This window comes from Pholis gunnellus (genome assembly GCF_910591455.1).
Source record: "Pholis gunnellus genome assembly, chromosome: 3".
In the NCBI taxonomy this organism is placed as follows: domain Eukaryota; kingdom Metazoa; phylum Chordata; class Actinopteri; order Perciformes; family Pholidae; genus Pholis; species Pholis gunnellus.
Genome location: NC_136529.1, coordinates 21,142,939 through 21,203,886, shown reverse-complemented (window position 1 = coordinate 21,203,886; position 60,948 = coordinate 21,142,939). Strand labels below are relative to the sequence as shown.

The following is a 60,948-nucleotide window of genomic DNA, read 5'->3' as shown; positions in this document are numbered from 1 at the left end:
TGTGATTGGATGAGAAAGAAGAAAACATGTCAATGACGTGGAGCACAGGGAGAGTGTGGGTTGCAGGAGCCTTTCTCACCTCAGGACACAGAAAACACCACCACCGCAGCTCTCCCTCTCTTCCCCTTCACAACACTAGTGTTGGTCACCCTAGCTGCTGCCAGTGGGTAGCAGGTTATCACATGACCTGCCCAGAAGCTTTATGAATTATGCAGCCTGAACAAACATACAAGCCACTGGGTCACTCGAGGAGCAGGCGGTTTTTTTTCCCCCCGCCTCAATCCTGTTTCAACCTTTGGAAAAGGATAGACTGGACGGACGAGGAAATGAAAGAATAAAAGGAGAAGTGGGATAATTGACAGAGAGTGGACAAGATATCAGCTGGTTTTCCACTATTAAGGTCCACAGAGACGTGACATGCTCCCAGTCCTGTTTTCCTCCACCTCAACACACACACAACCCCCATGCCCCCAACTCTGATCACCACCTCCTGAGTGCCCAGCAGGAGACTTGGGGTGATCTCACAGCAGTATGACAGGACAGCAGAGGCCCCGAGGTGGGGGGTCAGAGGGACAACAAAGGTTAGTGGATGGTGGAGCATGATGAAAGTGTGTGTGTGTGTGTGTGTGTGTGTGTGCGTGTGTTTGTGTGGGGATTCACTGTCTCCATTAACAGTGGCCAGGCCTGAAGATCAAGCCAAGGGCGCTCCAGCCAGCCACTCCTCTAGCCAACCTTGTCTCCAGTGGATCACTGTGTGTGTGTGTGTGTGTGTGTGTGTGTGTGTGTGTGTGTGTGTGTGTGTGTGTGTGTGTGTGAGGAGTGGGTCTGTCATTGTATCTGTGTGTATGTATATATGTGTGTGACTCACCTATGACCGGCTCTGCTAGCTCGGAGGCAGCTCTTTGTCTTTGTGCTGACAGGGTGAAGATGATTGAACGCTCTGCTCCTCCAGTTTTACGCCACAGAGACCAAAAGCTTTACACCCAGTTTATACACATTTGTTATACAACATACAGGAGCCTCACTCGGTTTCGGCACATCAGCACTTGTAACATATTCATTTTCAAATGTAATGCAAGTAAAATGTTAAAGAATTTGGACTATAGTGCCAAAAAGCTGTGTTTCCTCTCTGGGTGAGTGATACCCTCAGCCTAGAGGGATTACAGTATATTACACTATTATTAGTTAATCATCCACCAGAACTCTCAGAAATTCAAACGCTATCTACGTCTGCTTTAACATCACATCGCCGCGTCCTTTTGCTGAGAAAAGCCTAAATGGTACAGGGTTTAAAAATGAAAGAATCTCAATGTGATGTGTACGCTTGAGCAGGAATGAAAGAAGTGTGCATGAGAGTGTGATTAGTGTACTTGTGCTGTACCTTTGTGGACACTTGGAATGCGTTGAATTAGATTTGATTTAAGATCAGGGAATAATTAGCAAAGTCCAAGCAAATCTTCTGTTCACAGTGTGATTTGTCCTAATGAAGTAAATTACAGCTCATGTAGCGCGTGATTACACTGAGAAAGAAAGAGATAAAACAGTAATGAGGCACAAAGAAACACTAGTAAAGTACAAGAAGAGAAAAGGGGAAACACTCTGGGATCATACGACGCATTTATATGATCAGCAATCAAGAAAAGAAAAAAACAATTAAACCTCTACTCCTGCCAGAAGAGCTTCCATTCCCTACCTCAGAAAACAAATATATAATTACATTTCATTGAGTTATTAAAATGGAAATAATAGAAATATAGAAAATGATCAAAATAAAGTAAAAAAACCTTTTTAGAATATCCTATACATAAATATTAGACACAAAGAATCATTACAAAAAATTCTACGTGCTTCACACAAAAGATTTGAACATTTTTGCATTAAATGATGTTTTTGTATTTCTCTTATCAACGATGTGGTCAAAGCAATCATATAGATGCATCTATTATAGAGGCTAGTACATACGCACACGGCTGAAACAATTAACCAATTAAATGATTGACAATAAATGAATCTGTAACTTTTTTAATCAGCAATTACTTTCTGAAAAAGATGCCGAACATGCTTTGAATCCAGCTCCCCAGTTGTGACAGTAAAATTAACATCTTTTTGTTTTTAACTGTTTCTGTTAGTTGAAGAAAACAAGTGATTTATAAAGAAGTAAGCCTGGGCTATAGTAAACCTTAAAGGGCATTTCTCACTATTTTCAGACACTATTACAGAACAAATGATTTGTTCCAAAAACCATCTGTAAAGGAATCAATGATGAAAATAACTGTGCCACCCGACAAAAGTCAATCAAACCTTACAACGACTGATTCAAGTACGACACTTCTCTCATTGGTGGGATGGTGGCGGACAGCAGACTGCACTGTTTGTCCTCCTCTCCCATGATATCATATTGCTAAGCCTGTTGATACCATTATGTTGACAAGTGTGTGTTGAAATATGGAGTTTGGCTTGTGTCCCCGGAGAGCCTGTGCTGTTGGAATGATTAGTAAGGCATGCAACCAGCCTGTATCTTGTTGAGCCAGACAGACAGGGAACATATGTATGTGTGCTGGGCCTTGTAATCAACACATGCGCTGCGAGGCTCCTGCTACTGCCAGGGAATGAAGGCGCTTCTGTGTTTCGAGGGAAATAAGGTAAAACGCAACACAAGTGTATCCAAATTACACACAGCCAAGAAACAATTAAAAAAGAGGTTCGTGGCTCCGTTGATAAGTTAAACAAAATCAGATTTACAGCGTGCGAATAGATTATCCATTCCGTTTTTTTACAGCAACAGGCTCACAAATACACATAAACAGTCTCATAAAAACAATTCCAAACAGTTGCCATTTGAATACAACTGACCCAAACAACGTTAGGAAGCTGACTAATGTAATAGCTGATTAATTTCACTGGCTAACACATTTTCTCTCTCGCTCTCCTTCTGTCAAGCCTCCAGTGTGTAAGACGTTATCAGTATTCGTCTGTGGCCGTCAGTAAGCTGAGAGAGCGGCGTGACAGTGACCCTCTGGGTGCACACAGATCCCACTGCCACCTCACTTTGCCTGCCTTCAGTCCCATCCCACCAAAGGCTGCCGGTAATTAAGAGCCACACACTGGAGGAGTGTGTGTGTGTGTGTGTGTGTGTGTGTGTGTGTGTGTGTGTGTGTGTGTGTGTGTGTGTGCGTGTGTGTGTGTGTGTGTATGTGTGTATTCATCTATGAATGGAGCAGCACAATGAGTGAGTATTATCTTTGGAGGTAATAAAGCAAGCCAGATTAAGCCTGAAAATAAAATTTTATATGTATATATATGGAAATCTTTCTGTGTGAAGTGGCTATATTTTATATTTTTCTTATTGTCGACAAATATTATAACACGAACCAACTGTCTGTGAGGCCAAAACCTAACATATCCTATCCCTCTGTGCCATAGATCTCTAAAACCACATCAACAGCACCATTGAACTGGGTGAGCTGATCCTTCATTATGATGAACATGGGCACTGTGGTTTATTATAAGTCAATTCCACACATGCAGCACCACAGCCCTGTGACGCTACACAGGACTGTGGACACAGGACCCTTCATTCCAATTCCAACTCATCCCATTAGGTTGCAGTTGCAAAAGCTCTCTGGTCAGGACGACTTAATACTCTAACATTTGCACATTTGCACATTTGATGCTTCCTGTACAGCTATACTGTTCTTTACTTTACGGTTATGTAATTGTTTTTAACAGTGCAAATGTGTATTAATCCGTGACTGAAGATAGTGCCCAACAAATACTTTTGGAATAAACTACAGTGCTACAGAGACCATCTTTTTTTGTAATTAAGTAGAAGAGAATGGACTTAGGGTTTAGTGCTACAGACAGGCAGGGGTATATATATATATATAAATATTGAGAATCAGACTAATGCCTTTTTGAATACATTTTTTTCTGGGGTTTGTTGCCAATAAGAACAATATGCAAAACGTCTTAGTAAGTAAACCATTTACAACTGTAGCTATAACAGGATGCGTCCTGTATATCACGTACAGAGAAGTGATGGAGAAGCTCACCTTCAATGCCTAATGGTACCCTAAACAAGTGCATGCTGAGTAGGCATGTTCATCAAATGTTAGCCAGAGTACATTAAGGCTCACTGTCTGTCAGAGGTGAGCAACTCATCCAGCCATCTTCTATTCACATTTTCCTTCCCTGTCTCTTAACTCTGCTTCCCTAATGTGGGTGTCAGATGAGGTGAGCGAGGAAGATGATGGGCTTCACTTCCTGCAAAACACCCTCATCAGAGTGTTGCATCGATTGCATTAGTATCTCCTCCTCACCGATCGATGACTCTCTGTGCCGTCCTGAGCTGTGCTCAACATGCAGAATTCCACCTGACATCATCACAGGCAAACTGCTGTTTTCTCTCCATTGTCTATGACATCTCACACTAATATAAATAACGTGTCATTGTTTTCGTGATGAAATCAGTCATATTTATAGTTTATTTTTTTGTAATCTTTTCCGCATTCCTTTGTAAACATTCTTCATTATTGAGGGGTGAGAAACAGAGCAGGAAGATCAGGAATCACTGCAATAGTTTGAGCCTCAACCGAGAGCTGATTTCTCTGTCTCCCATGTTCTCTCGATGCCTGTGACGGGGGGGCAGGTGTTGGATGAAATAGAAAAGATGAGCTCACTTAAAAGACCCATTAGAAGCCAGCAGCAGGGGCTCAATTGAACAAATAGAAACACTGTGTCCTTTTGGTTTCCCATTGCCGACTGAACGCAATTCCATCAAAGGATAAACAGGAACGTGCAAACACACACACACACACACACACACACACACACACACACACAGCTACGGGGATGTGGTCTGTAAATTAGCCCGGCTCAGTTGTTAGAGTTATTGCATTCTAACGTAACATTTTCATCGTGTGCGAGCTTTTATTTCAATTTTGAATTACTTTTTCGCTTTGCTCCACAAAATGAGAGGATTTTCCACCAATTACTTTTACAGATTCTGCAGCCAATGTATTGTAGTTATCCTGTTATCCATCACTTTGCTTCCATTTCATTTTTTTTTACCTGTAAAATCACTACACCATAACAATCCCCACCTGGAGGTTACTGTAAACCATTTTAGTCCTGACCTCCTTTTGCTCTGTATGTCTCACACCAACACAGTACTTACAGGACCGTACTGCATGCCATCTCCCCTCCTCCTCCTCCTCCTCCTCCTCTTCTTCTTTCATCTGTCAACTTACTGTCACTGTCCCGGTCACCTTATGGCACCGGCATGTGTGCTGAAATCCACAGAGCAACTTCACCCTCCTCCCCTTCGTCTAACTCCCGCAAATTTATTAATATGATTTACATAAAGTTAAAGTCCTCCTGGCAGCCAAGAAGGCCGCTCTAAAATAAGCTGTGGTGGTGACAGAGCCAATGCGTTATGTCTGTCCTAGGCCCGGGGGGCTCCAGGGGCTGCTGGGTAGGGAACGTCGACGAGGGCCCCTGGGGGGGTGCTGGCCTGGAAATGACACAGAGTGAGGGAAGAGCCCCCATACCTCCAAATCAGTCATCTCATATGCAGGGGGAGAGAAGAAAGGACAAAGACGCATCGCCCCACCGCCGGGCACACACACACACACACACACACTCACACTCACCATGGGATATGCATGCATGCCCTTTCACACACACACACACACACACACACACACACACACACACACACACACACACACTCACCGTAGTATAATATTTTATGTGTGATTTTTAAATATGGCTTTAAAAAGGATTATGCTGGGTTTTTATTATATGGTTTCAGGACATTATGGGCACTTGATCTCTTCAGAGGTATCCAACGCATGAGTGTATGTATTCATACAGCTCAATTTATTTTACTTACATCTGGTTGCATACAGCCATGCGGATAGTTTGGGGTGTATAGGTCAAGGTTACTTTTATTGTCACCCTAATAAGAAAGACATTTCTGGATAAACATGTCACAAAAGGCACTTAATAATGTGCAAACGCTCTACCCAAAAAAATATGTAGCAAACGCAGTTAGAAATAGAAAAACATATCCCCTGACCCCACTCAGGTAAAGCTGTGTGTTAATTGTGTCCAGGTTTTGAGATTTTGAAATGGTTTCTAAACGTAAAAAAAAATGATATCCTCAAAAATGTTCTAGGATCTGGCTTTAGTATATTTGAGTTAAAGGGCCCGTAATCATGTTTAAGTCACCACCACGCTCTGCCTTCTGACAGGAAGATTGCAACAAAATCAATCGTCAGCATGACCCAATAACCACCACATCTGCCCATGATGTGCTGAAAATAGTGGTGTGCGGTGTAGCTTACCTACCACAAGGTCAATATCTGCCCCCACCTGATGACAGCAGACTGAACTCAAACTACACTGACAGCTTTTTGATGGGATGATTTTTGAGAAACCGCCTGCAAAGCCCTGGAGGTTTGGGCCAACAGCACATGGGAAACACAATCCAGTGTAAAATAGGACAGAGGAGGTTTTTTTTTTCTTCTTTTTTTTAAAAGAGCCAAATCCCCCTAGGGGGACACACGGCACTCCAAGCCGTCAAAAGAGAGCTGAAACATGTGAAAATCAAGAGCTGTGAAAAAGCATTTTGTGACAACCTACCACTTTTTCATAGGAAGAATAAGTAATGCTAGAAATAACTCGGCGTGGCCTGTGTTACTCCTTGCCATCACCCCACACAACTGTGAAATTACCCCAATGTGTCTCCTCTGAGCAGCATGACGAAGAAAAGGCAAAATGTCAACACCTAGTTTTCCCTGCAAATGTTTAAGGAAACTGTGACGAAAGGAGAAGTCCTCAGAGAGAGAGAGAGAGAGAGAGAGAGAGAGAGAAACACAGAGAGGAGAGAGAATTAGCTGAAACACTCATGTAACATTTTCTCTGATGCTTCATCTTAATTACCGCCGTGCAAGCCATGCAAATCCGATTGGCCGTTTATGCCAGGAAATTCATAACCACAGTGCGATATTAATTACTCCGGTAGGATTCGTGCTATATTTGATATGCACGAGGCATCGCGGCCATTACCAGCCTTGTGTTTCAGCATCAGCCCTGCGTGTCAGTGGTAATCAAATCTAAACGTTGACAACAACACATTCACCAATCAATATAGGATGGGAGGGATCCTTTGATGGTGGAATTTTAATCTCTTTTCTCTCATGTGTGTGTCTCAGCGTGTGTGTTAATATCCTGTTAGCGTCGCTCACACACAAATCTATTCACTTTTCCCCAACATTGCTGGGATTGGCATTGGATTTCCTCATTTAAAACGCGTCTTTTATGTTTTATTGTTCGTAAAGCCATTCGATTAAGTGGAGTCAAATGCAATTACAACTCACGGTTGTTCAGTGAGAGCAAGTATCTGCCGTATTCGTCGGAGAAAGGGGAAGAGAAGATGCTATACTGGGGGTTTTCACATACTGTTCCCAGGGCTCCTAAAGCATGATACAGACTAAGGTGAATGGAGAAAGTGAGAGTGAGAAAACAAAATGAGACAGTAAAGAGAGAAAACAGAATGAGAATGATGGACGGATGACTGGATAGAGAGAGCTAACTCGCTTTTAACTTCATCAATGGAGCAACACTGACCTCTGCTGGCAAACACATCTTTCTTGTCAGTGTTTGTTACACACTTAAACTCCCCCACCAGTGGCTTTAAAATTGCTTCCTTAAATCATCCATCCATGTGAGCGAGAGGGAACATAGATCAAACACGCGGAGGAGTAGAAATAATAAGAAAAAAACACAACGCCCTGTGCCAATTACTGGCTCAGGTTCTACATTGCTCTTATAAAAATGTAATCAATCACCCGCTCCATTGAGGGCCACCCACAATGAAGTCCGCAGTTTAACACCCCACCGCCACAGCCACGGGAAAAGGTCACCTGGGTGGAGGCAACGGCACCGTCCTGTTAATAACCTGGCTACAGTGCACACCTTTTAGTGAACTTGGATATGAGAGATACATAGAGAAGAACACACAAGATGACAGGCAGGGTTTTACTCTCATCCATATCCATAAAACCATTCATCTTTCCTTTCAGGACCCCCTGGCTCAACTCCATTCTCCTCTAAAAGCTTTAGTTGATTTCCAGACGGGCGCTGAGAATGCCACCTCAAGCTGATAGCAGTTGGAGCGCGTTGGGGAGGAACGAGGGGTTGCCCCGGGGGTCCTCGGAGGCCCAGACATGCTCATTAATACACGGCTATATAGGGTGCCTCACACAACAAAGCGCAAGAGGGTGGTGAGACACACATTGATGTAGAGGCGTGTATAGTATGAGGCCACGGTTAACATTCATGCTGACTAGTTTATCGAAGCACTCACATAAATGCTTCAATGTGAGATTCACACAAACATGATTTTACACACACACACACACACACACACAGACTTTCTGTCTTCCACTCAGTTGAATTTGACTATCCACATACTCTTTGTTTGTTCAACACACACACACACACACACAAAAAGATCCAGCTCATGAGCAAACAGCTATCAGAGATCATTACAAAACTGTACACCCTCTGTGTGTGTTCCTGTCTCACAGTCATCCTCTAACTCAGCTAATGATGCACTGGCACGCACCGTGTAGCTGCGTAGCCATTCACAGAGCTGGCATGAGTTAATGGCCCTGGCACCCCGCGCCCACGGTAAAGTGATACATCCAACTGGCTTGGTGGCACGAACACAGTCAGGACTGAACAGATGCCACTCACTTCTGCTGGCCAAAGTGACCCAGCAATCAGCTGGCTAAACACCTAAAAAAAAATCTCAGCAGGCTGGTAATGAAAGGAACGAATGCTCTGCTGGGTGACAGCGCAGCGTGGAGCCTCGCCACAGTGGCAGCGTTTCTCCCTCCTACTTTCTGTTTGTCCTTTTTCCCGCTCTTGCCAGTTTTAGGGCTGAACCTCACTTAGCTGATATTCCGCTGACCCTCACTCAGTCGCTCTAGTTCTGACCTCGATCTCCTCCTCTTGTCTCATTTTCACTCTCATTCTGCCATTCTGTCTAATGTCTCAATCGCTTTTTTTCTATCACATAAAACACTCATTCAGGATTTGTTTTCTGCCCTGCCGTCCTCTCGCTGGGCAGCACTGGTGTGTGTGTATGTGTGTGTGCATGCCTTTCTCTGTGCATATGTGTGTTTGTGTGGCTGCTAGCTGATGTACTCTATGACATATTGAGGTAATAAAAAGCTCCTCTGCAGGGACGGCTGTGGCCCACTAATTAAACACCTCCTAAGCGACCTTATTGCAGGCGCCAGTTGCCATAGAATCCGAAAACGTCTTCCGGGCCCTGCGTCAAACTGCATCTCCCATCTCTGAATTATAGACGGAGAGAAAAGGGTAAAGGAACAGAAGGATGAGCAGTTGCAAGGTCATTGCTTATAATTATTAAACATAATTATACATAATTATCACACCAGTATAAAAATGGTATTGTACACTATCTACTAGTCGAAATGGAGGTATGGACTTGCAAGATGCAGACATGTTTTTACAGTTCTATGGTCTGAATTTGATAACAATGTGCGTATGATTGTCAGCATAAATGGCATGATATTCAGATAATAGGGTGTTTTGGTTCTTTCCTCAATATCATGAGCTGAAAAAAAACACTTGACTTATTTGCATGCAGCTATATACAGTACGTTCTCTGGCTATGTGCTTTAATATTGAGAAATATATTTACCTTGAGGATAGTAGGTCAAAAAATGCATAACATTTGGTTTCACAAGGCTCTGTGATCTAGCGCGTTGTGGTGTAATGCTGGTGAAAGCAGCAGCGTTTGAGCTTTCCTGAAATGGTGACGGTGACTATTACGGAATAAAAGACAAAAAGAAAAGTAAAATGTATTAAAGAGATACGAAGATCAAGGATAGTTTGCTGACTACACCTAGTAGACAACCCATAAAGCTTTACCGAGCCTTTTCTCTAGAAAGCAAATAAATGTAAAGGAAACACTGAGTTAAATAAATCCATGTGTGTGTGAGCGTGTGTGTCTCTGTAAGGGTCAGGCCTGCTAAATGAAGGTGTCCTCTGATTTGATCCGTTGTGGGGCGAGGGGTCAGCGCGACAGACGACTCAGCACCTGTCACCGGCCGAGTCCCACTCATCAGTCACCACCTCCATATGCTGCCCATTAAAATCAGACATGTGGGCACTTGGTTGGCAATGTCCACACACCTCTTGACCCGCTCCACATCTGTTGACAAAGCCTTAAACACATGCGGCAAAGAGAGCGAGGAAAGGACAGCCGACAGCTGAAGGAAAGCAAAATGAAACAGTCTTGCTGAAACTAAAGCAAACTGACTTTTGGCCGATAGGTCTAGTACTCATTACTCGTGCTACGATGCAAAACCTTATTAATTCAACATTTGGCTTTCCACATCTACAGAAATTCGCACTCATGAGATTATTCTTCACCAGTTTAGAAACGTATAATTGCCCTTTGTAAGTTGGGATTGGCATTTCTATGCCTTACTAGAAGTCTTTTACAGTTGTGTGGTCCGAGAGAAAAGAAGAACGTTTTGTTAAAGATTAATGCCGGAGTTATCTACATCTTTCTATCTATTAACGATTTGATGATGAAACGACCAAAATCAACAATGTGCTAGTCCGTGTCTCAATACTTTATGACTTTCCTCCCCTGACTGTAGCACTAAGCCCCAAGATGTAAATCAACATAAAAACAGGTCCCAAAAAATAATCAAATATTCCTTTCATTTAAAAAAAGGCTTAAGAATTCATAAAACAGCTGGGCATTGTAGGTTTTAGCCAACACAACTCAAACAGTGGTACATTGTGTATTTTCTGACAGTGTGCGGTGTGTTTTTCATGAAACTGTGTTCAACTCCACATAATTCACAGACCTCACTGTGAACAGTGGGACTACTTTTCTTATACAGGTTATGGAATAACTGCATTTTAAGACGCTAACACTGCTATATGCAACACAAAACACGTTCCCCGCCACACAATTGTAATCTCTTGAGTACAATTTTTATATAAAGTATGATTTTTCTTTTCATAGAAACCTCCTTGGCGTCAACTTTCCTTCATGACAATTTCTGTCTCGGCACACTTACTGTGATTCACTTTAGTTCTTCATGCTTCATTTTGCTAGGATCTGTTCTTGTACTTCTTATTTCCTTGTGTGTGATCGATAAAGTTGACTTACTCTCTGGATAAGAAATAGCCCCTATGAAACCTGGTGACAGTGTGATCTTTGAAACTTCCAGAATAATGGTGGAGAGGTAAGTTCCTGTGCAAATAAACCCCCAAAGAAACCTGTACTGCTAGAGGTATGTGTTATTTGTAATTTAAGTGAATTTACCCTTTAACGCTTGACTTGAGGCAACAGCATTAATTCTCAATTGTAGAGCAAAAGATGCATGAAAGCAGTTTAACCTGAATTAGCCCTTCACTGAAACATGGCCAGTAGCCGGAGTAAGGCCATGCATTTAAGTGTAGCCTGAGAGAGAGAGAGAGAGAGACATGAAATAAGGGTGCATGAGTTCAAAGTGGTAAAAGAAATGCTCTCTACACCAATGACACTCCTGATTAATGTAGGTGTGTGTGCGTGCCCTTATATTATGATGCGATTCTAAGCCTAATATGCCCGTGTTGGTGTAAAATGCAAGAGAGCGTGCGAGCGCACTTGAATGACTGTGTTAAAGAAATGCAGAGGGCATTCTCTTCAAACGGATTGTATTCAAAGAGCAGGGAGTTTAAAAAGGAGACAGCACTGAGGGCAGTCGGGTTTGAACTGTGTTTGTGCAAAGCAGTCTGCCTTTAAAAAAAAAAGAAAAAAAAGGAATTCCTGAAGAGCATTCACTGAGTTTTCATGGAGAAGGAGAGGATACTTGGAGAAATAAAGATAAAGCGGTTGGAGCCAGACAGACAGGGAGAAAAGGGGAGTTTACTAGACGAGGAGCAGAGAGAGAGGAATGAGGGAGAGGAGGGAGCCGTGGACTGAACGGCAAGAAGTCAGGGGGAGAAAGAAAGAGAGAAAGAGCAGGACACATAGAGGGAGAACATTTGCCTGGGGCGCTGCTACGTGCTGTGCCTCCTTTCTCCCCTTTCTTCAGGAGAGCGCTGAAACCGGGCGGTGCCCCACATAGCTGCACCAATCTGACCTCGGCGCTGCTGGAGTGATGGCCGGTGGGTTACCATGTCAGTGGTCTAATGGCTCCCTCACACACGCATAATAAACACTCTTTATCACCCGTTAGGCATCACCCAAAGCCCAAAGAGAGCATATTAACTATAGAGGTTATTAGTGAAGGCACAGATCCTCAAAAGGGCTTCAGTTTTTCAGATGCCCCTACCTAAGATGATGGTCGTAACAAAAAATAAAGCAAAAAGTAATGAAGTGTTGACACTTCCCCTCGTGGTACTTCTCCACTTTCCAGTGTTAATGCTCACGATATAATATTCATTTCTATAAAAGTGTATTATTGTTGTTAGGTAACAGTTGTGTTGCATGTTAAAACAGGTGCTTTTATTTGTCACACACTTGTAGATATGCTCTCTCAATAGATGACATCTGGGAAGATATTAAGACTTACTGGCATCTCCATATGTGAAAGTGTACAAAATATTTTAATTCAGTGACCTCTTTAGCTTCGTTGTAAACTTCTTAAACATTGGTGAAATGATTGGATGTGATCTGTAATTGGCATGGACATTCAGACATCATTCAGTGTGAATTACACTTCCAGAGAATATCATGATTCATCTTATCTGACATTATAGCCTGTTTAACTCGCTTATTTGTCTTCTTTGTTGGTTCTCAGTAAAAAGACACGTGGTGCGTGGGGAGAAGCAGCAGACGGGATGGAGATGAGGACATCAAGGTGAGGAGAGGTGGACCTGATTAACACTACTGTCTGTGCTGAAGGCTTGGTGGATATGGCGAGAGTATTTTTCAACATGAAAGCTGGCCACTATAATTGTGGACACGTGAACAATTACAGAACAATATTCAATAATGCAATGCTTGTTATTCATGTTCCATTATATTCAGACTCTTTTTCTCTGGCTTTCTCTATGCTTCACTGCTTTATTGAAGCATAGAGAGAAGTAATATATCTGATATTCTGTTATTGTGGTTATAAAAATGTAAGTTACGGTGCTGTTAGAGCGCCGCTACACCGCCCTGTTGAGTGTGTGTGGGAGAGTTAATAATTTCTGTCTGTGAAAATGTTGTTTTTGAAAGGCTTAATGCCAACAAATATGGATTCAATAGATTTTGTTAGATAAAACATGTCGTGATTGTTGAAGATGACTCCATCAAACATTATTTGACTTCTGGACTATAAGGACTGAGATAGTTACGGAGACGAGATGTGTGTTTGATTCAGAGAGAGTAAGAGGGAAGAGAGGGTTGAGGCCGGCGGAATGTTGCACACAATGTTATTAATAATAATGATTTGAATGTCAACGTTATGGATGAAGCTGTGAACAATTCAGTACAGCTCTATTAATTAGCCTAACCATGTAGCCCTGACTCCAGCAGGACACACGTCCCCTCTCTTTAACTATGCAAACGCACCTATTTGACAATTCTTGGGTTTTAAACCAAACAAAAAAAAGGATTTTGCGATTTAACAATTTGGGACTTAAGATGGGAATTTGTATAACTTTAAAAGAAATTTCAATGCCGCCCAAACCGAATGATTTTGTGTCTGTTATGTGTTTTTTTGTGTCTCTGTCGTTGGAGGAGCAACTCGAAAACCACTGAGACTCATCAGAAGCATCTCCTCATCAGAAGCAGCTCTTCATCAGAAGCAGCTCTTCATCAGAAGCAGCTCTTCATCCGAAGGATCTCAGCAGCCTGAGACAGAAATGAGCCTGAGAGAAGAAATCCAGAGGATGCTGGATGAACTCAGAGTAAGGAAAATATTATCTTATCTAGTTATGCCAAACAAACGTCATGAAAGATGTCATTGTATTGTATGCCATAATAAAGAAAGGAGAAAGTATATTATGCCCTAAAAATGTCATGAAGTCATAAACATAATCAATCATAGTCATAATATAGTACATCATAATAAGTCATAGTATAGTATGCCATTCAAATGTTGTTAAAAAATCATAGTATAGAAAGCCATAGTATTGTATGCCATAAAAAGTAATGATATAGTATGTCATAAAAATATGACAGTACAGTATGGCAATCAACAAATATATAATAAAATAATAATATACAGTGTAATATAGTATGCCATATAAAAAGCACAAAAAAGTCACATTATAGTATGCTATAAAATGCCATTGTATAGTATGTAACAAAATAGTATGTCGTAAAAATGTTTTGAGAATGTAAATTCTTTCCTCAAACAAATTATATTCTATGACATATTCATGTATTTTTATTTTTTACGAAAACCTTTACTATGACTTTTTAATTACTTTTATTGACATGCTATACTACATTTTGGTGATTATTTTTGACATGATATATTATGACTTTTTAAGAATTTTTCACCATGCTGTACTATAAATGTTTTAGACGTACTATATCAATCCCTTTCATGACTTTATTTGACATCCTAAATGATCACTCTATACTATGCTACACTATGACTTGTTATGATTCTTTTCACCACGTCAAACTATAACTTATCAACAAACTATACTGTGGCTTTTTCATGACTGAACGAGTGAGTGAGCAGAGAGGCTTAAATGCTACAGCTTGATCAGAGGATGAGATGCAGCTGTGAGCACAGGTGAGTAGGTTGAGCTGGGAGGCAGCAGGTAAGACTGCAACTGTGACCGAAACAAGTGTACCCATTATATTATAGTGTGTCCACTGTGTGACATAGTAACTGAATCTAAAGCAGAGGTCTTCAACAAGGGGTCCGCGACCCGTAGGGGGTCCGTGGAGGTACTGCATGGGGTCCGCGAAATATTTGGTTAATTAGACAATATATATATAATTTTTTCAAACATGAATCCGTCCATTATTTTAATAGTTCAGTATTGTATGCAAGATAATATGTATGTTTATGCATGGCATTGGCACTAATAGGCCATCACTCATTTTCGTTTCCACATTTATGTTTAAAATAAAAACGTCAATTTGAATAGCTTGTATGCATGATTATCATGCAATTAACAGACAATGTTGATATTGGCATTGGTATCAGTTGACAAGGTATGTTTATAAATGGCAGCGGCACGGCCACCCTACCCACTGTACCTTGCACATGTGTAAAATAAAAAATTAATATTTGAACCTGTGTATTATTTGAAAAGCTTAGTATTGAATGCACAATAAAGAGGTATGTGTATACAGTACATGGCACTAGGCTCAGTTTAATATAAAACACAATTTTATACAATATATCTAGTCGGGGGTCCCTGCTCCATCTCTCTATCAGTTTGGGGGGGGTCCTTGGCCTAAAGAAATGTTGAAGACCCCTGATCTAAAGGATATTTAAATGGTTCAAAGTGTGCAAAGTCTGTCTTTTAAATGAAACGTATTATTTGTGTAAAACAAATATCACGTTCTGCACCGGAGCATATTGTGACTTTTTAGATGGTGCTCGATGAAAACTGCTATGTAAGCTCTTTTTGATGAACTTTTGCTCAGATGTGAATAATAACACCCCCAATGGGAATCATACGATACCGGACCTATACATGTTCTTATGAGGACGTGGCAAATGTGGAAATTGCTTATCTCTAGTGTTATCTAGCATTATCCCTCAGTGTATTCCCTGAGCAAATAAAGCATCATATCTGTACTTCAAACCTAAAGGCCACTACAAGATGCTCAGTGTGTGGGCGCATGTGTGTGTGTGTGTGTCTGTGCACACACACTTGTCCTTGCTTCACTGTGTTCTATAAGTTTGAGCTCACTCGAGGGATCGCCTGTGCTTGCTCAACACCCTGTGCCTATCTTATCTCTACTGCTCTGAAATATCCAATTCAATTTCTTCTGTTGATAGATGCCTGTGCTCTTTGAGCCCTCTGGGAGCACATTCTTTCCTTTCCACTTGTCTCCGACTCATCGCTTGTGAGACCACTCAAGATTCATCAGGTTGACCCCCTATTGTAAACAACTGAGATCAGTTTCTTATCAGCACACGCTCCGTTTATGTCGGTTCAGTAGTTGCTGATGAACACAAAATGTTTGCAGCAAACACTTTTTTTTTTTTCAAAGAACGTATGTGTAAAGCATGTTATTCATAATTTTGTACCACTACAAGCTCCTCTGGGATACCTAGAAGTCTCTCTTTTTTTTTTTTTTTTTACAATTGAGCATGGAGGACAACTGTCATGAAGTTCAGAGCGAACGCACATTGTAGGGAGGGCGGGATGTAGAGGAGGGGCAGCAGGCGAGAGGGGAACAGGAGGTGAGAGAAAATATAACAATGATGAACAGATTCCCGGTCACAGCGCCCATTGCCTCGCCTCTGGGGTACCTTTCCACCTTGTCATGTCCAAAGACCTTGCCTAATACTCAGCAAAGGGACGGGAGATAGCACCAATGTGTGTGTGCGTGTGTGTGTGTGTATGCGTGTTTGCGACCGCATTTCTAATTTATTGGCCCACTGATTTGCTGATGTGTGTGGAGCTGCATGCAGCTCAAGAGCACTAGCCTGGAACATCCGGGCCTTGCTTCATTAGGTGCTCACGCCCTTAAGCTGCTGACATTTCTAAACTTGTTCCCCAGTCTTCTAATTGTCGTGAAAAGTTGGACACAGCCACCAACATTGAGAAGCTACGTGGTAGATCTCGATTTGACGGCATTTCTCGCATGTCTGTGTGCCATTTACCTCGCTGCGTGGATGTGGAATGCAAAGACGTTACAATAAGCGATGAAGGAAATGACTATTCCTCCTCCTCCTCCTCATTTGCAGAACGAAATCATCACCCACAACAAATATGTCTGACTTTACTTTTAAGAATATATATAAACAAAGCACAATAAGAAATACAACAGGAATTTATTAAGGATAACAATATAGTATTATCCATCGTTTCAGTGGTACATGGAATGCAGCTGTTAATCAAACAAATGGTTAAAGTCTCCGGTCAACAGGATCCAAAAAGCTGCCATCACCTTGGAAAATAAAACCTATAATATCTGGATTTCGGATGATTTTTAATCCACATTCTCTCTTTGTCACCCACTCCAACAAACACATCACTAATATGCACAAATACACACGGTAACAAATTAATTAACAGTGTATGCAAATCCATTCTCGTCCAAATAACAAATGTCAGTGCTAAATGTCAAAGAATTACAGTATTGTGGAACACACATCATATTTTATGTGTTTAAGCATAAATGTTCAAATTAAATAAAGTCTGACAACAATTTAAAAGAGCATTACCGTAAAACTGCAATTAATAGCCCAAGCTTTTATTAACTCAACTGGCGCATATATTGTGGACAGGCGTCTAGATGGGACAGACTTTTGATTCCTTTCGCACAAAACTTTTGTTCAGCAAAGATGGGAAATACTATCAAGAGGTTTATTTAAAACCAATTTGAATATTACTTGTATAAAAATGACAAAGCACCAATCATTCTCTCCAGACGCTAGTCTCTCTCTCTCTTAGTTCTCGTCCATGTAAATGTCCTTAGTCCAAAAGTAAACTTATTGAAAAGAGATGAATGTAATCATTTCCAGAATTCACATGTTTATCGAACAAAATATCCTGCCTCAATCCGTATTTGTTGACATTTAGCCTTCACTGTGGTAAAAAAAAAAAAAAATGTATTAAGAGGGCGGTCTAGTAGCAATCTAACGGCACGATTAAAATTACATTTATATAACGACATAAAATCATATTTTCCCCATTTTTAGGGTGAAAAATAAAAAATGACAGCAGTCATCATGAATGTAAAACAGAAATGACATTGGGTATAGCCCTATTTACCATGCCGGTAAATCTGAATGAGTAATACTTTGATTGGTCATGGTTTCCCTAAAGTTAACGGAATTATTTAATTATGGAAAATATAACCAATCTCACAATGTGAAGCATGTCCATATTGAAGTAAGTATAATTGAGACCTGCGTTTGTTCGTCAGAACCTGTAGCCACATCCGGCGAGTAAAAGGGGCTCAGTGGGGGCTTTTCATTGAGGTGTTATGGTCTGCCACACTTCAGGTTTTGTTGCAGGTTGTGCAGTAGTAAAGCATATACTTCCACTTTAAATACTTCCATGTCTTTGCTGGCAGCTACAGTATTTCATGTGCAAAACAAATTGCCAGTTTTATGACGTAAACACTGCAAGTGAAAAATATCTCATGACTCCTGGTTATGTACATTACCACAAAAACAATTATAATGAGACAGATTCGATTACTGCGCAATGAACAGCTCGGAATTTCAAAGCATAAAGTGTTCGTTCATGATCACTTGAGAGAAAGAAGTTAACAGTAACTGTAAGCGTTCGCTCTCAGATATTGTGCGCAGTGACGCATTCCTTGTGACTTGAGAATTTTGTACAAACAAGCAGGTGACTTGTTTCTTACTCAAACTTCCAGTGAAGATACTAAAAATAGTCGCAAAAACGTCAAGAATGATATGGAGACAGTAACGTTCCTCAAATTAATACATGAAACAAACACAAATGCCATATTTGCATCGTATTTTCTACAGTTTCCACCGTTTCAGCTTTGACTGGCTCGTTGGACCCTCTTCTCCTGCAATAATTAAATAGCACTTCCTGACTTGCGAGTTGAATTAATTCCCATTTAATTTGGTGTTTTTTTGCTCTCTCTCCGGCCATGGATCTCTCTGGGCTCCGTTGTTCTCTTTAGGCTGAGGCGCTCACCTGGTCCTGGTCCTCTATGGTCATGTGGTTCTGCTCTCTGACCTTTGCTGGCTTCTCCTTCTCCAGCATGTGGTAGTTGTAGATGTTCATGACGAAGATAAAGACCCCGCCAGCCACGATCACTGAGCCACACATGAAGAAAAGGTACTTGTAGTCAAAGCGGTCCACCAGTAACCCTGTGTGGAGAAGGGCAGAAGGGTGCAAAGGAGTTATATTTCAAACCAAGGGAGTGTCAGTTGTACCCATTTTAAGCCACACTATGTCGAAACAAAAAAAACACACTCGGAAATGTTGTACACCGTGACAAGCGCAACACAATATGTCACTGAATAGTATCTTTATTCGACCACTTTACAAGTTTGAAGGTGAAGAGCAAGACCAAACTCTTGGCTTCTGTGTGTGTTCGAGGGATTGAGAGTGAGCAGGGGCCAATTTGAGAAGAGCCATGTCGGAAATGACAGAGGGCCATTACACCCTTCCTGGCTCTGCCGGCATCTCTGGGAAGGCAATTTGGACGGCTGCTACCAAAACGAATCAGAAGAGAGGCCCATTCTCAGAGCCATAAATATCGAGCCAAAGTCTGCAGAAAAGTGACAAATGTAGTTTAGATCAGATTTAAGCCTCCAGGTTTTCCGGGTCTTAACGGGATAAGACCCCCCCGCCCTGCCTCCTGGCGTGGAGGATCTCTCTGTCTCAGCATGTGTGACGGACCGTCTGTTTGTCCATCTCACTATATTACAATCCCTGCTTTATACCAGTTAATATAATAATTCATTTAATACAATAATCATTTTTAAGGAATATGTTCTATCGGTTTGAAATTCAGCAAAAAATATAAAACAAGCTCATTTAATTTAGTGAAGGGAAGAGATATAGATATATAGATATATATATAAAATTTAACATCAGTATCATTCCATGATAAAAATATGTAGTATACCTGTAAAAATGAACTATTTGTTTATTACTTTTACCAAACTCAGAAGTGTTTTTGACAACCAGGTACACTTAACAGTGTAGAAGGACCTTTATTGCATAGAAAGTTACAGGATCTTATCAGAATCTATGAAATTAAAGGGCATTTTCCTGGGTAGGTCTTCCTTAAGTAAGCCAATTGTCATCTTTACGACAAACAATGATAATGTGTGTGTGTGTCTGTGTGTGTGTGTGCGCGCATGTCTGGTCTTGTACTATACTAGGAGGGGTCATTTTGTATTTGGATCTCAATGCAGTCTGTATCATCTGATTGATAGTCCTCATCTGCTGCGTGTACGACAATGACCATCACCCTCATTAAGTCAGCCCTTGATTGGCTGAGTGGTAATTAAATCCATCTGGCATGGTCACCTCTTTCTTTTTTTAATGTATTCACAGCTTAATTATGGCCCAGGTAGAGGACTTCAATGAGAGTTTGAATAGAGCGTCATTAAACACCCAAAGCAAAAGGCTAATTACACCCACTTACCTCACTATCTCCTAATTGGACTGACCCGGAGGTTTGGGGGTGCAGTAACAAGCGGACTTGTTACTGGGGAGACATAACGATTGTGCCCTCTGGAGGAGAATGTTAGACGTGCAGGAAGGCACTTATTTACCCCATTTAATGAGCGCCTCAGAACAGGGTCGCCAGTCAAACCAGACATATTCATTTTAACCTCATTAGAACTCAGGTTGGAGGCAAAGGAAAAGTTCGTCAGCGGGCCGATATGTACGGCTGATAAAGTCATGCAGCAGTCTGCACGTCCTCGGTGCATTTATCTAGGACACTAAACAGACATCTCTTGAATGTTGATATATGGATTGGTGCACAAGCTGAATACAAAATAAGAACTTTTACCATTTTGAAAAACTTGTTTATTCTGTGCCTGACAGGTATTTAAGTACATCACTTACTTAGTACTCAGTACTAGCACTATGGGTGAGAAAGATACTCTCTGTGCTATTTCAAAAACACTCATTCCACATGCATGTGGTTAATATGATGGGTAACAAAATTGGCTAAAACTTGCATGGGGTCTGTCTTCTAGCTTATTCTTTCCAATGAGGACTTCGACCATCTTGAGGCCAATCAACCTCAATTAACTTTTGCTTCGCTAAAGATAGAGGGTGTTTAACGGTGTGTTGTACAGAAGCCCTCTGGGTCAAAATGGTGAGTTTGGGCTATATAAATAACTTCACAAAAGCAGCAACTAACAACTATTTTCATTATAGATAGAAATTCTAAAAAGTTTCTGCTGCTTATTTTTCCGTCGATCGACTAATCACCTCGTCGTCTTGATTGACACGTAAACAACTTATTTTGCAACACATACAATCCAACTTTGACATATGAAAAATGATTTTGTCTGTAGAGCAATCACTGCAAAGCCATACTCAGCTGGCTCATTTGACTTTTAAGACACATTTTGGGTGTGGTACTTCTGCTTTTTGTGCAGTTTAGCTTTTTTTGTGTCCAGCACAGTGAAAATGTTTCTTTGAGATTATTTCACAAGTAGCTACCTCAGCAGAAAGCACACTCTGACAAAAGTAATACTTCAATTTAAAGTACTTTTGTTCCGTTGATGACAATTTGTCACTAAAAACAATTTTCTCCTTTTTCAGAGGCAGTTACCGTCATTGGATACCATGCTTCTGCCTTTACGGACTCAAGAGAAGAGTGTTTCATAGTGGGAGTTTTCAAAAGTGCACTAATCTCGAAAATGGCAGGGAAGCAGAGAGGGTAAACAATATCTTTCGGATTACACGGTTATTTAGACCATGAAGGTAACTGCCCAACACTTCAATCTAAAGCCCTTTCAGAGACAGAAGAATGCTGGAGATATACAGTAAGTGATCGGATAGAAAAAGGGCTTTTTCTTGTATTTGATCGGCTGGCGAAGAAAAAGAGTTAAGCAGTTTGGAAGTTGATGCTGAGCAATATAATTAAGTAAAAGGGAGTGTAACCCATTATATAAGTCCCCACTGACAACATGTATTTAATGAAATGAATTAATATTGTGTAAATGATTCATATGATCCATTGAAGACAAATTATTTAACCAGATACCCAAACCTCGGGCCTCTGGTGCGTTCACCTTTTATCATCTATGGTTCACGGTCAAAAATAAATTATTCAAAATAATTTTGTCTCAGACTGGAATCACGTTTGGGTCATGCAGCCAGAACACAGCTTCATTCATTAGATCCAATGACTGCACAGGACACACAGGCAGAGAGTAACACAGGGAGCGTTTGTTAGACTGCGCGTCTGTTGTTTTCAATATCAAAACAGAAAATGTAAAGGGCGCAGAAGACCTGAGTTTCTTGGCTTTGAGTTATGATCTATAATTTGTATGGAGGCCAAACCCCATAACAGCCTTACTCACCAGTGACAAACTTACTCTGTCGTACAGTCATGGCAACCGAGCAGAAAACTTAAGCAACACAATGCACAGCCTGTGACTAAAACAGAGAAAAACACACAAAGAGAGAAAGGAAGAATGTAGCTTTGCTGTAAGTCAGTGCTGCACTATTTACAAAGGAGCTTGCACCAAACTGGCTATTTTATTTCTATTGTAAAAATGCTGTTTGTTTTTCAAAGTGTGTGTTTGTATATATGTGTTCATCTTGGCCCTTCAGTCGGAAGGATCAGCACAAGGCTTTCTAAAGTCAGCTAAAAGTAAATACTGGTGTCTGTGACTGGCTTCTCAGATTCAACAATCCAGACAAACATGGAAAAGTGTTTTTCTGAGGAGGTCCCGTTGTTCAGATTCTGTCATGTCTGTGAACGGACAGGTTATGGTCGGTGTGCGCAGTTACCTGCAGCAGGTGGTCCCAGTAGCATGGGGAAGCACTCGATGATGGTGACCAGTCCAACAGCACTGGGGAAGCGTTGATTTCCCATCAGGTCCATCAGACATTCGAATATCAGGGCGAAAACCATGCCGAAGCCCACGCCAAAGAATACAGCATACGTCACCAGGAAGGCATAGCTCTTGATCAGTGGGCACAGTAAGTGGCATGTGCCGTTGAAAACCATTGCAAAGCCAAAGAAGTACTGGATTCTGGGCCGGACCCACTTGCTGCTGGCTATCAGGCCAGTGCCAGGCCGGACAAACATGTCGACAAAGCCCATAATAGAGAGCAGATAGGCTGCGGAGTACTCCTCTACGCCTTGGCTAATAGCATAGGCTGACAGGAACACAATGGGCGCATAGGCACCGAAGATGAACATAATGTTCCCAATGAGGTAGATGACGAAGCCTCTATCCTTGAAGAAGGTAAAATCCAAAAACGTCTTAGCGTTGTTCATACAGCTTCTTTTTTGCTTAGTGTTGCACTCGTTTGGCTCTTCCTCCACGTTTTTCTGTGCTGCACAAGTGGACGGCTTACGAGGCGGAGCGACGGGCCTCATCAAGGCCCCGGCCACACAACAGTTGAGCATCAGACCCCCGAGGATAAGGAGACTTCCTCTCCAGCCGAACTTCTGCAGTAGATATTGGTTGACGGGGGCCAGGATGCACAGAAACACTGGACTCCCAGCCATGGCAAGTCCGTTGGCTATAGGACGCTTAATCAGGAAATACTTGCTGATGATGGTGAGAGATGCATTGAGGTTTAAGGAGAGTCCACAGCCTGCAAGTAGACAGATTTAAAAAAAGCAAAAACAGTCACATTTCAAAAAGCCTCAGTGAGAAAACCGTCCTGCACCTAAACTCCAAAGGGTGCTCGCGAAATTAAATCAAGAATGATTCAGCTTGGTGCTCATTAAGGTTCCATCTCATTTCACTTATAATGGCCAAAATCTCATTACGGAATGATCAAATTATTTCAGGAATAATTTCTTCATTTAAATAGAAGTAAATTAGAAAGCCTGGGTATTGCATTTACACGCTTACCTTTTTACCCCTAATTTAATATTACCTTATTTTGGAGGACGAAGAGCTACAGGTAGATGGTCAGGGTGCTATATTCTCCCTTAACAATGATGATTTAATTGTCTTCTCTTGTTCCATGATAAAGGCTTTTTTTGTGAATATCTAATAGTGGATCTAAAGAAGATTTATAAAAATGAAGATTTATAGAAAAGGTGTTAAAAGAACACACATAATATAAAGTCCAAAAGAAGGACAATCAATCAAATTTAAAATCTGGGCAAGGAGCTGTATATACAAGGATAAGTATTTACCAAAAACTACTCACTGAGTCTGGGATGTTCTTCATAATTTTGCCTATATGTGCGTATGCATGTGTGTAAGCATATGTCTGCTAGGTCTGCTAGGGTGCGCCAGAGCACAGGGGAGCAGAGCAGGGCACACACATGCCCCCGGGCAACGCACATGGCCCAGCCACTTGCTGGGCCTATTAATCCTTCACAACAGTCCTTGGCAGGGTAATGAGCCTCACAGGGTGGCGGAGAGCCCCCATGTGACGACTATGATCGGAGCCTACGGGAGGGCACACAGGGCCACGGATGACCATTCTCTCTGGGATCCGGGACGGGTCTGTCTTGATTACCGTCCTGGTCTTTGGTCCCCTTGGTGCTTTAACTGCACCCCAGGAGCTGGGGCAGATGCCCTGGGCCCCCCGACAATCAGCACGGCAGCTCAGTCAAGGGAACCCAGAGATTCTGAAAGGATATGAAACGTCGCAAACCTTCCCTACCCCAGAAGGTCTTAACCAGAACTGATGGAAATGCTAAGGAAAGAAGTAAATACGCCTAGGATCCCCATCACGGAATTAGTTGGCTTGTGCACTTGACTGCAAACACATTGGGTACCTCGTCTTACTTTGGGCTGTAATCAACTAACTATCGGTCTATGGAGGCCAGTGTGTCAGTAGTAAAAACGCATTCAGGAAGCAGTGTCACTAGATATTGTAAAAGACAATAAAAAAATCCAAGTACTGTACCTCCTATAACGCCAATGCAAAGGTAGAGGTAAACGATGGAGTTCCCAAAAGAAGCGGTTACCATAGAGACTCCACACAGCAGTCCACCCAGTATGACTATTGGACGGCTTCCAAAGCGATTGACCAACACGCTGCTCACTGGTCCTGCAAAGAGGAGAGGGAACAGAATGAGATTGACAGAGTGAGTGGTTCAGAAGTATTATGTTGACATCTCAATATAAACAGTTAGTAATAAACCTGGCTACTGCTGGTGATGAAGGGTATACAAAGCATCACCAGTTCTCCCTCTAGTGCTAAACCAAGGACAAAAGGATATCACAACGGATGATGGAACACCTCCAAAAACTTTTGCATCCGCTGCGACGCAACTTGGGGACTCATTATACTCTCCCCATATAATGTAAAATGCCACACACACCATGATCAATCAGCAATTAAACAGCCTTTTATATGCTGTCACTCTTCCCTTCATTCATAACCTTGCCTGAAAGAGTGACATTGCACCACCATTCCTTCTGCAGCAAATCATAATGACAAACTTCTTTTCTCTCCCTGCTATAAAGACCAATTGCTTCAATATACATTTATTTTACTCAATTCATATAGAAAAATTGGGAGAGCATCAATCAAACTAATATGCTGCCATGATTATTGAATTCTTTACATGCAGCCGCTTTTCACGGAAGTGTTGAGAAGTGCTCCTGTGTGGATGATGATATTTGCAAACAGCCCAGTGAGTCGTAAGAGGATTACATGTTTGGCAAACACCCACTGACTTCAAGAGCATGTTTACCACGGCGGATGATTAATTTCTCAGTGCATGAGAAAACAGATTCATACAAGGAGGGAAAGTATTTTGTCCTAAACTGAATCCGTGTTCATTTTAAAAGAACAATATCTAAGCTTCCACACGGATATAAATCAATGCATGTACTTTTAAAGAGGCTCAAGCCAGCAGGCAGCAGTTTGTCAAACAGCAGCAGCAGCACATGGGCTAAGCTAACAACATTTAAGACTACATTAAACACAGTTTTGACCATCAACAGAACAGAACATCTTCAATGCATTTCCCTATATCTTGAAGCTACTGCAGTGCATTATACACTGGAGTCTGTTAGCATGTCACACTGCCGGTACGCTGATTCTGATGTCATCAGGCTAAAGTGTCATCAACCGGTGTTATTACACAAACAAATACACTACCAGGACACATAAGGATTATTTTAATTTTCAATTAATCTGCTCATTATTTTCTCTATAAATAGTCTATAAAATGAAGAAAAAAAAAAGAACGTTCACAGTCACAATTTCTTGTTTTGTTTTACAAACAGTCCAAAACACAAAGATATTTATTTAGTTTACGACAACAAAGTTGAAAGAAAACAGTAAATCTTAGTCTGGAAACTTTTGCCTGAAAAATTTATTAATAAATTAGTGAATTCATCACTTAATGGACTAAATGTTTCAGCGTTACAGTATAGAGAGGACTGAGAGGAGGATAAAGAGGCACCTAAACTTTTTCAGCAGTTTACTTTTGTCTGAGCTGGGCTGGGACATCTCTGACTAAAAGACTCATCGACTGATCTCCATGCACTGATATCACAATTGAGATCATAAATTACCATTCAAAAATGCCTTTGTGTGTGTTTATCATTAACTCTACACTTAAAAAACACATTAATGCTTATATGCATAAACAGATGTATGGTAGTGGTGGGCCGTCAGGGCCTGCAAAGCCTTCTTTGCAGGCCTAAACAGAATCACAAAGTTATAGCTATTTTATAATTTTTCTTCAATACACTACATGTATTATAATTTATAAAAATATTTTTCCCATTAGCTTATTTTCTCTTTAAGTAGAGCTTTTATCCAATCAGATTTCACCCTTGTGTCTCTAGGTAAGAAGAGAGGCCCCAGGCCTGCAGACGCACAAGTGAATCCCTTTGCAGTTTAAGTAAATGGGGACGATATTGTTGATTGTCATAGTCTTCAACCAATCAGATCTTTAGTTTGACATGTTGGGCGTATTCTTTGACGTGCCAGAGCCTTCTAGCTGGCCTACAAGTACGTCAGCATTAACGCGCAGCTCAGTATCAAGGTGCAGCTCTGCAGTGAGGTGCAGCGTGTGCTGTGATTGGTCAGTGGGCGAGAACGTGACTATTGGAAAACAAAACTTAAAATAGCCATCAGAGCTTAGTTGGAGTAGTAAGAGTTCAAATTGAAAGATATGGAAGAAATTATGACATTTTGCTTGGTGTAGATTTTTTTTTTTTTACCTAGCTTTGTTTTTTTAACACTCAATGGCTGAAGGAGGAGAAACGGATTTGTGAGTTGGGATTTAACCGTGGGATTAAACTCTTTGTCAACAAAGAAAGGAGGATGGAGTTAGTCTTTAAGTGAACTGCATTTGTTTTTTTACATCTAATATCTTAATGGCCCGTGCCCTCGAGTGTGTAGCAGAATGCCTTTTCCGCTGTAATTTAGCGTAGCCTCCCAGAACACACGTGCGGTAACTCAGCTGTTTTTTTGGGGGGGGGGTTTGTTCCGGGTTCAGAGGTCAAACAGCCCGTTGTCTCCTACGTGAGCACAGAAAACATATTTCCTACAATTTAAGCTTCTGCATTTTCCAAATGCACTAGTTTTATTCAAACGTATTGTTCGGTTTGTAAGCCTCGTACCGAACGGTTTAATTTGAATACGTGTATCGTTACACCCCTAGAAATAAATAACCGTAGCTGTGTCGTCATAATGAGGTTATTAGGAGGTGGCTCAGCTGCAGGACAGCAGTGAAGGCCCAGGTATAAAATGCACGGCCCGCCACTGATGGGTACCAATCAATCACACCTGAGTCAAAACTTTTCTCTCATTTATTATCTTTCTTTCTCGCTTCAAGCTGAGCTGTTAAAAACTGTCCTCAACAACTGTGCCTGCTGTACCACTTTAACTACAGTACATTAAATACAAATATCCGTCCCGCGGTTTACATAGTTAACCAGGTGCCTGCGGGGGTCAAAGATAGATCATCCCTCTCTCTCACTGTAGCCGTGTCTCAATAGGGCATCTCCCGCACTACCACCATTTCTACTTCCATTAGAGCTTTATCATTCGGGCTCCTTAAGTCAGAGGTACTCTGAAAAGGCTGTCCTGTCTCCCCCGTGGGGAACTGGTGTCGGACCCAAGTGTGCTGAACCTTCCTCTGATATATTCCCCCTGTCTCTCTCCTCCACTGGGTGACATTGCTGAAGCCTTGCCAAGGACAATATGATGAAGCCCTGTGCCTGAGCCACAGTGGAGGGGAATATTTCACCAGTTCGGCCTCTCTGAGTAGAGTGCAGGTGAGTCACACACCCTGTTGTCCCGTAACCTTGAAAAGCAGCTACTGATACATTCAAGTAAAGCCTCCACAAGACTTTTATTTTGTCATGTTTTGTGTCGTCCAATACCTTTTCCAAAGTTCTCAAATCCACTGTGGAAAAATATATTTTAAATTCCGCAATTTGTTTTGCCTGTTGTGGAAGCAGTGATGTGCCTCCACCAGTAGTACTTTGTACTTTGTTTTGGAAGATAAAAGATGTAAAGGTCTACTGAGTCCTATTGCTACCATTGCTGCTTTGTGGTTGAAACCAAGAAATGGGTTCAGACCAGAACCATGACGGGCAAGATGTACTGTGGATCCAGCAACTCAGTGCTGAGGTTGTGTGGCGCCAACTATAAAATATGTGAGGTAGACAAAAAAAAAAAAACATGCCAATCCCATTACAAAGCAATCTACCAGGAATGTGTGTTTGCAGGTATTTGACTGGCCAGCACAGCACCTTGCCACAACTCATTGCATCGAGTGCATCGAGTTCCAGCCAAGGTTGAGCCAGGTACAATTTTCTTTGCTGAATAAGCCGTCTGTACCGGCATCTGCAACAAATGAATCCCATTCAAATGAATAAGGAGGCTGCATTTAGTCGTCTGTCTAGACACAGACATAAGGGCTCACGAGATTGATCTAGTCACATGTTGCACACTGAGAGAACAATGTTCAGCTTTCTAAATCTGCTCTTCAGAGTCACAGAATAGGATTATACAGGCCATATATTGCCATAAGAATGATATCTTCAGATAAAGCCTGAGATATGTGCAAACAATTTAATTATTATTCAACTATAACAAGTTTTGTCTTTAAGCTTTTGGGCCTCATCTATCGTAATAATGGTACAAAATGATGTAAAATTGCATAGTTTTAAGTCAAAAACTTGAAAATGTGTATGAAATGTTGTTAATAACTGTCAAATTAAAATGATCCTGACCATTCAAATTAAAGCAAGAACATGAATGTCATGCAGCATTTAGTCTGACTTCATTACAGACTGACTGTCTTTCAGACAACCCCAACTCTGACCGACTTTCAGCGTCACTGACGGTGTCAGTGTGGACAGTTAGATTCAAGTCAGGTGAGCAACACACGCTAACATCATGCCTCTTGTTAGGCACCCTAACACTATTTCAGTGGGTGAAGTAACTCACATGAAGTCAATTTATCAATTATATATCTTCTCAAAATAAATATACAGCACAGCAGTTGTTTTCTTAGTATAGAAGACAGACATCTTATTTTCTGTTTTTTCATTTGCAATAAAACTCAAATTGACTTGTCTAATTTAGGCCATGATGCTGATTGATAATTAATAACACACAACTCTGACTTCTTATTCGCCGGCGTTCACGTATAGACAGCCAGCTGGCCATTAGTTTAGTCTTTGTGTTGTGTTCAAGTACAACTTTCAAGAGGAGATGTGCGCCGGATGACAATCCTGAGTATTTGATCAGCAATTATCACACAATTATCAGTGCTATAGTTCCTAGAGGTGGACTTGGTGTTTAGGAGCCTTAAGGGAACACAAACAGATCAGTACATACCTTGGTCACAATTTTTAAATAAATATTTTGATTGCACATATGTACCAATTGCATATACTTAACAAAGGGAACAATTCCAATACATTTGAGATATAATATATATATATATATATATATATATATATATATATATATATATATACATACATACATACATGTTTAAGACGATCAGATTACTTTGAACGACTGCATTTAACTGCTTAAATATATTATAAAACCTGTAATAAAATAAATAAAACATCAATCAATATGCGTAAATGACAATGTCGCCCTCACTGTATCCAAATGATGTACGCTTGAGGTCTAACAAACAGCTAAATGCATTTCCTTACACAATTTAAACATCTATGGCTGTCTATGCGGTCGTAAAGGGTTAGAAAATGACTTCCTAAAGACTTTTCGATGGAAAACGTCATGAGGTCAAGAGACCTTATTGAAATGGATCTGCTGTGGTGAAACTACAATGTTTCCTACGTGCAATTATGTGAATACATATCAAATATTAAAAAGGAAATATTTGTCACTGTCCACTCATATTTAGCAACATGAATCCTAATTGGTTTATGTCTGTATGGAAATAATTTTAAAACCAATGCAAGACAGCGTTATCATTTGTTTTCATCAACAGATGAGCGGTGTGTTGCTTTAAATGTTGGTGTTGTGTTATGTAAATAAATTTAATCAGAGCTTTATGTGCTAATTAGCGGAGTTGCGAGTTACAGGTTATGAAGGTTTAAAACTCCAAGCGGGGCGCTCTAGCACTCGCCTGTACAAAGGAATGAGAAAAACTGTAACTCTGAAGGCCACGCTTGGGCAACTATACACTGATATCAAATCGTGGAGTAAACTGCCAGCTGAGAACAGTACGTACCACAGCTTGAGATAGCAAAACATAGACGCCACACTTTGGAGCCTGTTAGGCTAGGCTTTCACAACATACACACACACTGATGATGCATCGAGGAGGATCCCGGACGTGAGCCGGTGCGAGCGGATATGCTCGGAGCTCCAACCAGGCCGTCGCTCTGCTAAAATCGATCCCGCCTGCACCTTGACTTTGACCAATGGCTCCTCTAAGGAGAACCTACAAAACTTACCGCGCTGCCGTGTCCAAGCGCCTTTTCACGTTGCTCTCAATCAGAGAGGAACTGTTAGGACCGTGCACGTTTAACTGCTCGGCTAATATCTCTGTGATAAATAAAACTATTGCTTGAATCTAAGTAAACGCCTCGAACTCAATTCGTTAAGTTGTTTTTACACAACAGTTGCAAGAAATTGTTGGACGGCATTATCTCATCCTTTGGTAAAGGATGGTCCCGTGTACTCTACGCTGAAGGAGATGGGAAAAGAAGCATTGAAGCACCTTTCCTTAGCGTTTAGAGAATTCGAGGAGACGAAGAAGCCCAAAATCGGCAAATGGGATAAGACGCTCTTCCACCACAGTCTTCTTCTTCCCGTACTTTCCTGGCACATCGCTGAATATCCCGTCATATTACCGCCACATGGAGCGCCCTACCATTTTCTAATAGTCTAAAGAAACTGATGTGTGAACTATTTGTTGCTTATTTGGCCACAGGGAATGCTACTGATAATAGTGATTCTTTTTTCCCCATTTGGGCAGACCAATGTAACAGATACAGATTGAATCAACTCACCGCCTGCATACATGACGGCTAGCATGATAGAGGAGATCCACGCTATTTCACTGGAGCTGGCCCCTAAATTTTCTTGGATCTCTTTGAAGAAAATGGAGAGGACTTTGGGCGTGGAGTACGCAAATCCAATAGAAATGTGGGCCCCAACCACCACCATCCAGCCCCAACCACCATCCAGGGGTTTGTAGCCCAAATCATTTGCTAGAGCAGGGGACATGTTCCTGTTCAAACAGAGGGAAACATACGTGGTATTGTTATTAAAACAACAAAACATATGTGGAAAATTAGAGGACTTAGTGGGTCATTCTTTAAGCCTTTTTTTACTATGTAGAATGCAGAACTGATGTTTCAAATGTACTGTCTGTGAACCTAATGTCAGCAAACGAATCGCCAAATTTCAAAATAAAAGCCTGAATATATAACTTCACGTAATCTGCTGTGAAAGGCGTGTTTACATACGTTGTGTTTGTAAACACGAGGCTATAACTGACCTAGCAATATTTTCATCATGATTAGATGGGGAAATGCTGAAAGTGAATAAACCTGTTATTCATATGATCATGAATAACTCCGTTTAGAACGGCGAATACGGAGCAAACACGTGACAGTAAGCCTAAATAATTGAGCTCAGAAAGTTTAGAAAAGTGTAACGTGTATACGAATGCAGTTATTGGTAAACCAGGTAGACACCATCACAGATAAAAGTACAACAAAGAGTCCCAGCAGGAAACGCTTAAAGTCAACACTTTAGTGACTGAGTCCTAACTAGCTTTTTAGACAAACTTGTCTACCGCGCGTGCACTACACGTGTTCACGTCAAAACTAGAAAACAAACGTCGTGAATGAAAGAACGGCTCGTCTTTTATCTTTACTCCTCCATTAGGAGTCGGACGGGAGGAGACACTTCACACGTGGACAATTGCCGAAATCAGTCATAAAACGTCGCAGCTATGTTAAACCGGTAACTTCCGCAGCGTTAAAGACAAATATGCTCACAACTGTATTGTACGAAGTTTTGGGTACACTTTACCTTTCACTTGAGCGCCTTCGCAGCACGTTACCCTCTCAACAGTTGGTGAACGAAGTTTCAACCCACTGCTTTATTTGACTTATGGTCACGTGTCACACACACACACACACACGGGGTTTTTTCTCGCTGTTTGACTGGTTTCAGTCTCATTACTACAGCAGCTTCGCCTCCTCTGCATGTCGGTCAGGCTAACCTAAAGGTCACGCTGCAGCGTGGGGCGAGCCCACGAGATGACACGGTTACCACATCCTCCATAACTGTAAGTCAGTTCAGTGTTTATCACACACAATGCACATCTACCCCTAAAACGTGATACATATAATACCATACTTGTAAAAAGAAAACAAGAATATTCACTTTTAATAATTTTATTTTCAAATTATGTGCAATGTGAATTTCACAGTTAAGCTCAACCACCACTATAACCCGAAACCCAAAAAAACAGACGAACCACCGAAAGCAACGCATGAACACGATGGAATAGCACCCAAGAGTGACACATGTAAATGACCAGAGTGAGCTGTGTACTGCAGCCCAAGGCCTCCGACTCCTGAACATAGAAAGCGGTCTGTAGCTTGTTGTATTACATGACTGGTGTATGAAACGTGACGCAACTATTTAGTTACTTGATCTGTAATGCTTAGTTGTGGTGACATGTTACAAAGAAATACTACTGTACTACTGAGGGGGGGGGGAGTGGGTGGGGTAATCATTTTTTTTTCTCAACAAATCAGGATTACTCTACCATAACTAAATAGGCAATTACATAAAGAAAAGAAACAAAACACAGCCACTGGAGACAACAAAAAGAAAATCACATCTATTTTTTTCAAGTTATAAAAGAAAGAGAAGTTTAAAAAAAACTGTGCAAGTACAGCAAACCTATAGTACAGTATATTACACATAACAAAAACATTTAAATACAGTACTGTGTATCAGTAGAAATCCTGAGAGTTCTCCGTTCCTGGTTCTCAAATGGCCATTTTGTAGACACGTGGATGTAGCTCAAACCTTCTCTCACGCTCGATGAAAGGCAGTTTTGAGGGTTTTGTTCAAAGCCGAGGGGGGGGGGGGGGGGGCCAAGAAAACATGAGCTCCGAGTCAGTCAACAGTGGATCCTTCTCTTGGAGAAGTTACGTCGTATCCTCGAGTCCTCACTGGATGCGACTCTTCCGGTGTTCGTTTCCATGTAAATCTCGATAAGATGATTGCTATGCGGCTACTAAAACCTTTTGAGCACTCCTTAAAATAAAACACAAGAGAAAGTTGTAGTGCAAAGATGACACAGGAACCTGCATGAGGAAATATTGACGGCACTGAAAATGTCACACTTTCACAGGGAACGCCACTCAGTGGTGGTATTAATTCTTCTATACAAGATTGTCAAAAAAAAAAGAGGAGGAGAGAAAGCAGCACCAACAATTTGTGCCCTCTGCGTGACGGCGTGTAAAGACGGCTGTTCGATGGATTAGCACACAACCCCGGAGCCACCCTCACATATAGTCTGCGTGTCCAGGAGGGCGCTTTCGTAACGTTTTGCAGTGACGGGACTGCTGAAGTGGAGAGTGATTCAGTGCAACGCTGAGTAAGACCTTTCAGATATTCTTCCGGGGAGGAGCAGTTCTTGGATCTGTCGCCTCCTTTTTCGAAGCCACAGGCACATCGGCATTCCAAATGATCTGCACTAACTTACGCATCGCTGCCAGCCTGCACCCCGTGCAACAGCCGCACAATCATTGGAACCATCGTGATTTTCACCAGCGAGACGAGCACACACACACACGCACACACACACACAACAATTAATGCACTTTTACGAAAGGTAATATAACGTAATATAGCCTGATCACAGTTCCATGACTTATTGCTACTACAAACAAATCTTTTCAATGTTCAGATCAACAATAACAAGACCTCAAATGCTTTTTTTTTTTTTGCCATTTCAGAGGAAGGCTTTTTTAACCTTTTTCAAATGATTATAATCCGATGTCAAAGACAACGTCAACAGAGCTCAATGCTCAACTGAGCTTTTCACGCAGCTGCTTCATCAACACGACGGCCTGAAATGTCCCTTTTCTCCTAATCAAACATGTTTGAAGTTTCTGAGGTAAGCCTGTTAGTCGCTCTGAACTTTCCACTTAGTGTTTGCCACAAATTTGACTCCGTCCTTATTTCTCCAATGTGGAGAGTGAGTATTCTTACATTTCACTTAAGTTGTCTTTCGCACGTGACACAAAATGGATGCCAACTCAAAGAGTGGGGCGGTTGTGAGCTCCCATGCAACTGGAATCTCAAACAAAACTTAAAAGATAGCTCGGAGGCCACACATAGTGTATTGTTTGACACACTGACGCATGTGGAGGAAGAGGGAGCTGTAAAAAACAAAAAAGTCAAAAACACTAAAGTAATGTAAATCACGAGCACACTTCAAATTAAAACTCGTCCGTAAAATAAGCTGAAGCGACTTGAGAAGAGAATAGAAACACAAACCTCAGAGCCAGCAACCAACTAAAGAGCTATGGTACTCACCTTACCCGTATGAATATATAGTTTATATAGTTATTTATATATATATATATTTATATTTATATAGATTTTCACTTGATGCTGACACCTAGCATCTATCTCCAGAGGGCACTTGTATCTTGCCAATACCCCCATTTTGCATGCTTATCATTTGTAGAAATCCTTACCTATATGTATCTAAAACAAAGAATGGAACAACATGGCTCAACAACAAGCAAACAATAGGATAATTGCACTTATGATTCATTGTACGGTTTTGTTAAACAAGGATCAGTGTGGGTAGTTGGTGCTGTCTGGGAGAAGAAAAAAAAAAAAAAAATACTGCAATCTTTAAAAGCACCCCATTTTGATCATGTTAAACCAAAGTTTGAACGACTTAAGACTTAATCAAAAGAATGGTCCTTTGTGGTGCAAACCCGAGGTAACACCAGGCACAAGGCAGGCAGGACCACACAACTCCCCTCTGCCTCATAGGTTGGGTTCACAAAACCCCGGCTTCCTCAAAGCACTTTCTGTAGACACTGTGGGTAAAGTTTGGCCACCACGCATTCAAAATGGCGACCCAGATCCCAGAGGCGGTCAGGTGTCTCGTAGACTTTGGTCCATGCGTCGGCCTCGTCGTCGTACTGGTAAAGGGAGTTCTTTCGGCTGGTGCGAAACACGTGCTCCTCTACCATGACCTGTGTGGCTCGTACGAACAGGTGTAGCTTTCCCTGCAGCAGCATGGCCTTTATATACGGGCTTGTGGCTTGGTCAAAGGGCAGATCCCTCTTGCGGCTCCATGTGTTCTTCTCAATGTCATAAACCTCCAGAGTGAAGGTGCGCTGGTGGTTCCTGCAGATGCCGGCAATGTAGTAAATGCAGTTCTTATGCAAGGCAGCCAGACCCTGACTACGAGGGACACTCATCGGGGCGAGATGACTCCAATAGTCCTTCCGGGGATCGAAGCAGAAGAAATATTCACCTGCAGAAAACAAAAAGAAATGCAATTTAGAGCTGGGGTGAACTGCTTCAACATACTTTGTCACGTATGTTTGTCATACAAATGTGTGTATATGAGAAATAAGACAGTATCACAAAATCCTCAGTCCACTGTAGAGATCACATAGTGTCACATCAGCAGCATTAACTGACCTTGGAGGACATAGATGCGGTCCTTGTACTCCACAGCACTGTGAAACTCCATGGCCGCTGGCATAGCACTGACTGCTGTCCAACAGTTGTCTCTGGCATCATAGCACTCTACCGACTTCAATGCATTTCGCCCATCGCCTTCGTATACTCGGCCTCCCAGTGCATAAAGCTTCCCGCAGCAGTGCACAAGCCTGCAGCCGATCCGTGCTCTCAGCAGAGGTGCGCGTGGAAGCCATCGATTGCCCGCGTGTTCGTACTGCCAGAAGTCGCTCTCCGCCCGATGGTCTATGGACACTTCGCTGTTGCTCGGCCTGTAACCTCCAGCAATGAAGATGTCGTTCTCTGAGGACACCAGGATACCGACCTCCCGGAGATCATTGGGTGGTTTGCAGAGCTTGAACACCCTCCCCGTGGCTGTGTCCAGGCAAGGCACCGTCTGCTTCTTCCCTGAGTGTTTGTGAGCGGCGTCAAAGCAGATGACCATCTCAGATGCAGTCATACCCAGGCGCTGGGGGCAACCATTGGTGCCAGTGAGGCGGGCTTTGGCCTCAGCCGGGTCCTTAGAGAGGGAAAGGGCACACGCGAAGGGGGCGGGTATCCGACTGAGGAAGGCCTCATCCAGCAAGGGCAGACGGATGCATTGGGAGAAAACCTCAGCGAGGTGGGTCTCACGGCCAGACAGATCATGCTCCAGCCAGCGGACAATGCTCTCATAGACATGCTCTTCTTTCTCCACGTTGAGGTCGTCATTGTTCAAAATGCTGACCAACTGCACCTTGGTCATCTGGAGGAACTCTTGCTCCCATGACACACACAAGAACTACCAAAAACACATCAAATGTTTAAAGTATTAGCAACAAAACACACTAGTCACAGAGACAGCACTGTTACAAGAACAAATAACAGAATGTCTGACTTTTTTTTTTTTATGAAATTGGAATATGGTAGCAGCAGATATAATCATGAAATCACGATGCAAACCAATCCTGTGCTAAAGTTTAACTGACCTTCTTGCGGATGTAGTCCTGTGAGCGTTCCCTCAGCTCCTGGTGTTCATAGGCATCAGCAAACATGTAGACCCCAATACAGTTCTGGGGGTCAAGTCTGCTGATCATGAACTGGGCACACTGGTCCTGCAAGGCAGGAATCTGGAAAATGCTGGCTGCAGTGAACAGGGCCTGGACATTGGACTCGGAGAGCATGACCCTGGATGTGTAGGCATAGTCTAGGACGAGGTTCATGGATTCAGATTCCACGCCAACGATTCTGACCTCACGCTGGCTGCTCTCTGTAAGGCCACTGGTGAACATGGACCTGGTGGTGATGGTGGAGAAAACACAAATGCTATAACTACATGAATCAATTCGCACAACTACATTATCATTCAAACACGCTAAAACTTGACAAAGACGTTTGATCTTAACATTACATTATTTTTAAAGAACTGACAATCGGCCACTAAATTGTGAAAACACAAACATTAGTAAACATCAGACGTTTCCCACCTAAAATACGGGCTGATTGCTGCGAGGACATTTCGGTGACATGAGAAAGTCATGCCATGGTCCACTTCTACGACGATGTCTGTGAGCTGTGCTTCATCGTACAAGGCTTTGAGCTGCTGAAGGACGTTACAGGCATGAACAGCATCTACCCCGTTGTAGTTGGTGCTTGGAGGTGTCCCATTTTGTACTTGTAACAGCTTCCCTACCTCTGAACAACACAAGAAAGAGAGAGAAACACATCAGCACAGCGCCTATAGAAACCACACAAAACACTGACAGTGATTTGATACAGGCTCCTTAAATTCTATCTGGTAAGCAGTCATTCCTTTTAGCATTTTGAGACCCTTCATTCAATCACTTTTTTATAGGTGATCAGTCTTGGCAAAACATAAAAATAGATTATTGTTAACACCTGTACGGTGTCATACATTTTAACAGAACACAAGATGAGTTTGAGATGCCGCAGGTGTTTAAAATACTGGCGATGTGGTTTCTAATTCTAAAACATGCTAAAAGAAAAACAAAATGCAAAGGTTACCGAGTGTGTGTTTTTAACTGAGAAGTGAACAGTATAAAATCTCAAAATAGATCACAAAATAAATGCTCATCTAGGTGTTTACAGTGTGTATGAGCTAAGAGTATATCTGGTCCAGATATATAAATGACTGACAAGTTTTAAAAAAACACCCCATCCCATTTACTCGTTTGTTCTACATCTGAATGTCCCTTAATTTTGGTCAAAGTTGTTTATGTTCTCACTGACCGACTGGTCACACGGATAACATGTGGGCCTATCAACTCGTGGATTCAGTCCCCCTATAGTAGTGTCTGCAAAGTAAACATGTTCCTTGTCACGCGTGTAATGGCAAGTTATATACAAGTAGCTAGCCAAACGTCATGCCTTCTGTAACGTGTCACTATATCGTCTTATATTATCAGCTGCTATGGAACAAAAAAACTTTTTCCAACAAATACCTCGTGTTGTGCAACGCTAACTCATTGACAGGACAAAGGCTCGCGATGAGTGTATAGAAAACTACTGTCTCACCAGGTGGTAGCTAGCTTGCTAACATCTCACATTGACCGGTGACTGCAGTAACGTCAACGTGTGTGTGTGGCTAACTGGACTGAAAGGCAACTGGAGGAATACAACTATTTCACAGTTTATAACGGTTGGTCGGAATGTGTTATTATCACAAAAACTAGCAATGCGTACTATAACGTTAGCTAGTTGACAAGCAAGCGTAACTTTTAGCAGACAGCTAGGCACCAAGCTAACATTAGCAAAAGCTTTCTTTGACACAACATTGCGAGATTTAAAGGGCGATAATAACTCAAACGCTTTCCGTCGTAACGTTTCAACCTTAGAGAAACACAACATTATTTAGCACAATGTCTAGAGCGTTACTACTGAAAACGGCAACTATAACCACACTTGTCTAACCTTTGTCTCTTGTCATAAACAAGTGTTTACACAATCAGCTGTGGGTAGCAAGCTAACCGGCCGAAAGTTAGCCAGACAGCTAACGTTAGCCGCATAGCGAGGCTAACGATAACCAACACTTTTTTGAGGAGTCGTTTAGAGCCTGACCCCTTTTAACGACAATGCAACATGTCACGACTCTTTCTATCAGTCTACAACACTACACTCCACGAACATATAAACACACACATTTTAACTTTAGAAGGCGTTATTTCAGTCTGATTACTACACAAAACAATGAAGATTTTTTTTTTGCGAACCTCCACTGGCAGCCATTCTCTCCAGTCTATCTCGGGGCAGACCGAGAAACGTCAGAAAGGGCACAACGGGGCCCCGGAAACAAGGATCAACCAATCACAAGAGGAGCCCGGATCTCTCAGCCAATCCCGTTCCTTTCATCTGAAATAGAAAAAAAAAAGTTGATAGTCGTGTACGGGCAAATTATTCACTGTAAAGGAATAACAAGACTTGCACTCGGTGTGACGTTAATCAACCAAAACAAGTCAAAGCAGCCAATCTAAGCAGGTGGATGCAGAGTAGTCTAACACAGAGAGTGAAGCAGTGCCCTGAGCTGATGTAACAAACATGTTGGAGCACAAAGGGTAGTCAATATTCTCCTATAGAGGCTAATTTCCTACACCATGAGTTCCTAAACGCTTTGTCATATAGACAAGAAGCTAACTCAAATGGTGTAAACATTATCGAGTATGAATTGAAACTATAAAGTCTGCAACTAAATCAAATCAAACATCCTTTTTTTCCCAAAATGATATGGAAAAATGAATAGGTTTTAGTCTCTCAGTTGGTATTTGGGATTAAAATAAGCCATTTCCACTTTGTATGAAAAGCAAATTGCATGTGAAACCAGAATCACACCGAGGATATATTTTCTTTCTCCTGTAAATTAGTTAATTGACTCTCTTTTGTTCTCACCTTTTTGGCTGTACTGCTTTGTGGCTGTGCTCATGTACTGCCAACTCTATGTTAGCATAGTGTGTTTGTGTGGCACATTTGGCAAAAGCATTCACATGTCACCACTGTGGTTCAGAGTTCAATATCTACTAAATGTCAATACATTTAATTTGTCTCATCAATGTGTTCCAAGGACAACTTTAAAAGAGTTAATTTTTAGTTTAGCTTTGTTTTTACGTTTACTTGACTTAATTTTATAAATCAATATGCAAATGATACATTTCTGATTTCACAGCTTTTCATTGCAGACCTCCAAGTTAATTCAAATTACATTTTAATTTTGACAAACTTTATATTATATCGTCAGCAAGTTTTCAGAATTTAGTTCAATTTATAAAACATAACCTGTTACACCTCTTATCATATTTGCAGGCTATGAGTTATTGACACAGGATTATGTTTGCTTCAAAGGCTCAGTTAACAATATTGTATTTTCTTTCTTAATTATATATTTTCCATCCATTCGGTGGTCTTCGCCAGAATTGACTGTTACACATGCGTCACAGGTTTCATCAATAGGCTTATTTAACACAATGATTGTGAAAATGGTCTGAAGATGATTTCAATGTTTCGCCCGCTAAACATTTAGGATTTCCGTTTAATCATTCTCATGTAGAGCTGTATTCTATAACCCCCATCATTTGTGCTTCTAGTATTTATTTGTTTGTTTATTTTTGATTAAACAAATGAGGCTTGATGGTGGAAGACAAATATTTAACCTGCATAAATAACGCTTAGACCACTCATACTGCCCAGTATGCTAATGACGTATCCAGAGAAGAAGTACGTTTTAGGCCAACATTTAATGAAGTCAATTTCATGACATAATATTACACATTATGGGCAACAAGTCAATAATACTCATAACAGTACTCACTTAGTAGATGATTTAGTTTGATCAGAAACAAATAAGCAAGTTTTATTAAATCTCTCTATTCAAAAGGAAAATGTAAGATTTAAGATTTAGGTTTTTTTTATATTTTACCACGTTGTCATTTAATGTCTGTTGCTTTTAATTAGTAATCACTTATTAATGGATCTGTAAGAATTATTACACAAGCCTGTCTGATTGTTAAGCAGCATCACATATTGTGTCTCTCGTATCCAGAACATTAACCTTCTGCTTTCATTTCCTTTCCCTGTTGGTCAACCCAGAGTTCCACTACTTTCATTTCTTATCATTTAACTGAGAGTTAAGCTGCTGTCACTGATTACACTCCAGCTGATACTTTCAATGCTTTAACTTTCCATCTCAGGTCTAATGTCTTCAATGTTGAATTGTTGAAATGTTATTCCGCTCCTCTAAGTCCCAGAACTTCCACTCTTCATACAAAATGTACTCTAATTGTTCTATTGTTTACACCTCAACACTTCAATTGGCATTGTCTTTCAGTTAATACGCTTGAACTGGCACTTTCTTTCAGGACTTCCACTTCAACTGACAGTTGTAGCGTATTTCATCACTTACACGTTGTCACTCAACTTCAACTCATTTCAGCCTTCACCTCAACTGATACCTCAACTTCGTACAGCACTTACACTTAAATTGACACGTCACCTTCATTCAGTGCATACACTTAAACTGAGCTTCAACTTCTTGCAGCACTTCCTTTTAAACTGCGATTTCAACTTCTTTAAGTATTCCTCCCACTTCAGCCTGCAGGATTTCAGCTATTTTAATAAATTGTTAATTTTCTTAAGAAAAATCATCCTTCTCTATTCTATAAATAAACAAGATACAGTGCAGTTCATGCAAGTATTTGACACGTTTTCTATTGTGTTGGCTCTGTGTTTTATGACAATAAGGTAAAGAATTCTCAGTCAGTTTTGATTTGAGGGTGTTTACATGCAGTTAGATAAACTCTTGGAAAGCTGGTTCTATCATTGTCTTGTTGTAGTATTCAGATTTAGTGGACGATGTATAAAATGGGTTTATAAGTGAAACACTGTACACTCTTACCCAATATGAACTTGAACACCCTCAAATACCCTGAAGGGCAGAGAGGCAGCACTTCAGACTTTTCTTTTTTTTTAAACTCATTTCATATCCATTCTGCTCGAGTACACACCAATAATAGAAAATGTGTCACTGTTTAACTTCTGACTATGTGCACTGGAGATTCTGGTAACTTTTTTACAACTAATACCGGCACAACAGAATACTGCCAGCAGCAGGAAAGTAACCGTTATCATATTTATTTTCCATCTTATGAGATTGTTTCTTTACTTTCTTTATTAATGTTTTCTATGAAGATATTTCAATACAATAAACTCAGCAGAAGGTGTACAAGCATGCAGCCAGAGACACTTGCAGCCGACATTATGCCTACATTCCTACCTGGATTATGTTTAGCAGTAATTGCTGAATGCAGAAGGACATTGTTGCAAACCTTAAGGTGGCACCTTTACTGCAGTGCTTTCATCAGTGCTGTACAGGCCGGAAATGCACTCTAACACTGCATAACACTGCAAAATGACAGAAGGGGAGAGAAATAAAAGTACAACTGCAATCTAAGCAATCGATTTCACTTTTTTTTCCAATTTCTTTCCATTCAGCCACAGTGCGGCCTGTGAAATTGGGCCTACCTACTGTTGAATGAGAGAAAAGGGCTTCCTGGATTCGCTGTTATTTGATGAAAGCTCTGGTTTCTGTTTACCCCTCTACAGATGTCCCTTTTGATACATTGAAACTGATCACCTGATGTCTGCACTTTCTACTCCCTACCCACCTTGCACAGAATTTTCTGATCTGCACCCCGAACGAGAGATTTATTACCATAGTGAGCATTCATAATATGATACCGGTTCAGCCTGAAAAAACTGCAAGAGTGGCTGTAACCATTGAAATTAGAAGAGATCGGCGGAGGCTATGTAGGAAGAGATGGGATCATCGTTTGCTGCTTAGTCTCTGATCCAGGAACACAACTGCTGTTTGTATTCCAAGTATAACTCCCATTTACCTCCTAAGTGAGGTAAATATGTATATTCATCACTGTGCTTTGTATAATATGTATACACAAGTGAAAGGGTCTACATTTGTACTAAGTGTTCTCATCTTCTCCATAAGGCTCCACTTTTGTTGTGGGGCCGACTCTTGTGATCTCTTGGGAAAATGAGAGAGAGACAGTGCGGGGGGTTAAACGGTGAAGTCGTATGTTGGCAACGTTTGAATTGCAGAACAGAAGAAGAAGAAGATATAAGATGGGATGCATGAAGAAGAGGAGGCAGGGGGTGTAATTGTAGTTTAAATGAGTGTTTTTGTCAGAGATGGCGGTAATGGGTTATTATATGCCCGTATAAGAATGCCTGCAGATGTTGTGAAGAGCCACGGGCTCCCCCACCCCGCCACTCGGGAGGAGACAAATAGGAGCACAATGGGAGGCTGCTGTAAATACAGAGCTGATCCTTCTCCATGTTTAAAATGTCCATTTTTTGTCCTCTGACTTTCTTTCTGACTAACCCCACCTGAAGAGCAGATGAGCTGAGTCGATAGCAACTATACTGCAACCCTAGCACCTCAACCTGCTGAGAAAGTTGTTTGCTAACGGGAGTTCTTTTTTTTTCTTTTGCATAACTCCAGATTTGGACGTTTTGTTGATGGCTTTGTTTGATTGTAAATAAATCATGAAGTAAAACAAATGTTATGCCTTGCTTTAAAGGAATAGCTTGCCATTTTGGGAAGTACACTTTTTCACTTTCTTGCTATGAGAACATAGCCATCGGCAAGCCGGTTAGCTTAGCTTAGCATAAAGACTAGAAACGGGGGGAAACAGCTAGCATGGCTCTGTCAAAAGGTAATAAAATCCAGTAATTAATACGTCATATATTTTTTTATCTAATTGGTATGAAAAAAAAACTCAGTACGCCGTTTTAAATGCCGGACTATTTGTTGGCCATGAACAGTAACTTTCTGGAGTCCCACACATAACTTTAACCCCCTATGAAACGGCAAATGTTGTTGTTTCTGTGTTTCATATCTTTGGTCTAAACTAAGTTAACTGCTGCTGCTTCATGCTGATGTGAGAATGGTATAAATCTTTTCATCTAACTCGCGGCACAATGGCAAATAAGGTTGAATCCCAAAATGTTGAACTATTTCTTTAAATTGTTTGGCTAAATCTTTCATAGTTTGCATCAAACTTCTTTTGCATTAAAGGGGTTGAAAGGTATGAGATAAACATTTATATTTACAATTCAATACTCCCAACCTAGACAAAACTGAGTTTGTTTAAGGAAAGATAAGATTGTACAAATATAAATCTTTTGGGAGTTGTAATAATTGCACCAGTCTGATGCAATCACAGTGGGCGGTCCTATAAGGAAAGATAAGATTGTACAAATATAAATCTTTTGGGAGTTGTAATAATTGCACCAGTCTGATGCAATCACAGTGGGCAGTCCTATAATGTGGTGATAAAAACCATTTATGCTTTCAAAGCTATAAGAGGGAATGCAATCTCTCGGGTTAGCAGAGATGAGCCCATGAAAGAAAAAAGACAATTTTCTGTTGAAACTGTGCCGAAAATACAACCACACCGATAACACTGGTTCAAAAGCTCATGTGTTTTGATCTGTCTGCCAAAAATCACAGCGACAAGTAGGAAGCCGCGGCTCACATTGGCTCTAACTTTGGGGACAATTTCACTAAGCTGCTGCTGGGTGACCGTGCGTCGTCTGCCCTTCAAGTTGTAAAAGCAAACAAATAACGTTGTGCTGCCTCCCGCTGTGAGGTCGACTCATTTGTTCCACTTGTCCAGCTGATGGATTTGGTTTTTAAAAATTTGGCTTTTTTTAGCTTCCGCTAATTAGTTAAGGGAGAAAAAAGGAAACATGCACTCCACACATTTTGTCCAATTTGACAAGCTCTTTTTTTTTTTTCTCCCTCTTAATCGTTCTCCTGTGGACTTCTTCACAGACCCGTGCGTCCGCTGCATGGTTGAGCTCTCTGTGTCAGGGTGAGCCAGAGTGGCCGGGGGGCTCAAGGCACCCAGTGGGGCGGTCTCGGGCTCTAATAGCAGAATCGGATTAGAGGACTCCCCTGGTGTGTGCCGCCATGCACCCGTGTGTGAATGCTCTGCCTGTCATCAATATAGAGGCGGGAGCGCGGGGAGATCTATCAGCAAATCTGATTGCACGCAGAGAATTCTGAGGTCCCGGCAGAAAAGGCCGGGATGGGCTTTTTCCCCCTCTCTCCCACTTTCCTTTTACATTATTTCAGGCCCCAGGAGAGTATTCTCCATCATGTCAACGTAATGTAGCACACAGAGGCAATCATGCAAGCTCTCTGGCCTCAGGGCTGCCTGCTCGGAGGAGAAAATGCAACTTTAGCACTTAATCATCTCACCCATAGCTGCCGCACCAGTCTATGGGAAGGTTTTCCACACAATGTGAAACCAGATCCCTCATGGTGGGCATGCTGTTGTGTATCCCCAATATCCCGCCTTCCCATTTGAAGATCAGCAAATTCTCTGCCTCAGACCTGTGCTTATATGTCAGTTCAGCCCATGCGGAAAAAGACCTCAGTTGGGTGCGATGTTACCTGCCGACTCCTGCTGGATTCATGAATCCCATCTCCTCACTGAGGAGCGCGCGGCAATCAGAGTCATCCTAGTGTGATCAATGCCGTGCCACTGAGGAGGACCATGCATGCCGGAGCAGAGTGATGTGGGGCTTTATTGATATTGGCTTACATGAATACCAGACGTTACTGTTTTATGTTACAAGGCCACAGAGGTCACATTTGATAGGAAACAGATACAGAAAAGCCCTAATGCGTTTGTCCAAGCTAAGCAAGAGACATAAAAAAGTAGTATGTGTGTGTGTGTGTGTGTGTAATGCATAGAAATGAACAGGGAGGTGTGTGTATTATCAAGTGATTGATCGGCTGCACGTATGGCTCCAAGGGAAGACATAGGGAGAGGTCAAACAAGACTGTTCCAAATAGACCTGTCGGATTCAGCCTCGGGGAGGCCTAACTGCTTAGACAAGGGCGATACTTTTCTTTACTACAAGTGCCCTTGCTTTACTGTGTGTGGACTGGACAAGCCCATGTATTATTCACTGGTCTCACTGGGTGATAAATGGGAGACCTCCATTCCAGAAGCAGTGGAATATTCACCAGTGCTTATCTCTTTTAATCCCATGACCGCAGGTCAAATCACTGAGTTAGTGGGCAAGGCATAACAGTGCTGCTTAAACTGCAGGGGCAAGGTTGTTTAACTAGGAGATTTATCCGAGAGCTATTTGTTTGATAAATAAGCTGCCGACTGTGTTTTTAGGACATATCTAAAAGGAACACATGTAGGATTTGTGCTCAAGATTAATTACAGTTATGACTACACACTGTATATTTTCTGGATTTTTTATTTTTTTTTAATCATCTGCACATTCATTAATTTCTCCTCCCGGCTGCTTTTGATGCAATATGAAAGCAACGCATTAGAGCTGGTGGGTGGTTGTATTTTGAAACTGCGCCATCTAAAACAATTTTAAGGCAATATGTTGATGATTAAATAACATCAGGTCACATTTCAATCAGCGATTTGTTTTTATTAGATTTATTTTATTCAGGTCTATAAAATGCCATACTGTTGAGTAATAGTCTTTTTTTTTTTTAAGTCATTTTTTGGGTCTATAGTGCCTAAAAACGGCTGTTGTCTTTTATTTGCTCCATTAATTTTGACTAGGTTGACTTACTGGCTGTATTGAGTATGTCTGTATGTGTCTGCTTGCATAAATTTGGATGTTTCATGCACTATACTGAGAAAGCACTAGTGCAGATTTGTGCAGCATTCTTTGGTTTCATTTACTTTAGGATAAAGCTGCTGATATTGATGTTTTTCGTACTGTCAACAAATCCTGTGGACGCATACTTGGACACCTGCAGACAAGTAAAAGTACAATGTTGGTATCTGATGAAATGGAAATACTCAAGTAAAGTACAAGCTCTTAAAAATTTTACTTAAATACAGAACTTGAGTAAATGTGGGTTTAACACCCTCTGAGACATAGGCCTAAACCACAGCCCCTCAACTTCTACACAAACGTCGCTGGATTTACATGTACTTTTCTGCAGGAGTTTCCTTTAGAGACTAAAACTTGCATTGCAGAGCAAATTCCCCATTCTCCTCAGCCCTCTCCCTCCATCCTCGGCTCCGCCGCAGTCATATCACAGCAATTTGGAAGAAGCAGAATCCTACAGTATGACTACACAGCCAGCCTTTGTTTTCCCCCCACACAGAAACTGGATGTCTGCCACGGAGCTTTCTAGAATACTAATGAGGGTGGTTAGCGAGTCAAAGTTACTGACCTGAGGTGTCGGGATAGAGCGCAGACCAAGGAGCGGTGGGGTTGAGTGCAGCCAGACACCGTCTGCCACAATAAGACCAGAAATGTCAGAGTTTATTACCTCTGGCTTGGCTTGCCCTCAGTCGGTTGGGGCTGATAGCAAACTACACTCTTGTCTCATTTGTCTTACTATGGGGATTTTTTGGGATGACGGAAGGAAGCACGACGATTTTGTTACACTACAATCACTGAGATGTTTTCCATTATATCTCACTTAGTGGAGACATTTATTTTTTAACTCCTTGAAAGACATACTGTAGTTTTCTAAGGGACGCATTATCTGCCACGCTGACACAAAACCACCAGTGTGTGTGGATAGTGTGTGCGTAAGTGCTCTAAAATTAGGTGTCCAACCCCAGAAGAAGCCCCACTCCACATCACGGATGAGAGTCGGTGGAGAAGGAGGTTTTGAACAGTCTCTGGAAGCGATGTCTCTCTTTCTCTCCACTTCTCTCTGTCGTCGCTCGGCTCTCCCCTGCACCTGCCCTCCTCTGTCTTGTTTTTTGTTTCATTTTGCCGCTGATTATGTTTCCGTCAGCCCCTGTCTCCCATTTTCCCTGCCTATCATTTCTCACTCTCCCAACTTTTCCAACTTCATTTAAATTCTGTTCAACCTCCCCCCTCTCTCCCTCACTCCCCATCCCTCCACAGGTGGTGAGGCCAGGAAAAAACCCCTGAAAGAAATAGAAGAAAGAGACTGATCCCCCTTTTTTGCTCCTCATGCCTTTCCATGAACATAGTGAGGTTTAAGCTTATCAGGCAATTAATGTAGCCACTCGGCTATGAGGGGCCTCTCCATTATAAACAAAGCCTATTCATGAGCTGGGAGATAACCTCTGTGCCTTCATTTGTATCAGGGGGAGAGTAATTACCCCCCATGCAACTAATCTATTTCTGCAGCCAAAGATTCATCTTCTATGTGGCAACCTTTATAAGGGGGTATCCCCCTTTTTTGTCATTATTTAATTCATACTTCAATGGAACATTATGGATTACAGAGAAAACATTCCATGAGTGCACATTTGTGTCAGTCTCTGAATCGTGGCCTGTATCACGACCACTTCGTCCTAGTGAACTGTACATGCAGAGATTCATGCAGATGTAGTTAAATATAAATATATCCTATTTCAGGACAACAGATTATGAATAAAAAAGGTTGCATGAAGAAATATAGAAGAAAAAAAGTCGCTAAAATCATGCTAAAATGGCAAAAAAGCTCCAAATTGTAATCCAAACATACAAGAAATAAACACTTTAATTGAAAAAAATCCCAAGAAAGATAAAAGTATGCATTATGCACATATCATTTTATATATATATTTTTTAGATTTTGGTTTTCTTTGCTCAAGTATAGAAATAAAACACATTTGGAGTTATAGTGGCAAGTGAGAGTTATTTGATCCCTTTTTCTAATCTTAAAGTCCTACATCTTTATAATACATGTTCCCTACCTTCATAACCTCAAGTGATACCTTCATTTGTGCTTCCTTATAACAGTACATTTGCCAAAATAGTGTTATGATGGGCTTAAATTGAACCATTACTGAATAAAAGTGTTTGCAAGAAGAATTTGAAAATACCCCAAACTTGAGTGTAGCTGAGTGGTTTTCTATGGAAGAGCAACATTGCCATCTATCCCTGAGAAACGGAAATGCAGATACACAACAAAAACTGACATTGGCTTCTTGAAATCGGGTGGTTTTACATGTCTACAGATACAAACTCATGAAAGACAAGATTTCTTGACAGAACGCTAAAACAAACCACACGTGTGGTATCTTGTTTGTCTTGATGCTACAATATCTTTAAAGTTTCAATCTAGTATTCGTAGTGAATACCAAGCCGGTTGAAAGTGAAAGATAACCCCCAAAAGTTGGGTTTGTGAAGTGAAAAAAATGTATCCTAAGCAAGCTAAACTAGATCCCTCCATCCTATCACTCTGCTTTGACTGACACGCTGACGGTATACTGACAGTACTCATGCATATAACGTTTCCAGCATGGCCTTGGATGGGAATTCTCCACTGCCATCCTGAGATTTATTCCTCAGGCTTGCGCTCAGATAGTGTATTTGCATTGGATGCGGCGATGCTGCCACATTGTCGAATGATAATCCCGCTTTTCTGCTGGTCCCAAAAGCCCCACCGGTGCCTGGTGTGGATGTGATTTAATTTCCCCCGGCTAATTTGGTGAAGAGTGCGTTTTATTGAGTGGCCCGTCTGTCTTGTGTGAAAGATTACCAGTGAAGGTGGTGCGGGTGATTAAACATGTGGCTGATGTGGCACTGTGTGTGCTCTGTTGCTAGTATGGCAGCGGTGACATCAGAGTGTGTGATGCATGACCTTTTTCTTTTTTATTAGCCCACATGCAAACATATAAAGTGCATCCATCCACTCACTGAGACACACTCAACGAATGCCACAGGAGTATGTCATTAGGATTGAGAGAGATGACTTCTTCCTTAACCATGATTTCATGCATAATGTCACAGATGTGGATGCTGCGCTGCCCGACTGTTCTCTCCTGAATCCTAATTCCACATTCAGATTGGTTTATTTCTGAGACGCTTCAGCAAATCATTCCCCTAATTAATCGGAATGATGCATCGATTCCAACTTCCTTATTCCCTTTCCTCTGCAATTTTCAAGGGCTTATGATAAATGCATGAGGAAACAGAAACACAATCAAAGCAGATAAACTCCCCAGAAAAAGAGTACAGACTATAGCTATTTCAGACTTAGTATTTGATTACAACATTGTGTGCACTCACTATGATTTCTGCTGTGCTATGCATCTGCAGAATAGATATTTTAATCAGGCTACCTCTCTTGCTCTCCTTTGCCTCCCTCCATCCTTTGCTCTTCAGCGCTAACAGCCCTTGACAGCTGGAGATGAAATAGAAATTTTGATATCAAACACCTACAAAAAAGGAGGGCTGACCTTTGATCAGCACGCCGTTTGATGTTATGACATGAAATTTGCATCATGGGAGCTCGGGCAGCGGACGCGACCGCAAAGGGCTAATGTTAGAGAGCCCTGTCAGGGATCTGCGAAGGTCAAGGACCTATTAGGAAGGAACAAGCCCTCTAATCCCACAAAAGGGCCCTGCACAGCATTTGATGTCCAATACACAGAAATAGAATAGAAAAGTGAGCCCTGAGAACAGAGCAATGACAGTAAGAGTATTCATTAGGTATTAGCCCATGAGTGGACAGGGAAGGAAGGGTATTATGGAATTATTATCAGATATGATATTGTGTTTAGAGCAAGACATTTATAACCTCTTCTGGTCAAACAAGACAAAACTATAACAGGCTTCCTGCTGAAATAAAAATCGGCTCATTTGTACTATCTGTAAAGCATTTCATAACTGCTAAGCAGCTCCTTGCCAGATATAAAATGGACAGCCTCTTTCAGGTTGTGGGTGGTGTGGGACACATTTGAGCATATGGCATGCTCCATCTGAATGTTGTCTATTGATCTGTGGACAGGTGGATCAGGAGAGCTCTGAAGCTGTTTAATTATTCAAGCTGGCACGTCATTTTTCCATACGTGGTATTTCAGAAAACCAAAAATAAAAAAAAAGATCCCATCCCACTGTCCATCTTTCATCTGGCCATCAGCTTGCCGCCTCATTACCTTCACAGGACAGGTGAGGGGAGGGAAGGGAAGGAAGGGAAAGGACAGAGGAGAGGAGAGAGGCAAACACATACATTTACACATACATACTTTCTATCTCTCTCGCTTGCTCTCTCTCTCTCTCTCTCTCATACACACACACACACACACACACACACACACACACACAATTTAGCAGGTCTTCAGCACTATGTCAGACAATCATTTGATCTCATTTCGGCCAATATCATCATCTTTCTTCTGTCCTGTAATCAATATTTCAGTTATATTTTCGGTCCAACTTTCAAAGTGCAGTCCTGATACATTGCAAAGGGTTCGGTAATATCACAGTGGTGTGTTTGGTTAATTCATGATAGTTAACTCTTTGACCATTTGGAAGTACATTCTCGAAGTCTGTATCATTACTGGGTTACAGGTTCTCCCAGTCATCCCTGTGAAATGCCGGTATTCATTTATACATATTTGTGTGATCACAAGCCACTGAGATATCACAGCCCACTTTGCAACGTCACAGAAAAATCCCAAATAGGTCTTTTAAGTAAACGTGATGTGAGACTGAGACAGATTAACCTGCATTTGAAGTCTGTAAAAGTACAGGCTATGAGCCTATTGTATGCATACTTTACAGTATACATGAATATGTTCTGACAATCAACAACGTTTATATCTTCCTATGTAAACGAGACCATCGGCGAGAAGATCAGCAATTTCTGTATAGTTATTCCTAATGCTTGTCATCGGTGTTACCGGGTCGGTCAGATGAAATCCTGCAGGTTCACAATGAACTCCACCAGCTCAGACTCCAGTGGGAGCAGCCCACGCTGCTAAGATGGAATCTCAGTAGTAAGGCTATTTGTTTTATTCATGTCTCCAACAAATGTAAAACCATAAGCCAATATGAATACATTTTATGACAAAATAACTGTAATACAACTACCATTAGATATATTCTGATCCAAATCACTAATCTTTCCTTTTCATGCGTGAGGCAAGTGAAAGAAGATGGCTGCTGTCAAATTTCTCAACGGGCTGCTTTAGTTGTGGGATGTTTAAAGTAACAGGTGTTGAACACCAACCAAGACGAAGAGCCCTCAACCATGCGGCTCTGTAAAGCTATATTTAGGCACAGCTATTCGTTGAGCTAAATGCTAACATTAGCTTGCTAACAGGGCTACAATGACAAAGCTAACATGCTGATGTTTACTAAACACAATGAAGTCAATAGTTGTGTAGATAATTGGTCACAAACTAACGTATTTCACTTTAAATTTTGATGTTGTGATGGCACTTTATAAAATGTTAAGGGATCAACAAAGCATACTGAGGGGGTTGTTCATTTCTGTGCCAAATTTCACGGCAATCCAATTGTTGTTAAGGCATTTTACTGACAACCATAAATGTCAATCCCATGGCAGCTTTAGAGGAAAACTCAGCAGATTGCCGAAGTGAATAGGATAAATTGTCCCCTGAGCTTGACCAAAAACTCTGTGAGGTCATGTCAACAGATTGTGTCATCGGTGTAGAGTTTACAACCAGCACCACAACTACAACACTTCACTCTAAGGTGGCCGAACACAGAGTATTGAATATCAAAGGAATTACAGTTTACATAAACTCTTTTGTTGAATCCAAACTATAGCTTTTGTCAATTGAGACCCTCAGATGTTATAGTATGATGTTATACATTCATTATGTCCTTATAGTCACAGTTCATAACATTCTGCTTGCACTTTTCCTTAGGATACTGTATCGTTCATATTTTGGTCAAACCGTATGCTTTACCATAAGACTCATGGCTAAACGTATCAAGCACTTAAATTGTGACTTCTGCTATAATGGCAGGAGAAATACTTACTAGATAACCTTTGGCGTCGTCTTGCTGTCATAATCCTCCAGTCAAAATTAGCAATCATTCCACCAAAGACAAATATCCGCTCTGGTTAAATCAAAGGTCAGAGTTTATTCTTTATGAGTCCCAATAATCTCCCAGGTATGGTCCCACTGTATCGCATTACCTCACTCGCCATATTTCCTGACACCAGTATGAGGTAAGACTTTTCAGGTCAGACGTTTTCAAGATTCAGGAGTTTGCTGGCCTGATCAATAATTTTGTTCTCTCTAATTATCTCACCATTGCACTCATCAATTACACTTTCAAGGCTAATTTCCAGTGTTGACCACAGATGCCCATTTAGTGGGAGCAGCCAGAGGAGGTGAGGGTGAGAAGAGGGGCGGCGGAGGAGAGAGAGAGAGGCCTGATTAATACTCAGTCTCTCTGTCTGAGGTTGGCTGCCACTTGCAGGGGGTAAAATGCAAGCACTCTGTCATCTGAGACTTCACCAAGTGGGAGACAAACTAGGTCTTTGGCGGCCATATGAATAAATTCCTCTGATGAGCAACATTTAGAGAGTGCAGCTTCTGCTTTGAAGTAATCCACTAACGCTTTTCCAGAGAACTTCCTGTGTCGCCTTTTCTGACTGAACGATACATAACACGAATCAAGAAATTGAGAGAACGCTTACTTGTGTCATTGTAGAGTTGTTCTCAACGTCTGCTCGATGGATTGGGCACACAATTCTATTGACATTCACGGCTCCCAGACAATGACCAAGACTTTGGTGACGCCCTACGTCTATCTTTATATGTATCTATGATAAATCTACGTCTATAAAGGCTACTTTGTGAACCAAAAGAAAGCAAGAACAGTTTGTCCATCTGTGGTCCCTTATTGAGCTTCAACTGAATCCCATCCTCATTCATTATTTCTCCACTTTGCTATTCTCTAGAAATACAGAAAAAACACGCTGCCAGTCCTGTTTTTTTTTCGTGGAAAAAAATAAATAAAATGATGGAACGAGTTTCGCTTCTGGCAAATCCAGAGTGATGCGTGACGTTGCTAAATGTGATCACTACCTTGGCAACCTCTCCGTCTGTCCAAGAGGCGGAGTCGACAGATTGGCTGAATAATTTCAGGAGATACCAAACAGCTGTCATCTCCCATCTACGGCACGTTCCCATGACAACACCTGGATACAGTGGGTGGAGGAGTGAAGAAGCGCAAGATTAGAAAACGTCAGGTTACAGTGCTTGTGAAGTGATCGGTTCTGATCGGTGTCGTTCATGTGCGAGTTAGAATATTAACTTTGTGTGACTCCCTTCCCTTAATGACGCCGTTTGCCTCTGCAGACTGCAGTATGGGATACATGCACCAAACCGCTTAGAGGTAAGAACGCAGAGGCAACCCCATGACTCTCTCGCTCTGACTCACTTGTTTGATGCTAATTATCATGTTATTATGGCTAGTGATTAGGTGTAGATCCACCAGAAGGCAGACAGATGTCAATATGAGACATTCAGCACCTAATGTGCTCCTCGGAATAACCTGAGCAAAGTATCAACTGGTCAGAGATCAGCTGAAAACACACCGAGAGGTCTGGCACACTGATGCCATCTGCTGTCTGTTCCCCCAAAACTGGATTTAAATGAAATATGACCAGAAGGAACTTTTATGTTTTGAGGCATTGTTGGATATTCTCATGTATGTTGATGAACAGTGTTGCTTGTCCACACACTTGTATCTGCAAGATGTTTTCAGGTCTCAAAACTCTGTTTCGTTAGTTTCAGTTATACATACGACTCCGCATTTCAATAAAGGAATGAATGTTAAAGTAAGTATTTTTTTTTCCTTAGAAATAAGCAATACTTTCCAAGTCATTGGAAGTGTTAGTCAAACTGTTTTAGTAAGCGTGGCTTATGCATTCTGAAAACCATATAATCGTTTTGGTGGCGGAGAGGGCAAGTGCGAGAGAGGCTAATAAACTGAAATATAAGTGGTTCGGCATGTGGATGGAGGGAGGAGCAAAGAAGAAATAGTGGAAGAGGAGGAGGGTTAGGACCCAGACCCAGCTGGGGTTGTACCTTGAGTCAGGTTACAGCTGCAGGCACAGTGGGTTGTATGGAAGCTAAGGCCAGGCCTAAACATGGAGCAGTTTCACGCCTCAGCTGCAGAATAGTCGACTGGGAATCAGGGGGCTAATAAAGAGCAGATGATTTTCTGCTTTTGTAGATATTTTCCCCATCACAAGTCAAAGGGTGTTGGACTCTGTGTGTATTGAGTGAATCTGTGGATATGTCTGAGTGTATTCTGTTCTTTTTTTAATATCACCATATGGTGAAAAACAAGGGCCTGATCCTGACCATTACAACAGAAAACAGATGGCTCTCTGTCATCCAGCATCACTGCACAAACAGGTACAATTCCCCCAACCTGAGAGGTCCAATAAAACCACAAAGCCTTTGGCAAACATTGCCTGTTGTGGCTTTTTCGAGATTATCTGAGGAAATTCATGTCACATTGAATATATTTTAAATTGCACAAGGGATTATTATTCTGTCTGATTTTGCAGACATTCTGTTCGGCTCACTTCACTCATCAGACATAGAGGCACTATCTTCCTCCACAAGGGGGCAAACTCTCTCCAACATTTGCACGTATGGTCCATGTGGACCTGCTTTAACTGGAGTCACGACTAAAGTGCACTGCAGTTACTCTAACAACAGATCTGTCTTGTAAGTACGACAAAAGTGGCACAATTGTTTGGCTCAAGTGTTCCAGTTTGAGCCTGGCCTGCAGTTTGAGTCTGTTGTTCAAACCAGGCTTTAAAGCAAAGAGCGACTCCTTTGCTTCAAAGGCATGCATGCCTTTCCTTTCACCTCGGAAATTAATTTCCCACCCTGATTTACAAACTTGGCCGTTTCATCCCCTTTTCTTTTTTTGCTCGAGGCAGGAAACGAACACAGGAGGTTTTGTGCTACGCTGCGGTGGGGGTTGAGACCCCCCACCCCTCCCAGCGACTCAACTTGATGTTGGGAGATGAGACGGGAAACAGGTGTCACCCATGACCTTCAGTGCTCAAACACTACAGGCCTCACAAACAGGGGTGCAAGGGGGGGGGGGGGGGGGGGGGGTTCTCCTCACAAGCTACTTTAACATTGCTCCTCTCATCGTTTTACCTCTCACTGACAAATATTAGTTAACTCCACACTCCCACGTTTGTCATCAAAGATTTTTTTCCATCAAACTTGATGAGTGTTCAGGATTGTGTGTTTAACATCATTACTGCATTACCCAGTTACGCTGTTCACCCCAGTCTCGCCTCAACTCAGAAAGATGACCCCCTCAAACAAAGAAGGGAACACAAAGTAATAACCTCTAAATCCCGATGACTGGCTTATGTGAAGCCGGAGACGATTGGGAAGTCTGCTGTTGAGAGGGAGAGATGTGGGAGCCGGCGGTGTTTGTATCCTCAGCTTGTCTGTCAGCGCCGCTCCTATCGCCCACTCTATTTTCCTCATAAGAAAAAGATTAATTCTGCAGATTATCAAGCTTCAATAAAGTACCTACTGTTAACCAGTAGTTGGGAGAAGTTGATGCCTTGTACAGACGTGCAGGATGTGCAGTCAAACAGAGGTAAAGGATCGACACATCGCTGTACACCTTCAAACAAATGGTGTACTTTGGTACACCTGTAAACACAACAACATACAGTTTCCTAAAATTAGGAGGGAAAAGGTAGAAGGACTTTAAGTAAAAAGCCAAAAAACAAATGAACTGATCAACAGACCAACTGTCAAGTCCAGCAATTAGCTGAAATTGTGGGACCATGTGGGGTCATGCCACGGCACCATAAGACCTCTACAGTCATGCAGTGTGTAGTTTGCCAAGTCTGATTGCATTTTGCCTTTCCAGAATCTCTGAAGATAAGAAAACCAAACATAAAATATAAAAAATATGTACAAGTATTGCTAAGGTGTACAAGAGGAAATTAGTGCACCACGATCTGGTAAATTCACGTATTATTGCCTGCGTATAGTTGTTGAAATGTCAAACCTATCTAGGTTTGACTGCCTGTTGGCCATCCGGTTCTTTTTAGAGAGAAGAAAAGAAAGAGGAAGAGGAAGACAATTCCAACTGACATAAATAGAACGGCAAAATTGAACGTTTCTTTAGGAGAAATTATAATAAGCCCGTATCAATCTGACAAACAAACAGTCTGGTTATTTGGGTCGTTTCTGATGAGGTCTCCACATGAATTGTCCTTGTGCTGAAAGACCAAACCTCATCATCCTAGAAGATGATCCTCAATAAGTCACCCAGTTATTCTTTGACACATAAACAAACACTCCTTGAAGGCATTTTTTTACTTGATTCCAGTTCCACTTCACGTGAACAGCTGTATGCCGAAGCTTTATGGCCATTATCTCACCACAGATATGACCATTGAAATCCCTAACCATTTGTCTATAGAAGGGCGCCTGTTTATGGACTAATGGTTATCCTGGTTGTATGTCTATGGCATGAGCCTGACAGCCAACTGTTTGACACTGAGGCCATAGAGACAGATGGCAACCAAATGCCTTTTATTGCCTGCCTTTACCACTTGTGTGTCCCGATCACATCAGTCATGAACACTGCAGGGACTACATGACACGGAGCTCTCTCTCTCTCAATCTACAAAGCTCCCCAGGCCATCAGCCTATCAGATCAAAATGAAAACTGTGATACAATCAGTGATTTATGCTTTTCATATTTAAACCTGCTGCATTCTGTATGCATATCTGTGCGCACAACTTCTTCTGTATTTGTCTATGCGTGTATCTGTGTGCATACTGTAAATGTTTGTGTGTGAGTTTGTGCTTTAGAGTGTCATATTGCCACACTATGTGCTGACACAGCGCCTAGAGCTACAAGTCGCACCTGGTGTGTGAGAGCACTTCACCAGCTGCTGATGCTTGAATGTCAGACGTGCACACACACACACACGCGCACACACACACACACACACACACACACACACACACATTCATACGGTATGCACACAACTGTATATTTGTTCGTTTCATTCCCTACACATGTGTGCATGTATACATACGCCCTTGCATTGACACATGCTCCTTCGTGTCATGCATTGCATATTATGCATGGATGCATATTTCTACATTCACAAGTGCAACAAAGAATGACACGCAACGCAATATGATATTGAATGCAGCTCCTCCTGGGACACAATGAACCTAAATACTCTGATCTAAAAAAAACGTAAGTGCAGTTTAAAAGTGAATTATGTCAACAGATGCATAAGTATATATATATATACTGTACTTAGCTACAATGTACCTATACTTGTCTTATTCACCTTAGTACACAAACGTTAATGAATAAAAGTGAGGACCTTTATTAAATTATTATCTCAACATTTTGGGAGATACTTTAATATTATAATAATATTATTATTCTCTTTCTCTTGCTGAGAGTTAGATGAGAAGATCGATACCACTCTTCACATAATATATGTCCATCAAATATAAAATTTGATCCCGCAGCCAGTTAGCTTAGCTTAGCATATAGACTGGGGGACAGGGGGAAACCTAGCCTTGCTCTTACAAAGTCCACCTACCAACAACACCAGGTGCAGTAACTCCCTTGAGTCAGTGCTGTTTGCCTCACGGTGATGACAAGGTATGTATTCGTTACTTTTGAACACAGATGGGGCTCACGTTCGGTTTCCCTTTGTTTCCAGTCTTTATGCTAAGCTAAACTAAGCTAACCAGCTGCTGTTCTAGTTTCATATTTACCTACAGACATGAGCTCTTCAAACCTAACTCATGGAATAAAGATTTCCAAAAATATCTAACTATTCCTAACCAGTTCAAAGTCCTGTTTTTCCTGCTAAATTCCCTTTTAGTATTAATTTTATACACATAAAAACAACACAATTATCTGCCCTAGCCTTCATTCAGAAAAGGTTTTCACTTGGTGTTTAATGTACTTTGTGGACTGATTCCCTTTCAGAGAACGTGTTCTTCAAAAACATATTCAGGGGGGTTGTTAAACGATTAATAGGTCCAGTGTGGGATTAGTTCATTCTCTGATTCGGTAAACAGCAGGTAGGTACACTTTAACAGTGTCTTTGACATTGTGAATTATCCACAGCTCAGCCCTCGTAATTCTTAACTTGGTCATGTACTTCTAGTTGTTTACTTTGTCCCAGCCACAAGTGTCGAGGTTTGTACCTGTGCACACAGCTTTCCACTGATAGCACGTTAAATTCACACACATTGTCCTGACCACTTCAAACAAGACACGTAAGATCAAAGACTGTCTAGACTCATAACTACCGCAGCACTGTGCTGTCAGACTAAAGCGTGGAGTCGCCTGACATTTGTTTGAGATAAAACAGGCACGTCACGATCCTGAATCAAACAGCAATTTGCCTAAAGTGTGTGGCTGAAGTTGGAGATAAGGAATCAAAGTTGAGCTGGCACCATTTGAACCAACGTTGGGGCTTGAAAGGTGACGGTGGCAGAGCTACTATCACTTTCTTCCAATACAAACTAATCTAATCAGTTGTATTACAGTAGAGACAGACTGGAGGTGAAGCAGTGTAGACGCCAGAAGCCCAACACTCCAGAGATTAAACTCACATCAGACGAGACTGGAGACAGTCTATAGGAAGGAAAGCGGCACTTTTGTTGTACGCACATGAGAGATTTAAACTATTTATAGAGAATATATATTTGTGTTTTTTGTTTACATTTTTCTGCTTATCAGCTTTATTTTATTGCCTTTACAGCCTTGTTTTTAATTTAAAGGTGCCGCTTTTCTGCTGATTCACAGCATAAAATACTGCTGTTACCTGTTTTTCTTAAAGGGAATTTCCTCTATGCTAAGTTCTTGTTGACACATATTTGTTTGGGGCAGGGAGGAGAGAGGAGGCCGAGGTGAGAGGCAAGGAAACCATCATACCCCCTTCCGAGATGGACAAGCCCCTATTATGCCCTTGTGCACCCCCCTTCTCTGTCTCTGAGTGGGGGCTCATAATTGGACCTTTATGCTGTGTGTGAATTCTTCGCCTGCACACACTTTCCCAGACTGTGTCCGGCCACCAAACAGATGGGGTCTGTATGCAGAGGACACACACACACACACACACACACACACACATACACACACACTGCCCGCAAACATCCACACACATGCACAGAGCGTCAGTCCACAGGACATGTCACACACCCATGCCAGACCCTTCTCATGCCCTATTAATAAAAAAAGAAAGCAGCACAATAACAAGTGAAGGAGTTTGAGGAGCCCCTTTGCACCCCTGAATACCAGGGTCTGAAACGCACAGAACATTCAATAATGTTTTTGTAACTGGGACGTTTGAAGTCATTGAGGGAGAATGCATCATTTTGGGGAAAAGAGAGAGAGAGAAAAGCAATGGCCAAAGGTCTATTGTTTGGCCTTTCCTTGCCTTTGTTCACATTATTGAACATTGTGGTAAGTAGCATGGCTTGGAAGAAAGCAACATATTGCCAAGGCAACCAGAGCCTGTAATTGTCTGTTAGTACTTTAGAGCTTGCAGCTGCACAGGCTCTTCCGTGACAGAGCCCTGTTTTGGCCATTGGTGATAACGGCAAGGAGAGGGAGTTTTGGGCCGGGCCTCCCACTTTTTCCGTCTTTCAAAAGTCTGAAGCTTTTCCTTCCTTTTTGTCCTCTCATTTCTCTGCACCTACTCCCTCATTTCTTCAGTTTGTTTCTGCCGCTCACTCACTTTCCCACCTCAACCCCTACTATGTCAGCAGCTCTGTCACATGCCCTCTTTACTCTTTTCACTCATTATGTCATTCACTCCCCTTGACTTTCTCAAACTCCACCCCCCCCCCCCCCCCCCCCCACCCCTCTTTCTGTCATGTACCTCTGTAATTGACAAGATAACCATGTGCTGTAAAGTCGGTAAGTCAGCCACTTGTTAGTCTGTCGGATCTGCTTCGTTTGGACACTACTATCCATCAGCCAACGAGCTCTGCAATCCGTATCTCCTGAGGCACACTGAGCCCATTTTGTGTCAGTATAGTGGCAGGAAAAACACCACCTTTTCATAGTAAATGCTCGTATTGTGATCGTTAGAGACAAGAGAATATGATTCTTGTCTCAGGACAGATATCGGAT

The 60,948-nt window shown here is 41.6% G+C and overlaps 2 protein-coding genes across 2 annotated transcripts; both read right to left on the bottom strand.

Moving 5' to 3' along the window:
- Nucleotides 1-18,615: 18,615 nt before the first annotated feature.
- LOC306693818 (monocarboxylate transporter 2-like) lies at nt 18,616-31,521 on the bottom strand (the record flags this gene model as incomplete). The annotated part of the gene is made up of 4 exons (XM_079156453.1): nt 18,616-19,028; nt 22,651-23,466; nt 24,742-24,885; nt 31,305-31,521. 4 exons carry the CDS (start codon nt 31,519-31,521, stop codon nt 18,835-18,837), a joined length of 1,371 nt encoding a protein of 456 aa, XP_079012579.1. The 3' UTR covers nt 18,616-18,834.
- A 1,202-nt stretch (nt 31,522-32,723) lies between these two features.
- kbtbd8 (kelch repeat and BTB (POZ) domain containing 8) lies at nt 32,724-39,271 on the bottom strand. The gene is made up of 5 exons (XM_079156769.1): nt 39,243-39,271; nt 37,500-37,707; nt 37,002-37,308; nt 35,995-36,814; nt 32,724-35,824 (listed from the first exon to the last, which is right to left on the bottom strand). The coding sequence occupies exons 1-5, from the start codon at nt 39,256-39,258 to the stop codon at nt 35,361-35,363; spliced, it is 1,815 nt and encodes a 604-aa protein (XP_079012895.1). The 5' UTR covers nt 39,259-39,271; the 3' UTR covers nt 32,724-35,360.
- Between the last annotated feature and the right edge of the window lie 21,677 nt (nt 39,272-60,948).

Coding starts and splice junctions, on each gene's coding strand:
- kbtbd8 (XM_079156769.1), bottom strand. Junction 37,309..37,499: donor GCAATCAGCCCGTATTTTAG/GTGGGAAACGTC, acceptor CATCACCACCAG/GTCCATGTTCACCAGTGGCC. Junction 36,815..37,001: donor AGGACTACATCCGCAAGAAG/GTCAGTTAAACT, acceptor TGTTTTTGGTAG/TTCTTGTGTGTGTCATGGGA.